We start from the raw sequence: 64855 nt of genomic DNA, 5'->3' as shown, positions 1-64855 counted from the left end.
TGCAGGACTACCAAGGAAGAGTGCAAATGAGCTCTACGCAGCTTGGACCTCGAGGCATAAGTGCACACGACACAGTGCAGGAGCAAGGCGTCTCAGCTCTGACATAGCAATTGCGCTCTCTGGTGTAAACACACACACTGAAAGATATCAATAAAGTCATCAATCTATACAAGTATAAAATAATTACTTACAAGCACATTAAAAAAGGTTTTGCAAAACTGGTGTTATTGAAACAAAACTACATCAGATATTGAGATCAATTTTCCATGCACTGCTCGAAATGATCGATCTGAGAGTTCGGTTGGCTTTGCACAAGCTTGCTCACTTGTGAACGGTACTTGGCTGTGTTTATTCTTCAGAATCAGAATAAGAGCAAATAATTATCAAAATTTCGTTTTGTGTGCTTCCATCTGTGCTTTTGAAAACAGCTCGTTGTACGAATACATCAAAGCAGCTTCACCACTGGCCAACTAAGTATTTCTCATGGTACTGATGTCCTAAAACAAAATTGACTCAAATATTCAGTTTAAAATTCAACACAATACTTTAACTAGTGAAATGAGTGTTTGGGTGGCACAAGCTGGCTTGCTCATGAAACGTACTTGGCTGTGTTTATTGCTCAAATGCTACAGAAGAGCAAATAGTTCTCTAGATTAATTTCATGTGCTCCCATCTGAACATTTGAAAACAGCTTGTACGCCTTCTTGTACCGCATCATTCCAACTGAACAGCTAATGGTCACAGTACTCATGTCTTGCAAACAAGAGAGGCTCAAGATGTTTTGAGCTTCCGCGCATTGCATGAAATGGTTCACAAGAGTGTTTAGTGGCACAAGCTTTCTTGTTCCTGATACGGGGCTGTGCTATCACAGAGAAGGTTCACAATATCAAGTAATTCTCAACGCTTTGTTTTGTGTGCTTTCATCTGAACATATTGAAATAGCTTGTTGTATGCTTGCTTGTACAGCATCATCCCCATTGAACAGCTATTTGTAATGGTACTCATGTCTTGCAAACAGAAGGGGCTAGATTTTTCATTTTGAGTTCTCACGTATTGCTTGAAATGGTTGATGAGAGTGTTTTTTTGTGGCTCAAGAATTCTTGTCTGTAATACTTGGCTGGGTTGATCACTGAGAAGGTGGACAAGATGAAATTATTTTCCACACACATTTTGTGTGCTTCTATGTGAACCCTTGAAAACAGCTTCTTGTACACATTCATGTACCACATCATCACAACTTTGCAGCTAATGGTCACGGTTCTCATGTCTTGCAAACAAGAGTGGCTCATGTTGTTGTTTTGAGCTTCCACGTATTGTGTTAAATGGTTTATTAGTGTGTTTGGTGGGACATGTTTTCTTGTTCCTTATACGTGGCTGTGCTATCACAGAGAAGGTGCACAATGGCAAATAATTCTCCACGCTCTTATTTGTGCACTTGCATCTGAACCTTTGAAAACAGCTTATTGTATGCTTGCATGTATAGCATCATTCCCATTGGACAGCTTTTTGTAACGGTACTCATGTCTTGCAAACAAAAGGGGCTCAAGTTTTCATTTTGACTTTCCACATATTACTTGAAATGGTTGATGAGAGTGTTAAGTGGTACAAGCTTTCCTCTTCCTGATACTTGGCTGGGCTATCACAGAGAAGATGCACAATAGCAAATAATTCTCAACGCTTTGTTTTGTGCACTTCCATCTGAACCTTTCAAAACGACTTCTTGCATGCTTGCCTGTATAGCATCATCCCCATTGGACAGCTATTTGTAACGGCACTCATGTCTTGCAAACAGAAGGGGCCCAAGGTTTCATTTTGAGTTTCCACGTATTGCTTGAGATGGTGAAGGAGAGTGTTTTGGTGGCAAAATAATTCTTGTCTGTGATTCTTGTCACTCAGACGGTGGACAAGAGAAAATAACTTTGCACGCTTTGTTCTGTATTCTTCCATGTTAACATTTGCATCAAAACATGAACAGAAAAAGGAAAGTATTCATCTTGCTTCAACAAAACAAGTACTGCAACACATATATAGTTTTTGCTTGGCAGAAAGGTTTCATCCATACGTGAAATAAGCTGTAACAAGCTGTTTTGGAAAGCTCAGATGGATACATACAAAATGAAAAATTGAGAAATATTTGCTCTTGCGCATCAAGGTGAACTATTGATCACAAAGAAGAAAGCTTTTGCCACTAAAACAGTCAGAAGAATTTCAAGCAATGTAAGAACTGAAATGAAAATTCGAGCAATTTATGTTTGCAAGACACAAGTACAGTGACAAGCTGTCAAGTAAGGCGATGCTTCCATGCATGCGTACAACAAACTCTTTTGAAAGGATCACATGCAAGCACACGAAACAAAGCGTAGAGAATTATTTCCTCTTCCTACCATCTCAGTGACAAACACAACCAATTATCACAGACAAGAAGTTTTGAGCCACAAAAACACTCTCATCAACCATTTGAAGCGATACGAAGAAGCTAAAAAGCCCCTCTTGTTTGCAAGACATGAGTATCGTAGAAAATAGCTGTCCAATGGGGATTATGCTGTACACGCATGTGTGCAACAAGCCGTTTTCAATGGTTCAGATGAAAGTGCACAGAACAAAGCATCGAGAATTATTTGCAATTGTGCACCTTCTCTGTAATAGCCCGGCCAAGTATCAGAAAGAAGAAAGCTTGTGCCACCAAACACACTGATAAACCATTTAAAACAATGCGTGGAAGCTTAAAACAACAACTTGGGTCACTCTTGTTTTCAAGACATGAGTACTGTGACCATTAGCTGTTCAGTTCGAATGATGTGGTACTTGAATGTGCATTGATTGAAATGTGTTATCTGAGTAATTGCGTGACACAAACTTGTGCATTTTTGTTTTACCGTTTTGATTTTTTTTTAAATGCCTAGAAAACATCTTTTAAAGACATCTGTCTCATTTCATTGAGGGACGTAATCTTGCAATGCCATGCAAGCATGGTTCAAAAGAACGTTGGTGTAGTGTAACTGCAGAGAGATTTCATTCTCTAAAGAATTGAAGAGAACTGTCTAGGGCCAGCCTTCCTTATTTACTTTAGGAAGATTTAGACTTATAAAATAAGACAAAGAAATACTTTCTATCAAGCTTGAATTTCTGTATTGTGATGGCAATCGAGTCTTCTAACTTTTGAATTCTTGTATGTCGCTTTGACATTAGTATTTTAAAATTAATGATCCCTCATGAGAAACACTGGATCCTACGCCAGCTAGGAGTTACATAGGGATGCATACTGGGTTGTTTCTTGTTTAACCTAATATTAACAAGATTGTCAGTATCTATTAATAACTTTGTTTTGCACACTTATGCACGGGCGTCAGTATGGGGAACAAATGGGGTAGTTGTCTCCCTCAAGCCTCACTAGCACTTGCACCCACCCAAGCTACGGCAGTGCTTTCACCCTACACCAGCCATTTGCACCCACCAAGAGAGAATCTTGATTGATATGTGGGGTTTACCGTCCCAAAGCCACCATATGATTATGAGAGACGTCGTAGTGAAGGACTCCAGAAATTTCGACCACCTGGGGTTCTTTAACGTGCACCCAAATCTGAGCACACGGGCCTACAACATTTCTGCCTCCTTCAGAAATGCAGCCGCCGCCGCCGGGATTCAAACCCGCGACCTGCGGGTCAACAGCAGAGTACCTTAGCCACTAGACCACCACGGCAGCGCCCAAGAGAAAATCTTGCTGATGACCATTCACTTATGGCACCGATAATACAGTTGTGTGCGAGAGCTAATCTCAAGGCGTGTGCTCCTGGGTGTGGCGGCTTCGCTGTCTGCGTTTGAGGCGTAACCGATAGATCGAAGTCGAGAGAGTAAACGCGGAGTCTGTAGATATCAAGAGCGACTGCAGCCTCGTTTTCTTCCTCAGTCACGCAGGCTGTCTCCCCACCCCTCGCTTTCCTTCTTTATGGTCGAAGTTTGTGCGCATTCAGTGCGGCAGGCTTCGATTGTCGTAAAGTGGCTGTAGGCGTTCCGCTTAGTTCGCGGCGCCTTCAACGCACATAGTGGTGTGCGTGAAGCTTGAGCACTAGCAGTTTAGTGGCAACATGTAGCGAATTAAGGTTAGGTTTCTCTAGCTGCGGAGTGCATGTGGCTGCAGTTAGCATTGCTTCAACAAAAAGCTGCGCGTAGAATTCGCGTTAAGTAATATCGTAATCTTCGTAGAATTTTCGGTTAGTAAAAATGGAGTGTGACTGTAGAAAGTGCACTAGAAATTATTGTGGCTAAACGAGAGGGATCACTTTTCGCCACGGGGTAAAGCATGTGCTAAGACAGGAATCACTGGCTTGCAGCTATAGAAACATGAAAATTGTGCCAGCCATGTAAAACTCTAGGTGTTCGATTAACATAAAAGTTGCTGAGGGATGTGCAGGCCAGTCTCGTGCGTTAAGCTGTCTCACGTTTTAATTGTTCTTCCTACTAGCGGCAGTTCAAAGAAGCTCCACGTTATTTAAAACAGAGCTTTACGCATCATTTACAACTTAGCCAAAGATAATTCTTCTCCACAGCTCAGCTGTTTTTACACTATTACGCTGAGTTCTGGCATATGCATATACAAGATAAGGAATATAATAATGCTTACAGATACAGTAAGATCAGCTGAATACTCATCTATGTAACACTTACCGCTCGTGCGAAAATTCTAAACAACACCACACTAATTACGGGGCCCAGAAGAGAATATCTCTACCATCACCATGTGTATTGAACAAAAAATAGTCAACATCTCGCAGATCTGCGCTTTATGTTTTCGTCGTTAATCTAGAATAACACGGATGAATTTAATCTTTGATGTGTTCTTTTCTGTTGGTCTTCTCGACGTTGGGTGTACTGGTCGCGTTCCTTTGGCGGTTATATATGGTTATGTACGCCAGTTAACGTATGCCATCACGACATGCTGCTGAACAATAATCAGCTGGGAAGCTTAGTGAAGTTCAAGAAAGCTTTTTTTTTCACATGCTCTCCGCTGTAGGTAGGTCCAGTTTGTTACTGCATTGATGAGAATCAACGGGATCATCGCAGAATGCTTAACTGCCATTTGCATTTCTGCGCGACTGGATGTTTACAAGCCATAAGTCAACCCCACCTGATAGCCGCCCTACGGAAGCCAGAATGGAATTTTCGGTAGCGTGAAAAAAAAAAACAATTGAGACCAATCAAACTTACTGCGTGCGTTTTTACGCGTGCAGAATATGTGAGTTTATGAATTTGAAATCGTGTGAATGAGTTTTCTTCTTTTCGCCAGTTTCGAGTTTTTTTTTCATGTGAACTTCGGTATAGTAAGCTAACTACAAGCAGCCAAGACAAGCCCATTTCGGAGTCATTAGTTGTCAATATGGCGCTTGCGGGTTGTGCGATGGGTTATGTTGCTTGTATTCTGCTACCGTGTTTATACGTCTTCTGTGTGCAGACTCTATGCCTCTTCGAACTGTGCGGCAAGTGTGAAACAGATGTGGTTCAGTAAAACTGTGAAGAGTCATTTGAAATGCGAGGTACACCAAAAGTCACGTTTTTCATTTGCGGAGATGGTTACCGCGCCGTTGTGGACAACCTCGTAAAAGGCTTCATTCCGCTGAGCGTTGCCGATATGCCAAAAGAGGCCTTTATCGGTAAAGTGAGCCGGGTAAGGACATCAAGAACAGCTGCTTTTGCAGGGATGTCCACCTTCTTTGAGGTGAGTGTCATTTTATTTTCCATGACATTTTCCCTGGCGTGCATTTAGACGAAAAAAGGAAGGCACAACAAAAACATGTTTGAGCATACGTGCGTTTTAATTTTTATGTGCCACATTTTATCCGTGTGTTGTGTATGTTGGCGTGTGGCACCTGATGCCGCGCGTTCATGTCCCATGAGATATTTCGTTCGCAATCATGACCGATCTGTATTAAAATGTCTCTATTATGTGTGGCTGCACAAAGACATAAGTTGTAGCTGCCACTGTTGATCGCGATCAAAAAACCGTATTTGGGTTGGCCCTGATGGAGCTGGAAATATCTGGTGTGAGACCTGTAGAGTTGTCAATATCTGAAAAAGTCAATGTCGCTATTCCCAATGACCAACCTGCATTACATTGCATTTACTTATTATTAGCGTGCAATAGTCACACATTCTACGTTTTCATTCCTGTGTGGTTATTTATAGTAGTCTGCTCTCCAAATTTATGTGATCTCTGATTAAACTATTTTTACTGACCTCGTGCAGATGGAGAAAAAAATGACTCGCCGTGCAACACAATCTTTCCTACTAAAGTGACTGTGAAAAGAACGTAAGAACTTAGAAGGTAAAAGTGCTTTCATAGCAAAAGTGATTTTAACAACATATACAAAATGCTACCTTCCAATGTCCTGGTTGCTTTGACAAGCCGCACGTCTATACAATAGTCGCCCATTCGAGTACATTTGCGCTAATTGGCTAGGCAAGGGTCACTCATTTTATGTCACATTTTTTTCATGTTCTGTTCGGTCGTAAAGTAGTAATTAGAGCAAAAATGATGACTGCTTCATTTGAAACGTTTAGGTACATATGTAAGCTACATCTGTACATATTTGCCATTTATATTCAGACATTTGCCAGTGTGTAGCACCAACTCACTCACTTATTTATTCACAATACTGCAGGCTAGCACAGCCCAAGCTGCAGTGGAATTACAAGAAAGGAGAATGGTACAGAATTAAATAATAACAATACTGGTACCACACTCAAATACGTCAGTTTTTGCCAGGATAATTCTTACGAAGAAAAAGAACAGCACTAATATTTAGCAACCACACTTTCGACTTAGTAATGTAAGAGTCTCAGTGATTTAGTATTCAGTACAAGAAATGTTGATCAAGGACTTCATCACAGCTGTCTGCCTTGCAACTTCTTTTACTCTCCGCCTAGAAGTTCAGTAAGCGAGTCTGCAGCAAGCAGCAGAGCGAAGAACAGGGCTGGGTGAAAGCACAGGTCTCCAAGCCAGCATTTTATGTTAGCAAAGATATGGCAATCAGAGATAGCTAAGTTGAGTATGTATGGTGTTGGCTGACTGAACTTCCTGCTGCTTCCTCTGTGGCCCCACTTTGTTTTGAAAAAAAAAAGACGGTGTCTTATGACATCTCTCTTTGCTTTTTTTTTTATTTGCGCTCTGTAGGCATTTGAGAATTAGACCTGCAATACTAGAGTGAGGGTCAAGCCATGTTCCATGAATAAGTGAGGCATAAACTCGCAAAAGCTCATGGGATACGCGCAGTCTGCACCAGCTACCATTTCAAAGGCTCTACGTGTGCTGCATCACTTTTTGAGTATTGGCGTTTATCCGTGTCGCTTGCTTTCTTCTTGATAACGCAATGCGTGTGCTGCGAATTTCTAGCGCACAATAGCATGGCTGCACCTACGACTTACAAAGAAAGAGAAGCATGTGCTGTGATTGCCAAATAGTATTTTCATTTGAAGAGGTAAACAACCGACTGAATGTGCTATCACACTTGTGTTTTAGGTGGCGCGGGCTTGGTTGTCACGTTTTTCAACTAATTTTACACTTGCATATTAACACACATCACAGAGTAATGTGCTTATTTTTACGCGTTTGCTTCAGTGAGGGCACTCAGCTGTTTTTTCATTGGCAATTGAACACTCTGTCGCTGGGTCAGATTGTTGGATATGTAGTATCTTGTATCAATGTTCACCGTGTGCAATCAGTATCATACGTTACTAAATCTGCGTGTTCAGTGGTGAGGGCCTGACAAAATGTTCAAATGTTCGTGAATGACATCGACTAGAATGCTGTGCTGAAAAAGTTCGAAAGCAAAATCTGTCTGCAGTAACTTTCATTTAGTAATGTCGAGCTTCTTAGGCGTTTCCGCATTGCATCACGTTGGTGAACAAGCTGGTATAGGCGACGCTCGCCTCACAGTCAGGCACCGTGTTTGTTAAGCCTAGTTACCTGTCCTGCTCGCATGTGCAGCAGGTCAGGTTTGAATAAATTTGCTACGAAAGAAATGCTTGGAGGAACAGTTGAAACCACGAGCAACCTATTGTATACCTGTTATATGAGTAGAGTAGGGACGCGCCCTTTCTTGTCTACAAAGCATTACTGAGACATAATTTTCTCCAACTGGTGCGAGGTCATTGCCTTCTTAACCACTACTAATTGTGCACCACTAATTGTATAACCACTACTAATTGGTGCCGTGGATTCCACAGTGTCACCCCTGGCATGATGTCGTGCGGCTGTTTTCTGCTCTGTCTTGCTATTTTCTGTATCAAGCTCAAAGCTGGCTGTACGTTGCATGGCGGCCGTGTATTTTAAAGCAAACGCCGTATGCTTGTCGTAGCTGTGTAGATAGTGATAGTGGTCGTGCTGATGAAAACTACACATCCAAACGACTATTGTACTTCAGTTTTGGCGCCTTACATTCTCTTTTGATGTGCCAATATGTTGATGGCACGTAGTCAACCTGCCATGGATGTTTGCTGGGAGCGCCTGTACGTAAATACCGAATGTGTCAAATGAAACCACCCATGCAGGATTTTCGATAAATATTACTCAACTTACGCTAGGCATCCAAAGGCTATACCACTCACAATATCTCTTCACAAAATCCACTTCAATTTTCTATCTTTGTTCCAAGGGAATCTGAACATTTGTTCCCGTTTGGCGCTGTTTTCGACAGCTGCACAGCGGACTATGATTGTGCAAGTGACTAGATTGCAACACAATTGAAAAAAAAAGCCCTTTCTGCGGCTCCAAAAACATGGCCAGTGAAACAGCTTGCCACAGATATCTTGAACTAGAAGCCGATGCAGATAGCGAATCTCATGAGTCTTTGTGGGTTTATGCCTCTCCTATTTTATCAAGGAAACACCACCTTTTATCTCCCCAAACACAGTAGACATGCACTCCTTCTTGAAGAAGGTTCACTTGAACTTCTTTGCGCTCATCAGAATGCTTCCACTGTTTGTAATGCAGCTGCATTTCTTCAGTTCTGGAGTACATCATGGTAGTGCTAGAGAAATGTCGAAATGGCACCCGTTTGTCGTTTTGTTTTCATAGCCAGTCAGCATTTTAGGAACTGACTCTGCACACAGTTCGCAGCACTGGAGTCTCTCTCTCTGTGTCCAACCATTGTATACCATCTGTGCTGTATTGAGCTGATTGCATTATTTTGGGAAATGCATCACTCAGCCTAAAAACTCTGACCCAATAATTTTCCCGAATTATCTGGTCCGTTCAGTCAACAAGACCATTGTTTTACACTTGCTTCATTCTCAGTCAGTCTTCATTGTAAATATTGTGCATCATGCTTCTAATTTCCTACACTATTGCAGTGCCTTGCTGTCATGTATTGAAAGTCGTGCTGTACACATTGCTCAATATTCGACGAATTTCAGCTGCACTTCACTGCTCAGCACCCCAAAGTTGAAATATAGTACACACTTCACCCTTATCCGAGGCATGCTTACATGGGTGCTTTGCGTCAAGAACTGAGAGCTGTGACCTCATAAGATAGACAGGCACACTAAAGAAATCGTACAACACATATGCGTTGCATCATGAAATTGCGACTCTGAAAAATATAGGCATCGTATTTCGACTCTGAAAAATATAGGCATCGTATTTTATGAGTTAAATTGTATCTCTGGAGTGTGAACATGTCAAAGCAAGCTTCTCAAGTTACGCTCGTGTTGACTGCATGTATATTACGTTCGTGAAGCAGTTTTTTTGGTAATGATTTGCATAAATTTATGTGGCTAAATCTCTGCATAAACATCAGCCTGCAAATATGGTGTGCAACAATTGCATAGTTATAAATTAAGGAGCACATGCAGCTGTTGCAATCAGCAACACAGCAGGCAGAATAATATTCGACAACTGAATATTCATGGCTACCTATGAAGTAATAGATGACTTAGTAAGGTAGTTACTGCAACTCTAGTTTTGAGGTACATGTTACTGAACGTACAGACTTCGTAGTATGTTGTGTTTACCGAAAAATTCTCAGCAAGTGCTCCTGGAGATTGAATGAAAATTCGACAAGGTTTCATGAATAGGCCCTTGCTTAGTCAGCAGTCAATGTTTGACGTGAAAGTGGAAGAAACACTGAGAATAAAAAATGCACATCTGTGCGTCTACTTATGAACTTTCATGAATGCCCATGCATACACGGCTTTATTTCGCCTTCACTCGGCAAATAGAAACACTGAAAATGGTGGTAGAGGAGAAGAGGCTACTTATTTAACACTTCTTGAAGAAAGTAGGGACGTGCTTGCTCTGTTAGAAGTGCTTACTCTGGATGTTATGGCATTTAGAGCATCACTACTGACTGGTAATATTTTTTGTTTCTATTGTAGTGGAAAATTCGCAAGGCACTGGCTAGTGGGACCATTTCTCTCGGAGTGCGGAGCGCGAGTGTGTGCACGAGCTGTAGACGCTGGACGGCTCGAGCAGTTCTGTTCCTACCGGCTGCCTGCCTACTACCTGGCGTCGCTAGGGAGTTTATTAGCAATAGAAACTGCAATAGAAACTGCAAAACTGCAGATTAATATTGCGATTCTCAGAGTTTGTCAATTGATTTAACATGTGCAGTAAACTATAATATAGACTTTATCATTGGCTCCTTAGCAAGGTGGTTCAAAATACTACCTACGTCTCTACTGAAACTCCATCTTCTCGAAATGGCGTTTTTTGTTATGTCCGTATGATAATTTTAAAATGGCAAAAGATGTCATGCCGATTGTTTGTGCACATACTCAAGCAACACATGGTGGTGTACTGAATTGAGCTTAATCCTTTGGAATAACTTTCATTTGATCCAAAGGAAAGTGTGCCAAAGTTGTCTAAAATTATGTACAAGAGCAAAAAATGCATTTTTTGTAAAATAAACCATACTTTGACTCGGTCAATAGAACACAAGACTCTGAAAAAATTAGTATAAACATCTGGTCGCTATCACTATTACATGCTACCGGGTAAAAATAAATTTTTACAAGGTAAAAAATACGTAGAAGTCTGGGACTTGGCTGGTCTTCTCTAAGTGACTCAGTGCTCTGAAATAAGGAAGAGTTTACATACACCCGCAGACCTGTCTTAATAAAAAATGGCAACGTAAATACATGGTGCAGAAAAGTTATTGTTAACCCTTATTAGGGTTAACAATAACTGTAATAATTGTAACTTCTTATTAGAAAGCAGTAACCGGGTAGATTAAAATGGCTGACTTAATAGCCCCCAAAATGTACTGCTAAAGCTTGAACAGTTTAACATCAGGTCCTTTCAGCAGGGGTGCAACAGCTGCGCCAATTGCGCCAATTTGATACAATTCCCGATTGTTGCACCAAGCTGTGCCAAATCCGTGAAATTGTTTAAATTGCACCCTGTTGCGCCAAAATGCCCAGCCAGCCTGAATTTTTTTTCAGGCGTACTAAATTCGGTGAGCAATGCAGGCCATGTCGGCCACCTGCAGCTTTACGCCATCAGTCAAAGCACGCAGACCCGAACTACAGTGTCTAGCATATACCTAAAATAATCTAGCCACCCAGACTATGCTGGTGAGACGTGATCGACCAGATAAAGTAACAGCACTGCATGCTCAATGGTCCGCTGACCGCAACAGATACGTATCAGAAGGACGGCGGAAGTTCAAAACAAAATTATGTTGATATAGCCACCAACCCTTCGCGGAAAATGTAAGTTTTCTTGCCAGAAAACGCGGCTATGGATTATTAAGGCTCGCACGAGCTCAACGTGCTGCAAATGCCGGCGTTGATTACCTTAGCAGTGGCACTAAACACGTTTTTGTCTGGAAGCTGCGTCGTCCTTGCCATGGTCTTGGCGATAGATATCTGGTACCGTCGCCGGGGCAACGGGCGCGTGCCGTTGTTACTTTATCTGGTCAAACTCGCCTTGCAAGGTAGCCGAGGCGGCACATAGCCCCACGCTGAAAAGGGTGGGTAAAAGGGGGGGGGGGGGGGAGTGGCGAGTGGTTAAAAAATTTGTTGACTTTGGTTCTAAAGCTGCTTGAGTCCCCTTTGCCGCACTAGACCGGTGCCCCCCGAAAAAGCATGTTGATATTTGCATGTTGATATACTGTTAAAGCATGTTGATATACCGGAAACTTCACATTTTGCTCAGTTACTCGTGCGTTTGTACACCGTTCAATTCTGAGTACCAGCATAATCACTGACGTATAAATAAGCTACTGGCAATCGTTTGAAGCAGTGTGTGACATTTATGCTCCTCTAAACAAACTTAATTGTGCGCCATTTTTTTCACCATCTCTACTTCTCGTTTTTACGAATGTTCCAGATTTCAAGCTCACAATATCGGCAGATTAATATTGAGATTCTCAGAGTTTGTCAATTGATTTAACATGTGCAGTAAACTGTAATATAGACTTTATCATTGGCTCCTTAGCAAGGTGGTTCAAAATACTACCTACGTCTCTACTGAAAATTTCCGTATGTGCGGCTCCACACATACGCCAATATTGGACTACGGAAAGCCATAAGATACGGAAAGTTCCACAGATAAGGAAAGCTCAGGATGCGGAAAGGTCCGCAGATAAGGAAAGCCGCATGATGCGGAAAGCTCCGCAGATAAGGAAAGGCGTATAATTATGCGGAAATGAAATGACCGTCCGAATCTAGTGCAATCTAATGTGTAAATTGAATAGACGTCCACATCTTGAGTACATGCAATACTGTGTAGAAATCACAATATTTCTTAAAGATGCATTATGAGGGATTGAATCATCGACATCTTTCCAATTGTCGTGACGCGGAAGCAAAATTATCTTTTCAATAAATTACGTTACAAAGCTACTAAATCAGCATGCTAGCAATCATAAATGGTGGTTATATTGCAACACTATAATGCAGTGTTCTATGCAAGACTTGAAGAACTTGCAAAAGAGAAGCATTAATTTACACATCAGCCCTGCTACAATGAATATCTTTTTTTATTTGTCTGTGTGCTCCAGCTGTGAATAGCAACATTGCAGTGTTGATGGTACGCAAATGAGGTGACTGCACCGTAATTTTACGAACTCGACCTAAGCCACAGGATGGTGGCACAAAACACAATGTAACAGCAATTTTGGAACAAAATCTTCAAACATAAATAATAATCATAGCACTGTGAAAGTGTGGCGCTGTATTTATCTCATGAACGCCTTGTGGAGATCGGCGACATGCTGCTTGAGGCTCCGGCACCACTGTAGATATCGGAGGTCACTGCCATAGAACTTATGTGTCCTTCATAGGCTTATTATTATTATTATTATTACGTTAAGTTTTATTGGCGCAAGGGCATCTAAGGCCAAAGAGTGCCAGTACAAGTGTTGTTTCATTTCGGTTATTAGTTTAAAAATTAAAACAAATGATGAGTAGCAAATATCTATGAACCATTTAAAACACGGTGCATTTAAAAGGAATAACACTTTGTTAAAACCTTCATTTCGTTGGCTGAAGTCTCTGATAATAAATTAGTCTGCAAGGCCTAAGACCCTCGCAGCTGAAGTCCTTGCCTGGGCAAGAACTGCGAAGGCTCAGACATATTTTTATGCACCAGGCGGTACCTCACACTTGAGGCGCAGCCTGGTGGCTAGGATGGAATGATATCATTGTTAAAATTTGACCTTCCCAAGATAATGAAGAAGTCTCTTAAGGTCAACCACTGCATCAAGTGATAAAAAAAGCGCTGGATGAAGTGGGATATGATACCGATAGAGCTCCCTGAAACGGGTCAGTCATGCTTGGTGAAGCACAGGACATTGTATGAGGACATGCACAACGGTTAGACTCTCTCCACAGTGTATACATGTAGGTGGATCAGTACCTGTCAAAAGGTGTTTATCTGTAGCACAAGTGTGGCCTATTCTGAGCCGTGTTAGAGTGACTTCGGCGATTTTGTTCAATTATTGCGGGATAACTTTTCTCAGCTGGGTTTTACAAGGTGGAGTTTGTTGTCGACTTCTCTGTCCCATTCAGCTTGTCAGCGGTTGCGCAGACCTCTACGTACAACAGGTTCTAGATCTACACCCGGAACAGTGGTTTTATCTATGGTTTGCCGACCAGCGGCTTGTCGTGCATTCTTGCCCACTATTTCATTGCCCACAATTCCAGAATGACCTGGAACTCAGCAAATAACAATAGAAAGTTTTAAGTTGTAGGCTGCATAGATTTCGTTAAGGAGCTTGTTGAAAGTAGGGTTCTTGCTGTACTTGCCACAAGACAGGGCCCTGACAACACCTAAAGAATCTGTGTACACTATAGACTTTTGTATCTTGTGTTGTTTAATGTGTTGTATAATAAGCAGGATACCGTAGGCTTCCGCTGTGAAAATGCTGGTATGCGTATGCATGGTTCTGGTGTCCGAGAACTTTTGTCCGTAGGCTGCACAAGATACAGATGTTTGAGACTTTGAGCCATCAGAGAAGAACGTGGTTGAACGATATTTGTGTTCAAGGGCCAAGAAATGTTGCTCAATGAGTGCACTTGGACAATTTTTCTTTATGATGTCTATGAAAGACCAGTCACAAGTGACTGGACATTGCTGCCAGAGAGGGATGTGTTCGACATGGTCACTTTCCTCCAAGTCATTGAAAACAATTTCAAGTTTTTCTACTGCAGGTTTTATTGCCAATAGAAACGGTGGGGCGATAAAAGGACGGTTTGGGTATAACTAGGTAGTAGACACATCGTTCATAAGTGTTTTGCATGGGTGCTGCTTCAGAGACATGATCTTAACTGCATAGTTGACTCTTAGATACGTGCGCTGATAGTCTAGTGGCCACTGATCTGACTCTGCATAAAAGCTGTGAATAGGGCTGGTACGGAAGGCACCAAGTGCCAGCCGGATACCTAGGTGGTATACAGGGTCCAACATTTTCAGTGCTGTCCTTGAAGGTGACTGATAAACTATGCATCCATAGTCTACGCCTGACAGAACCAAGCTTCGAAACAGAGATATGAGACAGTGCCTGTCTGTCCCCCATGACTGATGTGATAAAATCTTTAAAAGGTTCATGGTCTTGAGACATTTTAACTTCAGCTGTTTTATGTGCTTGATGAAGGTGAGTTCGGAATAAAAAATTACACCAAGGAATTTTTGTTATTTCGTGATAACTATGTTTTGTCCATTCATTAGTATGCAGGGGTCAGGATGCACACCTCGTTCGTCGTATCGAGAACAGCACACTAGTAGTCTTGTCAGTGTTAAACTTAAAACCATTCTCGTCAGCCTATTTTGCAAGTCGGTTAACACCTAACTGTATCTGGCGTTCGCATACAGTCAAGTTACACGATTTGAAACTAATTTGAATGTCGTCCACGTATTCAGAGTACGATATCGCAGGTGGAATAACAGAGCGAAGAGAGTTCATTTAAACTATAAATAATGTGCAGTTAATACTCCTCCCTGCGGCGCTCCATTTTCTTGAAGAAATGTGCGCGATCACACAGTACCTATTCTTACACGTAACTTCCTTTCAGACAGGTAATCTTTTAAGATGGTAATCAACCTGCCACATATTCTGAAAGACAGTAGATCTTGCAGGATTCCGTATCGCCAGGCAGTATCATATGCCTTCTCAAGATTAAAGAAAACAGATAGACAGTATTGATTGTGTACAAACGCGTCACGTATATACGACTCGAGGAGGACAAGATTGTCGGTTGTGGATCTACCTGTATGGAAACCAGACTGGCACGGGTCCAATATGGCATTGTATTCCAAGTAATAGACCAAGCGGCAGTTAATCAATTTTTCAAACACTTTGAGTAGGCAGCTTGTGAGGGCGATAGGCCTGTAACTATTTACCGAAGAGGGATCTTTGCCCTGTTTCAGGATTGGTAGTACTATTGCCTCTTTGCAAGCAGAGGGTATTTTGCCGGTATTGAAAATCTTGTTGTAAAGTGCTAAAAGGCAGTTCAGAGTTTCATCAGAGAGATTTCTGATCATTTCATAAGTAATTGTATCAGAACCAGGAGCAGAACTTTCACAGGAACGAAGGGCGAGCTTCAGTTCATATAGTGTTAGTGGTTTATTGTATCCGTCTGATACAGGCTTGTTCCGGCACAGAGGTACACTTTCAGCTATGCTTTTGTGGCGTAAGAACTTAGTTGTATAGTTTTCTGAGCTTGACATTTTCTCGAAGTGTTCGCCACGAGCATTTGCCTGTTCTTCTATTGTATCACCGCCGTCATTCACCAAAGGGAAGGGATTTGGGCCTTGTCCTTTAAGTTTATGCACCCTATTATAAACCTTGCTGACGTCTGTGTAGGAGTTTATTGAGGATATATAGCGTGTCCAGCTTTCCCGTTTGGCTATACGGCGAACACGCCTGCCATTCGCTTTGCAACTTTTAAAGGTTATCAAGTTTTCTGCTGTTGGGTAGCGAGAAAAGGTCCTCCAGGCTTTGTTTTACCGTTTTTTAGCCATTTCGCACTCCCGATTCCACCATGGCTTTGTGTTAACCTTATCATTCCTGGACTGCGGTATGCACTTTTTTGCACAGGTAAGAACATATTCAGAAATATAGTCGGCCATCTCTTCTACTTCCAAATGGTCTACCTCTTCGAGGTGTAGTGTACATAGCTCTCTGAATTTCACCCAGTTTGCAACATGAAAGTTCCACTTTTTAGGATAAGACAGCCGGTCATCCCTTTGTTTTGTTACTTAAAGAGTTGGAAAATGGTCACCTCCATATGGATTATTAATAACTTTCCACTCTAAGTAAGGTAGGAGTGACGGTGACCCAATGGCTAAATCTATGCATGAATATGTATTGTGTGTGGTACTGAAGTATGTTGGCTCTGCCTTATTGAGCAGACAGGCTCCAGATGCGAGAAGAAAGTTTTTTATTGCACGACCTCTCGCGTCACATTTGGTATCACACCATAGCAAACTGTGAGCATTAAAATCTCCAATTAACACATATGGTTCTGGAAGCTGATCAATAAGCTTTTTGAACTCAGTTTTAATGAATGGTTCGTCAGGAGCTAAGCAGATCGAGCAGATAGATATAAGACGGTTGAATAGAATAGCTCGAACAGCCACAACCTCAAGAGAGCTTTGTAGCACAATTTGCTGGCATGCTACGCTTCTTTGTGCAATGATGCCCCGCAGGTGCGCCTGCGCAAGTAGGCGTTTGGTGTGTAGCGACAACACGAACCCGAGCTAACGGGGGAGTTTTGACTCCCTCCCACGCCTAGCCATGCGTGGCTTTGCCGTGTCCGGGGAAAAGGGGATCCTGGGGGTTGAGCCGACGCTGGGTGATTGGACTTTTAAGGCCCCCCGGCAGAGGCAACACACCCCTTTGGCCCCGGCTTCACGTAGACGGCACCCCTGGGCTGACCCACCAAGGGGAAATCGGCAGTCGCCTTTTCCTATCTCTCTCTCCCTACATCTTCGTCTTTATCTCTTACTATTTATCTGTTCTGTCTTCTACTCTCTTCCGTTTACTTCCAAACTTCCTGGCGGCTTGGGTTAACCCTGTGCAAATAGCCTACCTTGGTCTAGGCAAATTGGGTTATAGTAGCGTTGTACGGCTGGCGTCTGCAGGTTTTAGCATCCCCAAACTTAAAGCGTCCCCTCGTTGGGCTCCGTGGTGGGTGGCCACCAACGCTTCTGAAGAAAATTAAACTGGCATGTATAGAGCATTTCCCTTATTAAGTGATCGTACCGCCTTAAAGCACGTACGCACCGAAGACTTAGGCTTTTTTAACCGATCAAGTGAAAACTTCCCCCATTTTCATGATATACATAGTGAGATAACCAGCAAACAAGCCAGAACTGTATCCCCCTTTGTAGCAGCCAGATGTCTCAAAGAAACTCTTGGAGCCGGGTACAAAGTTACCAAAATGGCCAGCAGAGACCTCCTCCTTGAATTTCGAGAAAAAGAACAGTTTGAAAAGCTACAGAAACTTTCAACTTTTGGTGACACTCCCATCACTGTAACGCCACACAGATCTTTGAACACAACCCGTAGTATCTGATGCTGATTTGGTCGACTTGACCGAAGAGGAACTTCTGGAGGGGTGGAAGAGTCAGAATGTGACCAATGTACAAAGAATCATCATTAGAAGAGACAAAAAGGTAACACCAACGAAACACCTAATACTCACGTTCGCTTCCAGTAATCTGCCAGAAAGTATTCAAACAGGGTACACGAAGACATCGATCAGACCATACATACCTAACCCACGTCATTGTTTTAAATGCCAGAAGTATGGACACGGCTCACAAAGCTGTCGTGGTCACCAAACTTGTGCACAATTCGGAGTGTCAGGCCACAATTCTGACAATTGCGAAGAGCCATCACACTGTGTGAACTGTGGCGGAAATCATGCCGCATACTCACGCTCTTGCTCATTTTGGAAAAAAAAAGAAATAATCACTCTTAAAGTCAAAGAAAATATCACATTAAGAGAAGCAAGACGAAGAGTGTCGCAATTTTACGGCACAACATATGCTGATGCGGCACGTCAGGGGGCAACGCCACACCAGCCCTCGCCACACCTTCGGCCAGCGCACAGCGAGCCGTCGGCTGTGGCGCCTGCCCCCAAGGCGGAAGTAGTTCAGTCTACTCCACCTCCAAGCAAATTGAGGTCGGAGACTCCAGGGTCCTCTGGTCTCAAGGCCTCACCTCATTAGGCGAGGTCTAAAATCCAAACCACCAGCTCGCATGTGCGGGCATCCAGTGCCTCTGAGGAGGCAATAGATACAACGGCACCCTTGGTACCGAAAGAGCGGTGCGCCTCCTTGGAGTGCGCCAAGAAAAACAAAAAAACCAATAACGGGGCCGGACGACCGTCCTGCCACCTGAATTAACGAGCTCACTCCAACACAGGATACTCTTTGTAAACAGAGCAGCCTCCCTCTTGTTTAAATATGCAGACAGAAATATTACAGTGGAACATCCGAGGCCTTCTTCGAAACCTCGATGACTTACTAGAACTCCTCCATGAATACAACCCAAGAGTGCTGTGTGTACAAGAGACACACCTAAAACGACAAACACAAACTTTTTACGTAACTATGTAATCTTCCGAAAGGATAGAGATGATGCCATGCCACCATCCGGTGGTGTAGCGGTTATAGTTAGTCAAGGTATAGCATGCACCCAATTACCCCTTGAAACTTCCCTCGAAGCGATGGCTGTACGAGCAGTTATTCTAAACAAACTTGTCACTGTCTGCTCTTTGTACATACCTCCGCACCACCGTCTTGAAAAACTTCAATTCCAGTCTTTAATAAACGAACTACCTGAACCTTATCTGGTCCTTGGGGACCTGAACGCACATAATGACCTGTGGGGTGACTCTCGCTGTGATGCACGAGGTCGTCTCATTGAACAATTCCTCATTTCATCAGGTGCTTGTCCGTTGAATAGGAAAGAGGCAACATACTATAACCTTGCCAACAAAACTTACTCTTTCATAGACCTTAGTATCGCATCTCCTTCACTTGTACCATTACTTCAGTGGAAAGTCATAAATAATCCATACGGAAGTGACCATTTTCCTTTAGTTTTGAGTACACCAATAATATATGAATGTCCTCCACATGTTCCCAAATGGCTGGTAAACAAAGCCGACTGGGAACAATTTCAAAAGCTTACTCCCTTAAATTGGACTGACATATGCGGATTAGGCATAGATGAAGCTGTGCGGTACTTCACGGCCTTTTTTACTGACGCAGCAGCCAAGTGCATTCCACAAACATCTGGACTGCCCGGCAAACGACACGTCCCGTGGTGGAACACTGAGTGTCAGAATGCGCGAAAGGAACAGAACACGGCATGGAGGTTGCTGCGGAACTCGCCGACAGCGGGAAACCTTGAGAGCTTTAGGAAAATAAAATCTCGAGGCAGGAGAACGCGTCGGCAGGCCAAAAGAGAAAGTTGGCAAAAGTTTTTATCAGGGATAAATTCATATACACAAGAGGCCAAAGTCTGGAACATGGTCGGTAGGATAGCAGGAAAACAAGTACACACACTTTCACTCGTAAACACTCAAGGTGATACCTTGGAAGATCAGGCAAACTTCCTCGGTGCACACTTTGAACGGGTATCCAGCTCGTCTCACTATACTGACACTTTCCAAAAATACAGAACAAGAATAGAAAAGCAGAAACTCGAACACAAATCCACTAGATACGAGGCATATAACCAAGCTTTCACTCTAGCTGAGCTCCGAACATCTCTAAACTCCTGCAGTACTTCTACCCCAGGTTCTGACCGTGTGGTGTATGAAATGTTAAAAAACCTACCAGCAGAAACACGGAAAACCTTACTTTGTTTGTACAATGCTAACTGGTTTTCTGGCACTATCCCTACCTCCTGGAAAGAGGCTATTATTATTCCCATTTTGAAAGAGGGCAAGGAATCTTCTTTAGCTTCAAGATATAGGCCTATTGCACTTACAAGCTGCTTGTGCAAAGTCTTCGAAAAAATGATAAACTGCCGACTTGTACATATCCTTGAAACAAACAATTTGCTCGACCCATTTCAGTGCGGGTTTCGAGAAAGTAGATCCACCACAGACCACCTTGTTCGTATCGAGGCACAGATCAGAGACGCCTTCGTCCATAAACAATATTTTCTCTCTGTGTTCCTCGATATCGAAAAGGGTTATGATACAACATGGCGTTTTGTAATTCTAAGAGACCTGTCCCACCTTGGTGTGCGCGGAAGAATGTTTCACATATTCGAAAGTTACCTGTCAAACCGGACATTCCGTGTCCGTGTGGGCAGTGTTCTCTCACAAACATTTGTCCAGGAAACAGGCGTGCCACAAGGTGGTGTACTTAGTTGCACACTTTTTATTATCAAAATGAATTCCTTGCACTTGTCCATCCCTCGCAATATGTTCTATTGTACATATGTCGACGACGTTCAGCTTGGCTCCAAGTCATGCAACTTGGCAATGTGTGAGCGGCAGCTTCAGCTGGGTTAAAACAAGGTCTCCAAATGGGCAGAAGAAAACGGATTTCGACTTAACCCACAAAAAAGCACGTGTATCTTGTTCTCTCGAAAGAGAGGCATGCACTCCGAACCTGACATTCGTTTGAATGGGCAACGTCTGTCTGTCAAAGCCGAGCATAAATTCTTAGGCTTAATCTTGGACAAGAAGTTGACCTTCGTACCACACATCAAATATTTAAAAACAAAATGTTTAAAAGCCATGAATGTTATAAAAATGTTGTCACGTACTACTTGGGGTAGCGATAGGCAACGCCTCATGAATCTGTATCGAAGCCTCATTCGCACCCGCTTAGACTATGGGGCTGTTGTTTATCAGTCTGCAACTCAAAGTGCTTTGAAGATACTGGATCCCGTGCACCATTTGGGCATCCACCTTTCTACGGATGCTTTTCACACCAGCCCCGTAGAAAGCCTTTATGTTGAGTCAAATGAGTGGTCACTTCATCTGCAGAGAACTTACATGTCCTTTGCTTATTTCCTTAAGGTGAAAGCAGATAAGAAGCACCCCTCATACTCTACTAATAATGATTTGTCGAGCTCAATCCTGGTTCAAAACAGGCCTTCGATGAGGCAGCCCTTCTCAGTTCCCCTAAAAAGTCTAGCTGAAAAAACTGGAGTCTCACTTGAACACAGTTTAATGGCTCCTGTAGCATATCCGCCACCGTGGTAATGGCAGACTATAGACTGCGATGTGTCCTTTCTAGAAGTTACAAAACATGCGCCTATTGCCCATATCCGAACATACTTCCTGGAACTTCAACACAAATACACACGTCCTGAGTTCTTTACAGATGCCTCCAAGTCCAACTCCTCTGTGTCCTACGCTGCTGTCGGCCCATCCTTTTCGGATGCTGGCCCTCTACATCCAGGCACAAGTATCTTCACAGCGGAAGCTTACGCGATACTTGTGGCAGCTAAACACATCAAAAACTTACAAATACAAAAAGCAGTAATTTATACAGACTCCCTCAGTGTGATAACGGCTCTGCACAGTCTTAAAAACAAAAAAACTCGGTCCTCGTCTCACTTTACTCCATTTTTTGCACACTCTACACACTCAACCAACATGTTGTAGTGTGCTGGGTGCCAGGGCACCGAGAGATTCAAGGCAACGTGAGGGCGGATCAGCTCGCTGCATCCGTCCACAAAAGCACTGCCCCTACACCCATATCAATCCCGGCCCTTGATCTTAAGCCGTCTCTCAAACGAAACCTCAGGGTATACTGGCAGAGCAAGTGGGATTCACACACACAAAACAAACTACACATTATTAAGCCACACCTTGGTCATTGGCTGCCAGTATCAAAATCGCGTCATACAGAGGTAATACTAACGAGACTCAGGATAGGACACACATACACGACACACACATATCTTTTGTCCGGTGGCGATCCACCATTGCGTTACAGATGTGGTGAAGCATTAACAGTCCTTCGCATGTTAATTCAGTGCAAACACTTAGAATCTCTAAGAAAACAGCATTTTCCGTTACCCTACCGACAACATATACTATTACACCCTGAAATGTTCGTTGGTAGGGAGCCGCTTTTTAGTTATAAATCATTGTTAGCGTTTTTAAAAGAAATTCATAATTTTCATATCATATACCCGGGCATTCCGTAGCACGACCTCTGCAGAGAGGTTTTCGCGGCGGTGGCTACACCACAATGCACTTGCCTCACGGCCCTTGGGCGCAAGGGTACGAACGTGTAAGGCACTTGTGCTAATGCCATACATGTCCACCATCGTTTTTATTATCACCAACTTTTGTCATCTATTCGCACCACACACACCTTTCACGTCATGGTCATGATTTTATTACTTGTATGTTTTTATCCGCCTTACTGCGAGGAATTTTATGGCCCTTATACAGCCGCTAATCACAATCATTGTCCATATTTCTTATCCCATGAACTGGCGCTCTTTGGCCATCAAATGGCCCTTGCGCCAAAAAACACCATAAATCCTCATTTTGCAATGATGGCCATACCTCCAGAAGAGAAATTGCCACCGTTTCGATCTTTACGAAAAACCACATCTTTTATTTATTTATTTATTTATTTATTTATTTATTTATTTATTTATTTATTTATTTATTTAATAATACTGCCAACCCTCACTTGAGGGTCATTACAGAGAGGGAAGCATAGGATATGGAAAGTAAATACAGACATTGATATTTTCAGCAACTTCGAACAATAACACAATAGCATATTCATTGCTCGGCAAAGTAAATATCAAGAGCACATTCAAATTTTTTAGCATCAGAATTTTCAACAATATGTCGCGGCAATTTGTTCCACGCTTCATAACATCAGGGAAAAAAGATTTGCGAAAGACGTCCGTGCGAGCACCGAAGATTTAAGAAGTTCACATGAGCCGACTTTGAATGAGCTTCTTGAACACAGAACACTTTTGGCTGATAGTCATTAAGCAAGTCTTTGATATCATGTAGGTTATAAATAGGCCTCTGGCATTCCACTGTAGTATTTGTGTGTCCGTTTTAAATGTGTTTTGTGTTGTGTACTCAAAGATGGAAAGTAAGCTCATGACAAAACAGAATGGTACCATAACCTTTCAGGTTATGGAAAACGAAACTTATTTTACAGGGCTTTTTGGGGGCCATGTAATTTGTCTGTTGTCTTTTTGGAGCGGTCGAGAGAAACTCGCCGCTCCTTCGGTGCTGCAGGTGCCATTTGACTGGCGGTTGTGTCCATAGCTTCATGAGAAGCGTTGGACCGTCGCTCTGCCGAGCGATCCCTGGGCGTTGTGGGCTTCGGCTCAAGATACGAAGCCTTTAAACCCTCTACACCAAACGTCGACGGGGTTCCCGCAGTCTGCCCGTTGCCCTGGCTCGTGCCGATGCATGCAGACGCCCGTAGTGGGGCCTTGTTGACTGAGGCCGGAGCAGCCTTGGCTGCTCCCGCAGTAGGGGCAAGCGGCGGTCGCTCCAGCACGCTGTGCGTAGCTTGAGCGCCCACCTGATGCTGTAGTGGTGCTTCCCCCTGTTGCACCACTTCAGCAAATGATTTTGTTGCATAGAAAGGGGAGACCTGATGCCTTGCTTTGCGGAAACTGATGTTGTGGGTGACTTTGATGGTAATAATTTCTTTTTTTTGCATGCTGTGCAGGATCTATAATACGCCGCGTGTTCTCCATTGTAGTTCACACAGTGGGGTTCGGCCTTGCAGTCATCATCTGCAGAGTGGCCTGTGATACCACATCGTGCACAGGTAAGCTGCCGACGGCAACTCTGAAAAGCATGTCCGAATCTTTGGCACTTGAAGTAGTGCCGCGGATTCGGAATGTAGGATCTCACAGGCAGTTTTAGGTAGCCCGTAACTAACTCTTGTGGTAGTGTGGAGCACCCGAAGGTCACAATTATGTGCTTGGTTGGAGTTTCTTTGTTTTCTCTTCTCACTACGATACGCTGTACGTGAATCACACTTTCGTCCTTCCAGCCAGCCAGAAGCTCATCAATTGTTAGGTCTTTTAGGTCATCGTCTGACACAACGCCTTTGACAGTGTTCATCGTTCGGTGCACAGAGATGGTGACGGGCTTGTGCCCAAATGCTACTAATTTTTCTAGTTTCTGAAACTGTGTCTTGTCTTTAACTTCTACCAGCAAGTCTCCGCTTGCCATCTTTGTAGCCTTATAGCCAGTTTCGATAGTCTCGGTTAGGCACCTAGACACGAAGAATGGGGAGATGTTGCGAGCTTTTTTGTCCGAGTTTTCGCAATGAATAACGTGGTACTTAGGGAAATGGTCTTGTTTTTCCGAAATCGGCATTACATTTGCTTCGGTGCGTCACCTTTTGAAGGGGCAATCAATGGAAAAGGGGTTTCGTGATCCCATAGAAAAGTGCAGTTCCTTCAATAATAGAGCTTACCACCCACCACAGAGCCCAACAAGGGGACATGGCAGAACATGTAAACATGTCCGCACAACGCCAGTAGTACGCCACTGGCATAACCTAATATATCTATCCGAGTTTGGATATTTACACCACGTTAACCCTTGCCGCCAGGAAAAATTGGAAGTAAAATGAAGTGAGGAGAAGACAGGAAAGATGTAAAAGAGAACAAAAGACGAATATGTAGGGATAGAGAGAGATAGGGAAAGGCGACTGCCGATTTCCCCTGGGTGGGTCAGCCCAGAGGTGCCGTCTACGTGAAGCCGGGGCCAAAGGGGTGTGTTGCCTCTGCCGGGGGGCCTTAAAGGTCCAATCACCCAGTGTTGGCTCAACCCCCAGGATCCCCTTTTTCCCGGACACGGCTCAGCCACGCACGGCTAGGCGTGGGAGGGAGCCAACCCCCCCCCCCCTCGTTAGCTCGTGTCCGTGGTGTCACTACACACCAAACGCCTACTTGCGCAGCCGCCCCTGCGAGGGTCCTTCGTAGGCACCTGAAAATGTAAATAATTGGCACAAATGCCAGAGACACATGTTAGCACCTTAGTTCACAAGCACAAGAAATATAACAGACAGAATGAAACTGAAAATGTAAGGCACACAATCCTTCATGTTATGTATGTGAATAATAGAAGAAAGAAGTGTATAAATTAGTTCTGCCACATGAAAGAAAACAGCATGCTTATCACAATAAAAATAATTAGGTTGTTGCCACGATTTTCAATGGCAGAGATAATCTATTGATATGTCTGAAAAAGGGTTTATTGGCGACTGTTGCGACGGTGGTCCTACGATGAAACATGATCGAGAAAGAGCAACGGTCAAGCAGATGCCGGCGATGATCAGCACGAGCCGAGCGAGCGAAGCCCAGGACCCAGTACCCAAGCGGAGGCGATTTTGCTTGCCAACGATGCGTTTTCTTCTTCACAATTTTCCCCTGCCGAAAAAGAGCCATCCGGGCGACCTAAGAGTCTGGAGGCAGAGGGCTATAATATGGCTTAAGGCGGGCGACGTGGACGATGTCACGTCCACGCCGGCGCTTGTCGTCAGATAGGGAAAGTGGCTCAATGAGAAAATTCATCGGTGAGGTTTGCTCCAAAACGCGGTAAGGACCCTCGTACTTCGGGACTAATTTTGAGGAAAGGCCGGGGGTTTGGTAAGGAACAGTCAGCCATACAAATTATCCCGGGGAATAGCGAAGGCTTCGTGAAGAGCCGGCGTTGTTTTATTTCTGGCGCTGCTGTTCTTGTAACGTAAAGGTGCGTGCGAGTTCAAGGCACTCTTCCGCTTTTCGGGCAGCTTCGGACACAGATGGGCATTGGGATGCGTCAGGACGGTATGGAAGGAGAGTGTCGATAGTGTGGGATGGTTCGCGTCCATAAAGGAGAAAGAAAGGTGAAAATCCAGTGGTGGACTGTGCCGCGGTGTTGTATGCGAACGTGATGAATGGAAGAATGCGATCCCAGTTCGTATGATCAGATGTCACATACATCGCGAGCATATCGCCGAGTGTGCGGTTAAATCTCTCCGTGAGCCCGTTAGTCTGCGGATGGTATGCCGTGGTCTTGCGATGAACAACATGACATTCAGAAAGCAGAGCCGTGGCGACTTCTGATAGGAAGGCTCGTCCTCGGTCACTTAGTAGTTCTCGAGGAGCACCATGTCGTAATATGAATCGATGGAGGACGAAGGACGCTACGTCCCGCGCAGTGGCACTTGGAAGGGCGGCGGTCTCAGCGTAGCGTGTTAAATAATTCACAGCGACTATGATCCACCGATTTTCATCTGATGTTGTCGGTAGAGGGCCATAGAGATCAATTCCGATTCGATCGAAAGGTTTGGGAGGGCACGGAAGCGGTTGAAGTGCACCAGACGAGAGAAAAAGTAGTGATTTGCGGCGTTGACAGTCAGGGCAGCCCATAACGAATTTTCGAACAAAATTATACATTCCGCGCCAGTAGAAGCGACGGCGAATGCGTTCGTTAGTTTTGAAAACTCCAGCATGGCCACATTGGGGTTCGTCGTGAAAGGTGGTGCATATTTGTGATCGCAAGCTGCGGGGGACAACCAAGAGCCACTTACGACCTTCAGGGGCGTAGTTGCGTCGGTGTATCAGCCGGTCACAAATGGCGAAATGAGCAGCTTGACGTCGGAGAGATCGTGATACCGCAGTGGTTGACGATCCAGAGAGACAGTCAAAAAGGGAAGCGATCCATTGGTCCTTGTGTTGTTCACTGGCAAACGAGTCCAGGTCGAGAGATGCGACGGAGTTGGTACCAGTGGTTCCGCAGGCCGAGTCGGGAGGTAAAGGCGAACGGGACAGGGCGTCAGCGTCAGAATGCTTGCGTCCGCTGCGATAGATCACGCGAATGTCGTACTCCTGAATTTGCAGTGCCCACCGAGCTAGGCGGACAGAAGGATCTTTCAATGTGGCGAGCCAACAAAGTGCATGGTGAACCGTTATCAGGTCGAATGGGCGACCGTACAAATAAGGGCGGAACTTGCGAAGCGCCCACACTAGCGCTAAGCACTCTTTTTCAGTGACGCTGTAATTGGCCTCAGCTTTAGTGAGCGTGCCATTCGCATAAGCCACGACGTATTCGGAGTAGCCCGGCTTGCGCTGGGCGAGGACAGCGCCAAGACCAACCCCGCTAGCGTCTGTGTGAACTTCCGTTGCAGCTGTTGGGTCGAAATGCCATAGAATGGGAGGAGATGATAGCAGACTGCGGAGCGTGGCGAACGCGACGTCGCAGTCAGGAGACCAGGATGAAAGGTCTGCGTCAGCGCGTAGGAGGTTGGTCAGTGGTGACATGATCGACGCAAAATTTCGAACGAATCGCCGAAAGTACGAGCATAGTCCAATGAAACTGCGTAATTCTTTCAGTGTAGTAGGTTTCGGGAACTCGTCGACTGCGCGCAGTTTTGCAGGGTCAGGTAGAACACCATGCTTGGACACGATGTGCCCTAAGATGGACAGCTCTCGCGCAGCGAAGCGGCACTTTTTAAGGTTCAGTTGGAGCCCAGCGTTGGTTAAACACGTCAGAACCAGTTGGAGCCGAAGCAGATGTGTAGGAAAATCGGCAGAGAAAACGACAATGTCGTCGAGGTAGCATAGACACACAGACCACTTCAGTCCACGCAGTGTGTTGTCCATGAGTCGTTCAAACGTGGCAGGGGCCTAACAAAGCCCAAATGGCATTACGTTAAATTCATACAGGCCATCTGGTGTAATGAATGCAGTTTTCTGGCGATCAGCTTCTGCCATAGGGACCTGCCAGTATCCAGATCGTAAGTCTAAGGAGGAGAAGAACTCGGCTCCTTGGAGGCTGTCAAGGGCGTCGTCAATGCGCGGTATTGGATAAACGTCTTTCCGCGTCACCTTGTTTAATCGCCGGTAGTCGACGCCAAATCGAATTGATCTATCCTTCTTTCGAACTAGAACGACAGGAGATGCCCAAGGACTGTGCGATGGTTGAATAACGCGACGACGTAGCATCTCTTCGACCTGGTCGTTGATGACGTGACGTTCTGCAGCAGAGACACGGTACGGTCTTTGACGCAATGGCTGGTGCGAACCGGTGTCAAAGTAGTGGTGCACTGCCGAAGTGCGATCCAACTGCGGCTGAGAAGCGTCGAATGAATTCTCGAAGTGCTGGAGGAGATTAAGAAGCTCGGTGCGTTCTTGAGCAGTTAAGGTGTCGGCGATGGAACTCGAGAAGGTGTCACTCGACGAGCATTCCAGTGGGGAAAAGTCATGAAGTTCGGTAGAGGCGCTACTGCACGATTCGTCTGGCATGTTAAGAAATAAAGAAGAATCAAGGTAATCCACTCGACCGAGACATTCGCCGGCAAGTAGCGTAAGCGGTGCAGAAAGGGGGTTGTGGAGGAAAATATTGCTTCGGCCAGTATTGACGTCAAGTGTAGCGAAAGGCAAAGAAACGACTCTGCGGCTCATGAAATTGCCGGAAGGTGTAAACATTACCGTAGCATCGTTATAGTCATCGCAGCAAACCGGGACAATGGCAAGAGAGGCTGACGGAATTTCAGTGTCCTCACGCACGACAAGTTTTGGCGACCGCTCAAGGGTTTCGTGCAAAGGTTCATCACACAGGTGCGAAAATTCAACTTCAGCGCGTGCGCAGTCGATGATGGCATGATGATTTGACAGAAAGTCTCACCCGAGGATAACGTCATGTGAGCACATCGAAAGGACGATGAACTCGACAACGTACATAGAGCCTTGGATGAATATGCGGGCCGTACAGGTGCCGAGAGGTCGAACTGGTTTTGCGCTAGCTGTACGAAGCGATAGTCCAGAGAGCGGCGTGGTCACTTTGCGTAGGGAGCGGCAGAGCTGGGCGGCTGTAACAGAAACGGCAGCACCTGTGTCGACGAGGGCAAAGGTAGAAACACCATCGACAGATATGGCGACGACGTTAGCTGGTGAAGTGCGAGGACTTGAGCATTTCGACGACGGCGCAGTTCTTGCCTCTGGAACTGCGGAGTTCAGTTTTTCCGGTTGGAGGAAGCGGGTCTAGGACGCATTGGGGACAGTGACCGCCTGCGAGGAGATGGGGAGCGGGGATAGTGAGTCTGAGGTGAGGGCTGGGGTGACCGAGACTCAGGAACGTTAGTGTATCCATACTGCGGTGAGGGATAGGGAGCAGGTATGTGCATGGGCTGTGAGTCATACGGTAACAGCCGAGTAGCGTCGTGCAGTGGTTGGAAGCGACGGCGACGATATAGTGCCACGTGTCCTGGAGTACCGCAGGCGTAGCATATCGGTCGATTTTCAGGTGTGCGCCAGGAATTGCTGACTCGTGGTGCGGCCCAAGGTGTCGAAAAAGGGGCGAAGTGGGGAGCAACTGAAGACATGGGAGGCAAATGCTGCTGGCGGGTTCTGCTCCGTACCACCTGGGCATACGTAAGAGGCGCGGCCATGGGCTGCATAGCCGGCGCATGGGCAACAGGCATGGCCACAGGCTGCTGGTGGGCAGCGACGGGAACAGCCTTAGCTACCTCTTCGGCAATAACGTCGCGGAGTGGTGAGGGCAGACGAGAGGACGGCGGCTGCTGCGTGAAGAAAATCAATGACAGTTACCGAGCTACTTCTTCACGCACGAAGTCTTTAATCTCTTGCAGGGTTGGTGAGTGGTCGGGAACGGAAGTGACACTGGAGAGCGAGTCGGCGTGCGAGGAAAGTGGCCGAGTCAGGGCGCGCTTCTTGCTCAACTCATCGAAACTTTGACACAAAGTGACAAGTTCCGCAACGGTGGCAGGATTACGGGCCAGGAGCAGCTGATATGCACCGTTATTTATCCCTTTGAGGATGTGTTGAATCTTCTCCGAGTCGGGCATGGTGGTGTTCACACGGTTGCAAAGACCAATAATGTCTTCGATGTAGCTAATGAAAGATTCCGTTGGCTTTTGTGCGCGAGTCCGCAAGCGTTGTTCGGCTCTGGACTTGCGGACAGCGGGTCGGGCAAAAACGTCAGCAAACAACGTTTTAAAGATGGACCACGTCATAATGTCGTTTTGTGGTTGTTATACCACATTTAGGTCACGTCAGTGAGGTAAAAGATGACGTTAGTCAATTAGTCCACGTCATCCACTTGTTTGCGCTCACTAGTTCGTAGTTAGCGAACCAGTCTTCCACGTTGGTCTCATCAGCTCCGCTAAAAACCTTGGGCTCTCGCAAACGAAGAACGCCGGGGTTGCTGGGGGATGGAGTGGAAGAGCCAGGTTGCGCATTGTTGGTAGCCATGATGGGAGGTAGCGTTTGGTTGCGCAGCTCCAGGTTTAGGCGACGGCGAATGGCAGCACCCAGGTTCAGGCGACGGGGAATGTCAGCACCCTCCAACAATTGAAAAAGGGTTTATTGGCTACTGTTGCGACGGTGGTCCTACGATGAAACACGATCGGAAAAGAGCAACGGTCAAGCAGATGCCGGCGATGATCAGCACGAGCCGAGCGAGCGAAGCCCAGGACCCAGTACCCAAGCGGAGGCGATGTTGCTTGCCAACGATGCGTTTTCTTCTTCACATGTCCTTATAAAATTATGATTTAAATGCTTCCTGCACACTAAAACTTTAGGAACTGCCAGTAAAAGCTCTCAATGTACATTTAGTAGTGCGTACATGTACATTTGCTGCCTTTAAACTATATATTTTGTGCACAAAATTGGCATCTTGAAAAATTTCGAGACGTAGAACTATGCAAATTATGAAGGTTAACCTCACCATGAACGCAAGCAGGATTAGGCAGGTGCCGTTAAAAATTTGTGCAATCCAGACTACTATAATAGAACTGCACAGAAATTGGGAAGCAAGAGTAACAAAAATCCGGCTGCTGACCCACAGGTCACGGTATGAAATCCCAGCTGCAGCGGCTGCATTTCCGATGGAGGCAGAAATGCTGTAGGCACGAGTGCTCAGATTGGCGTGCAAATTAAAGAACCCCAAGTGATCCAATTTTCCAGAGCCCTCCACTACGGGGTCTCTCATAATCATATAGTGGTTTTGGGACGTGAAACCCCGCATATCAATCAGGAATAACAGAAATAAACTGCCAACAGAAAAGTTGGGTGCATGTGCTATCTGTAAGTGCTTACACCTTACTACATAAAGCATGCTCATTCCATTTAAGATACCGGTATTGAAAATAACTGCCCTATTAGGAATGTAAAAGGTGAGGTAGAACTGAACGACTCTATAAAAAGTGACCACATTATGACATCACGTTTTCTTATAACAAAAGTGACTAAGACTCTGAAATATCATTATGCAAAAAAATCTTTAAAAGAACAATCAAGCTTGAAGTCATAATTTTTAATATGGCTACTAAGACTATAACAAAAAAAACTGAGCTCAACAAGGCAAATGTTAGTTTTTAAGGCCTATGTTCACTAGACAATGAACTATACCACAAAAAGCACAGCGTTCAGGCAAAGCACCACACAAAAAAAGAAAGCAGACCTTTTTGTTATTACCTACAATGCCTTTAAATTGGTATTTTTACCTCTACTTGCCGCTTTTTATCCAAGTAACTGGTGTGAAACAATTTAGCTGAAAATGCAATGTGTCTCCAAAACCTGCTGGCTGAATTTGAATATTTAAAAATGGTGAAGCTTGCACTAAATGAGGCTCCACAAGCCTTGGAACAGCAAGACTGCATGACTCTTAGGGCTACTTTGGTTACTTGTGTTTTGTTTCTCGGCCTAAGCATGAAGACAACGGCTTAATTGAATTGCTGCTAACAAAAAAATGCTTTCGAAATTACCCGAGCGTCAGAGGATGCTCAGACATTTGTTGTTTTTCCCACTGGGCCATTCTACACCAAACATCCATACCACACTGCCTGGCGACCATCACAGATATTTGGTTGAAAATGGTGGTAATTTACTCTTTTGAAAACAGTAGTTCGCTGAAATATTTTGAAGGGAAAAAAGTAGTGGTCGCGTGGGTACCTTCTGAATTTCGCAGAATGTCATGGGGGTTTTGTTTGTGAGAAAATGTTTAAAGTACCGCTTTTTTTGCCATATCGAATTTGATCTACATGTTAAGTAAAGGTGCTTCTTTGAAGTATTTGAAGCCGAGTAACTAATGTGAAATTTTTCCGCTACACAGGCTTTGAAGAACTCAGCCAAACTGTTTATCGTTTGTATTTCTTCTATAGCAATATTACACTTTGTATGAAAATTTGAGCCATAAATACTCATTCCACAGAAGGTATATTTCACGAAAAAAATATTATTAGGTCCAGATTACAAATATCACTATATAATTGTTTTTTCCACATTGAGATGCAATTTGCACTAAGTGTATAATTGAGAACTACTTTTATGTGTAAGTTGAAAGCAAATAAACAGTTCTTGTTATATGGCAAGTGTTATCATTACAATTTTTGTTTCAATGGAGAAAATGCATTTTGAAGTTTCCTATTGAGGGCCATGGGGAATTTTGGAATGGAAGCTGTCGTATATCAATTGCAAAAACAGCCATCATTAGGAAACTTCAAAAAGTGCCGCCATATCCACGAAGTGAATGATGATGAGTGGGCGAAGCTCCGGAGGTAAACCTGGTAAACCATGAATCCTCCGTACATTTTGCCCACTCGATTTTATTACATCGCTCCCCCTAGCGTACGTCGCCGCACTAAATCGAACGATTGCCTTCAACCAATGACACGCGCCATATGTGACATCATTCCTATTTTATAAGATCTCGCGTCTTTCATCAACTACAAGTACCGCTTTCTAGTTTATAACATCTTGCATCTTTTCATCATCAGCTACAAGTACCACCATCTAGTAAACACTACAAGAACTAAACGAGAGGTGGCTACATACAGGAGACGGTACCGCCATCTAGTGAACACTGCAAGAACTAAACTAGAGGTGGCTACATACAGGGGACGGTACTGCCATCTAGTGAACACTGCAAGACCTAAACTAGAGGTGGCTACATACAGGGGACGCACAGCCCACGCCCTAAGGAGCTTCGCCCCTAAAATTTTTTTCTTCTTTAACACAAAGCGTAATCACATAACGTGCCATATAAAGAGAACTGCTTTCTTGTTTCTGATGTGGCAAAAAAATTGAAATATTGTCACTGAGCTTTATGCACTACACACAATCATCACCTTTACTTAATACCTAGACCAAGTTTGGTGTAGAAGAATCAGTATTTTTGAAATATTTCTTTTACAAACAACACCCAGACAACATCCTGGGAAGTCCAGAAGGCACCAAGGTGGCCTATAATTTTGTTCTCTGCGATATATTTTAGCTTTTTGCTGTTTTCAATACAGTAAACGAGCACTATATTTTTTTGAAAACACAATTAGGATGGTTGGCGAAATGGCTGGGATGTTTGATGTGGAATTGCCTCACTGCCAGTATTTATTCTTCAAAAGCTCAAGCTATCACCGCTACGTTACTGCCTTACATACAACGCCTGCATAGGAAAAAAAAAGAAAGGCAGGTCTGACAAAGTTCACAAGGCAAGATATTTTCATGTTGGATAAATTTATTACCATAAACAGCAGCAAATATCATTCATTTTGAGTAGTCCAAGACACAAGCTATAAACCAGTATACTAAGAGCCAAGTGCGAACTTTTCATTTATTCATGTCTGGTGATAGAGAGAAAGCACTTATTACAAGACTGATCGGCCTGTAATAACTGAATAAAGTACAATGCACTGTTCAATCCAACACCACATAGGCATGTTTGCATAGCAAAGCCATGTGTCATTGATTCATGCACTAGATGGAACAATGCAAATGTAAAAAAATGAAAAAAAGAAAAGGAGAAAAAGAAGAAAAGGGCAATGCAAAGTAGGAGCAGTGTAGCACACTACTTTTACTTTGCATTCCCCTTTTCTTTCTTCTTTTCTCTTTTCTTTCTTTTATCTTTTTTTACTTTCCTTACTCCCAAACTCCAACAGAAAAACACTTTGTATCATCGCAATATAACTTGTAAGGAAGTGAGGGCTGCACTCTTCTGCATTATATGTTTTTTTTTCAGACAAACATTTCCAACAGGCACACACACCTACACCAAAAGACGACGTCATTATTAACACCATTTAAACTAAGACGCCAAGGATGACAAGGTGACTTCTAAAAAATAGGTCTTCCTATGGCAACATCGGCCAGCCTGTCTGAGGCACTTCCACTGTTTACCCTGATTACCCCACTAGATGCTTCCATCTGTCGACTCACATCTTCATTTTGGATAAAACTAAGACGAGCTTACATTGATGAATACGCACAAAAGTTTAGTGATGTATCATGCATCAGATTAAGCAACTGTTTTAAAAATTATTGATAGGTTGCTTCCAGGTTTTTTATACTACAATACGGTGCTTGAAGTAGCCTGAAACTGCGTAACATCTTATAGGCACATCAATCAGATTGACAACGTAATGCACAACATGCTTAAGAATATTGCGAGAAACATGATAACGGCAAAATGACTAGCCACCCAAATTTTTCGCTGTACATGTTTAAAATGTTCATGTTCACCCAAAAAAGGTACTTATGATTACAAGCCGAAAAAACCTACAAGTAAGGCCTTGGGGCCTTCTGTAAGTAGACGGGTAGCATTTTTTTTCTGTGGAGGGCTTTACACCCATGAATGAGGAACAAAACTCCTGTACAATGAAGAATGTTGGCAGCTATCAGTTATAGAGAAAACTAATGCAGCTAATCTTCCCTCAGACATCTGTACATTTACAGAGGTGACGAAGCTTCTGTCATTTGTGGCAGTAACTCCAACAGGACCAGTGCGAAAATTGGCACTACTTGGCTAGACAAATGTCCAAACATGCCTGCCCGACTCCCTCTAGCCATCCCGACTGAATTTGACATGATTTCTTGAATGCTGGCTGGACAAAACCAAAACCATTGAAGCACTCACAATACACAGCGTGATGTTCCTCTGGAGTGGTCAACTTCGTCATCCGCGTTGAAAGAGCGGCACAGTGTACTGATAAGGCACTCCTTGCAACGGTTTTCAATGCCACATAGTGACTTTGCTGTTCCTGTCGAAGAGAGCTTGGGGAGCTAAAAGGGTGCTTGCTCTTTTCTGGGGGCTGCTGCCGCTCCTCGTTTTCTGCTCAAGGTCAACCTGCACTAAGTTGTAGACTAGGCTTTAGGAGCTGTATATAATGATATACAAATTTTTGCAGAACACACCTTTCCTCGTGGCATACCAAATAATTTCTTATAAAACTTAAGGCCTCGCATATGTAAACATTTACAATCGATCCGAAGATGCAGTTGACTCTAAAGAAGCAAGTTTGTTATGTAGTGTATATAAAGAAAGGTCATTCAGCACAACCACAACTACAGTTGCACAAGGAAACAACATTAGCTAGACGCTGTGGGCCGCTTTCATGGCATAGCTTAAGCTGACACTGATCGTGCAATGATAGGAAAACTATTCAAAGATAGCCTGATCGATTTCAGGCAGTACTGACGGGCAGGGCACGAATCTATTGTTCTACTCATGAGCAGTGCAGAAAATTCAACATCAGTACCAACCCATTCAGCTAAAAATTTTGACTAGGGTTTCTTTATTAAAAAGACTGTCAAGTCGCCAGAATGTGTGACTGGAGGTGAAAATCAAAATCCGTGAATTGAACTGCATTCTTTTTGCAACTTCAGTGGCGTTTCCTTTCAAAATTGCACTTAAAAAGTCTGAAAATCAGTATGTCATGCAGCCTGTATGTTTACTGCAAATAGGTTAATGCTTTAACATGCAAAAAGATTGGTGGTCAAAGTTACAGCATATATCCATATTACCTGTGCCAACATTATTCTGTGCTGCCTGTGCAGAGGAGTCAACCTTCAAAAAGCAGCACTGCCATCGTGGCAAACAGTGAGAAATATGTGCATTTCACACGTATGTGAAATGCATGCTTTCGCTGCAAACTCAATGCACAAACATATTGTCACGTGATCACAGAACAACCAGAACGTCTGTTTACAGGAGCAACACTGGACGTCGAGCCGAACCGAACGTTAGAGCACGAGCACACACCAACCGTCCTCTTCTTCTTTCACACCATGGCACATACTCGCATTGGCATAACTAAACCTCGTTCCATGCCTGTGGCATTACCCCCCCCCCCCTTCGAAAAAAAAAGTGCCACCCCGATGACCAATGCCGAATAAAAGTTAAGGTAGTCACGTACACGCACAAAGACACGTGATGAAGCAGTGTCAGGTGGCTCGGGGGTAGTGTGGCTTCATCCGTGACACATCAACAATGTCGGCCTGCTGGGAACATCGAGATCGCTGAGCTGTGTCTTCAAGCAGAATTTCGTAGTTGACATCTATGAGGCGCCGTAGTACTCTATTTTTATTTATTTTTTATTTATTTATGACATACTGCATGCCCAGGTAAGGGCCCAAGCAGGAGGGGCATGAAAAGTACAAATTATAATAACCAGAGGGAAACAACATTGTAAGTATGAACAAGAGTGGAAACTTGGGCTAGTTGGTGCGTAGTCATATTTGCAAGATGTTTCAGCGCGCGAACAAAGGAAAAAGGACAGGGTAGACAGAAAGAGCGCTGACTTCCAACTAACTTTATTTCACAGAGTGGCAAGAATATATACTGCTAAAAAAAGGATGATAACAGAGCATGAAGGTAAAATGCACCCTAATCTACACATCAGTAACAAAACACGTGTGACAGGTCCTCTATTGCCTCAAAGCCGAGCTAGGTAATCACGTTCAGCCTGTGATAAAGCAATCGATGATGTGCTTACACATTTATCTCCTAGCAAGTGTATTTTTTCGGCTTCAATAATTTCTCGGGTAAGCTGATCCCTGTGCCTTGCCAATATGGAGCATTGATCAAAGAGAGGTGTGCACCCACAATCTCGGCAATGAATGCCAAGATGCCCTTGTACCACATTGTGCACATTGTTTCGGTGTTCTCGGAGGCGGTCATTTATGCACCTGCCGGTTTGCCCGACATAGATGCACCCACACGTCAGTGGAATCAAGTAAACGACTCCCACTGCGCATGGGACGTAGCGTGTCCTGTGCGCGACAGAGCACGAGGCAGAATTTGCACGAGGTGCATTGACCCGTTTGCAAAGCCTCTGCAATTTTTCCGGGGCAGAAAAAACCACAAAAACGTTGGCGTCTCGAGCAATCTTTTTTAGCCTGTGTGATACGTCGTGCACGTAAGGCAGTACGACAGGCCGGCTCTTTTTGCCACTGTTTCGCTTATCCGGTTTGTCGCCTCGCTTCAAGACAGTGACCAGCTTTTCCGCCACCGAAACGAGAACATGCGCGGGGTAACCAGCTTTGGTAAGCCGCTCTACTTGTAGAGCAAAGCTGTGGTGTACCATGTGGGGGCATGACTTCTTTAAGGCATTGACAAGGCAGAGGTTAGCGATGCCCCGCTTGACCAATTTAGAGTGAGCTGAGCTGAAAGGCAGAAGAGGCTTGCCGCTCCTTGGCTCATACATCCAGCAAACATGTCGGGAGTCTAACAAAAGCTTCAAATCTAGAAACTTCAGGTTGTTATTAGTGGGTGATTCATGGGTTATAACTAGTGGTTTCAGGCACTCCCGGAAAACAGTCAACACGTCAGAGGAAACGGTCTGAAAGTTTTGACTATCGCATTTCAACAACACTAAGTAATCATCAACAAAACGGCAAACTTTAAAAACTACAGAGTCGTCAAGCTTGTTTGACAAGACACGATTATGATGTGCTAGAAATATGTCACTAAGAATGGGTGCCAAACATGAACCAATACATATTCCACTTTTTTGCAAGTAGTTTTTGTCCTCCCATGATACAAAGGTGGCCTTCAAATAAAAACCGAGTAATTCTAATAAGCTGCTGTTGTGAATTCCAGTACGCGTTTGAAACGCTGATGATCCTAACCTGTCTATGGATTTCTCTACACATTTAAGTAGTTGGTCATGCGGCAAAGAGTAATACAAGTCCTTAATATCGACGTCCAGTGCTGCTCCTGTAAACAGACGTTCTGGTCGTTCTGTGATCACGTGACAATATGTTTGTGCATTGAGTTTGCAGCGAAAGCATGCATTTCACATACGTGTGAAATGCACATATTTCTCACTGTTTGCCACGATGGCAGTGCTGCTTTTTGAAGGTTGACTCCTCTGCACAGGCAGCACAGAATAATGTTGGCACAGGTAATATGGATATACCGGGTGTTCAAAATTAAGCTTTATGATTTTTTTAAAATTAGGCGCTCGAAGGCACGTGAGAACCACTTGTGCAAATAAGTTAAGCGGCCAGGGGGACAGAAAGTTAGATGATAATTATCGCTGTCAGCAGCCCAATTAACTAAAATTTAATAATTAACTTTTTACTGGCTGCGGTAAGTTGGCATGTTTATATTGAAAAAATGTAGGCAGTGGTGTTTGTACACAGTTTCAGTTGGAAGATTTTTTCTAGCACGCCTGTGTTCCGAGATATCCGGCTCCAAAGTTTAATTGTCTTTCGCACGATTACGCATGCAAGAGGGTGAGGGTCCGCGCAAAGCTCCTCCCTAAAGTGACGCATCTGTTGCGTGTGGTGTTTAGTGTGTGAAGAGGGTGGAAGCGTAGGCATAGGTGATAGCAATTACCCTTGCCCTCTTCGGCCGTCGAAATCAAAAATCGAAGAACGCTTGCAACCAGTGTCGTAACACGCAACTGCAGAGCCTCTAACGATAGTGGCAGATACCATGCCGAGATAATGGTGCGAGCGGAGAATCTGGATGCCAGTGCGCGTGCGTAATAATCACTAGAGAAGCATGCGTGGTCGTTGCCTGGGCTACGCGAATAGCGTGACTGCTGATGTCCGAGTACTGTAACTTTTATTGAAACAAGAGCAACAACTCCACCAATAATAACTGAAACAGTTTTATCCTTGCTAACGCATATTTCCTGCTGCTACATAAGCATATTTCGGTCATGCACAAATCTCATCAAAACTCTTCACCTCTCAAGACGTCAATGCCCCAAAAAGTGTTCAAAATGCCTGCCTTCGGCAGCAACGCAAAGCATGAACCGCTGTCGCGTCGACTCGATGACTCGGCGCAGTACTTCTGCAGGAATACTCGCACAGGCAGATGTTATCCTGTCCTTCATGTCATTAACATCGCTGGGCTCTGTTACGTAAACTCGATCTTTAACGTAGCCCCAAAGGAAAAAGTCGAGCGGAGAAAGGTCAGGTGATCTTGGTGGCCAAAACATCGCTCCTGCGCGCCCAATCCACTGTTGTGGAAAACGTCTGTCCAACCAGTTCTTCGCCCTGGTAGAAAAATGTGGTGGTGCTCCATCGTGCTGAAACCATACTTGGCGCAGGTCATTCAGGGAAAGACTGCAGACAAGATCATCAATGACAACACCTAATATTTCTTCTGTGTACATCTTTCCGTTCAAGTTGTCCTCAAAAAAGTGAGGTCCGATGATCCTGTCCCCGAGTATGCCGCACCACACATTCACACTCCAGCGAACTTGATGCTTGTGCTGCCTCAGCCAGTGTGGGTTTTCTTGTGCCCAATAATGGGCGTTGTGAAGATTAACACTTCCATTTCGGCAAAACCGAGCTTCATCAGTCCAAATTATTCTGTGCAAAAAGTCATTTTCTTGATCAGTTTTGATGAGGCCCCAATTGCAGAAGTCAACTCGCCTTTCAAAGTCCGCCTCATTTAGGTCCTGATGAAGGTAAACGTGATATGGATGGAACTTGTGCTTTCTTAAAACATTTGTGACTGTTCCGATGCTGCGACCGCACTGATCGGCAATCTGTCGGATGCTGAGCTCTGGCATCGAGGTTACGCACGCGACAACGTCGATTTCAAAGTCTTCATCGACGATTGCCTTCCTGGTCCGTCTCGGAAGGTGGACAGAGCCTGTTGTGCAGAAGCGTCGAAACAGGTTTGTGAAAGTGGGCCTTGTTGGAAGGGGACGGTGTGGGTGGCGAGACGCGTAAAGCTCCATTGCTAACGAAGCGTTGCCATTCATTTCAGCCATTGCAAGCACCACGTCTACTTTTACTTTGGTAGAATACCTCACGCCAGAAGCAGCCATATTAGCTCGAAAGGACTCCACGTGGATTTCCTTGGTAGACCTTCAATGCAGAGACGCTGTGCTCTAACCGGAGGCACCCTAGTGCAGGACGGTCCTGCTAACGCGTTCACAAGAAGATGTCTCAGTGTGATCTAAAGTCACGAAAAAACGTCGCGAAAAATGGTCTCCTGTTATCGCGTTCATCAGGATCATGCGTAAGGCTCATGGCGCACCGCGCTGTCACATTTTGATTTCGCCGGCCGAAGAGGGCAAGGGTAATTGCTATCACCTATGCCTACGCTTCCACCCTCTTCACACACTAAACACCACACGCAACAGATGCGTCACTTTAGGGAGGAGCTTTGCGCGGACCCTCACCCTCTTGCATGCGTAATCGTGCGAAAGACAATTAAACTTTGGAGCCGGATATCTCGGAACACAGGCGTGCTAGAAAAAATCTTCCAACTGAAACTGTGTACAAACACCACTGCCTACATTTTTTCAATATAAACATGCCAACTTACCGCAGCCAGTAAAAAGTTAATTATTAAATTTTAGTTAATTGGGCTGCTGACAGCGATAATTATCATCTAACTTTCTGTCCCCCTGGCCGCTTAACTTATTTGCACAAGTGGTTCTCACGTGCCTTCGAGCGCCTAATTTTAAAAAAATCATAAAGCTTAATTTTGAACACCCGGTATGCTGTAACTTTGACCACCAATCTTTTTGCATGTTAAAGCATTAACCTATTTGCAGTAAACATACAGGCTGCATGACATACTGATTTTCAGACTTTTTAAGTGCAATTTTGAAAGGAAACGCCACTGAAGTTGCAAAAAGAATGCAGTTCAATTCACGGATTTTGATTTTCACCTCCAGTCACACATTCTGGCGACTTGACAGTCTTTTTAATAAAGAAACCCTAGTCAAAATTTTTAGCTGAATGGGTTGGTACTGATGTTGAATTTTCTGCACTGCTCATGAGTAGAACAATAGATTCGTGCCCTGCCCGTCAGTACTGCCTGAAATCGATCAGGCTATCTTTGAATAGTTTTCCTATCATTGCACGATCAGTGTCAGCTTAAGCTATGCCATGAAAGCGGCCCACAGCGTCTAGCTAATGTTGTTTCCTTGTGCAACTGTAGTTGTGGTTGTGCTGAATGACCTTTCTTTATATACACTACATAACAAACTTGCTTCTTTAGAGTCAACTGCATCTTCGGATCGATTGTAAATGTTTACATATGCGAGGCCTTAAGTTTTATAAGAAATTATTTGGTATGCCACGAGGAAAGGTGTGTTCTGCAAAAATTTGTATATCATTATATACAGCTCCTAAAGCCTAGTCTACAACTTAGTGCAGGTTGACCTTGAGCAGAAAACGAGGAGCGGCAGCAGCCCCCAGAAAAGAGCAAGCACCCTTTTAGCTCCCCAAGCTCTCTTCGACAGGAACAGCAAAGTCACTATGTGGCATTGAAAACCGTTGCAAGGAGTGCCTTATCAGTACACTGTGCCGCTCTTTCAACGCGGATGACGAAGTTGACCACTCCAGAGGAACATCACGCTGTGTATTGTGAGTGCTTCAATGGTTTTGGTTTTGTCCAGCCAGCATTCAAGAAATCATGTCAAATTCAGTCGGGATGGCTAGAGGGAGTCGGGCAGGCATGTTTGGACATTTGTCTAGCCAAGTAGTGCCAATTTTCGCACTGGTCCTGTTGGAGTTACTGCCACAAATGACAGAAGCTTCGTCACCTCTGTAAATGTACAGATGTCTGAGGGAAGATTAGCTGCATTAGTTTTCTCTATAACTGATAGCTGCCAACATTCTTCATTGTACAGGAGTTTTGTTCCTCATTGATGGGTGTAAAGCCCTCCACAGAAAAAAAATGCTACCCGTCTACTTACAGAAGGCCCCAAGGCCTTACTTGTAGGTTTTTTCGGCTTGTAATCATAAGTACCTTTTTTGGGTGAACATGAACATTTTAAACATGTACAGCGAAAAATTTGGGTGGCTAGTCATTTTGCCGTTATCATGTTTCTCGCAATATTCTTAAGCATGTTGTGCATTACGTTGTCAATCTGATTGATGTGCCTATAAGATGTTACGCAGTTTCAGGCTACTTCAAGCACCGTATTGTAGTATAAAAAACCTGGAAGCAACCTATCAATAATTTTTAAAACAGTTGCTTAATCTGATGCATGATACATCACTAAACTTTTGTGCGTATTCATCAATGTAAGCTCGTCTTAGTTTTATCCAAAATGAAGATGCGAGTCGACAGATGGAAGCATCTAGTGGGGTAATCAGGGTAAACAGTGGAAGTGCCTCAGACAGGCTGGCCGATGTTGCCATAGGAAGACCTATTTTTTAGAAGTCACCTTGTCATCCTTGGCGTCTTAGTTTAAATGGTGTTAATAATGACGTCGTCTTTTGGTGTAGGTGTGTGTGCCTGTTGGAAATGTTTGTCTGAAAAAAAAACATATAATGCAGAAGAGTGCAGCCCTCACTTCCTTACAAGTTATATTGCGATGATACAAAGTGTTTTTCTGTTGGAGTTTGGGAGTAAGGAAAGTAAAAAAAGATAAAAGAAAGAAAAGAGAAAAGAAGAAAGAAAAGGGGAATGCAAAGTAAAAGTAGTGTGCTACACTGCTCCTACTTTGCATTGCCCTTTTCTTCTTTTTCTCCTTTTCTTTTTTTCATTTTTTTACATTTGCATTGTTCCATCTAGTGCATGAATCAATGACACATGGCTTTGCTATGCAAACATGCCTATGTGGTGTTGGATTGAACAGTGCATTGTACTTTATTCAGTTATTACAGGCCGATCAGTCTTGTAATAAGTGCTTTCTCTCTATCACCAGACATGAATAAATGAAAAGTTTGCACTTGGCTCTTAGTATACTGGTTTATAGCTTGTGTCTTGGACTACTCAAAATGAATGATATTTGCTGCTGTTTATGGTAATAAATTTATCCAACATGAAAATATCTTGCCTTGTGAACTTTGTCAGACCTGCCTTTCTTTTTTTTCCTATGCAGGCGTTGTATGTAAGGCAGTAACGTAGCGGTGATAGCTTGAGCTTTTGAAGAATAAATACTGGCAGTGAGGCAATTCCACATCAAACATCCCAGCCATTTCGCCAACCATCCTAATTGTGTTTTCAAAAAAATATAGTGCTCGTTTACTGTATTGAAAACAGCAAAAAGCTAAAATATATCGCAGAGAACAAAATTATAGGCCACCTTGGTGCCTTCTGGACTTCCCAGGATGTTGTCTGGGTGTTGTTTGTAAAAGAAATATTTCAAAAATACTGATTCTTCTACACCAAACTTGGTCTAGGTATTAAGTAAAGGTGATGATTGTGTGTAGTGCATAAAGCTCAGTGACAATATTTCAATTTTTTTGCCACATCAGAAACAAGAAAGCAGTTCTCTTTATATGGCAAGTTATGTGATTACGCTTTGTGTTAAAGAAGAAAAAAATTTTAGGGGCGAAGCTCCTTAGGGCGTGGGCTGTGCGTCCCCTGTATGTAGCCACCTCTAGTTTAGTTCTTGCAGTGTTCACTAGATGGCAGTACCGTCCCCTGTATGTAGCCACCTCTAGTTTAGTTCTTGCAGTGTTCACTAGATGGCGGTACCGTCTCCTGTATGTAGCCACCTCTCGTTTAGTTCTTGTAGTGTTTACTAGATGGTGGTACTTGTAGCTGATGATGAAAAGATGCAAGATGTTATAAACTAGAAAGCGGTACTTGTAGTTGATGAAAGACGCGAGATCTTATAAAATAGGAATGATGTCACATATGGCGCGTGTCATTGGTTGAAGGCAATCGTTCGATTTAGTGCGGCGACGTACGCTAGGGGGAGCGATGTAATAAAATCGAGTGGGCAAAATGTACGGAGGATTCATGGTTTACCAGGTTTACCTCCGGAGCTTCGCCCACTCATCATCATTCACTTCGTGGATATGGCGGCACTTTTTGAAGTTTCCTAATGATGGCTGTTTTTGCAATTGATATACGACAGCTTCCATTCCAAAATTCCCCATGGCCCTCAATAGGAAACTTCAAAATGCATTTTCTCCATTGAAACAAAAATTGTAATGATAACACTTGCCATATAACAAGAACTGTTTATTTGCTTTCAACTTACACATAAAAGTAGTTCTCAATTATACACTTAGTGCAAATTGCATCTCAATGTGGAAAAAACAATTATATAGTGATATTTGTAATCTGGACCTAATAATATTTTTTTCGTGAAATATACCTTCTGTGGAATGAGTATTTATGGCTCAAATTTTCATACAAAGTGTAGTATTGCTATAGAAGAAATACAAACGATAAACAGTTTGGCTGAGTTCTTCAAAGCCTGTGTAGCGGAAAAATTTCACATTAGTTACTCGGCTTCAAATACTTCAAAGAAGCACCTTTACTTAACATGTAGATCAAATTCGATATGGCAAAAAAAGCGGTACTTTAAACATTTTCTCACAAACAAAACCCCCATGACATTCTGCGAAATTCAGAAGGTACCCACGCGACCACTACTTTTTTCCCTTCAAAATATTTCAGCGAACTACTGTTTTCAAAAGAGTAAATTACCACCATTTTCAACCAAATATCTGTGATGGTCGCCAGGCAGTGTGGTATGGATGTTTGGTGTAGAATGGCCCAGTGGGAAAAACAACAAATGTCTGAGCATCCTCTGACGCTCGGGTAATTTCGAAAGCATTTTTTTGTTAGCAGCAATTCAATTAAGCCCTTGTCTTCATGCTTAGGCCGAGAAACAAAACACAAGTAACCAAAGTAGCCCTAAGAGTCATGCAGTCTTGCTGTTCCAAGGCTTGTGGAGCCTCATTTAGTGCAAGCTTCACCATTTTTAAATATTCAAATTCAGCCAGCAGGTTTTGGAGACACATTGCATTTTCAGCTAAATTGTTTCACACCAGTTACTTGGATAAAAAGCGGCAAGTAGAGGTAAAAATACCAATTTAAAGGCATTGTAGGTAATAACAAAAAGGTCTGCTTTCTTTTTTTGTGTGGTGCTTTGCCTGAACGCTGTGCTTTTTGTGGTATAGTTCATTGTCTAGTGAACATAGGCCTTAAAAACTAACATTTGCCTTGTTGAGCTCAGTTTTTTTTGTTATAGTCTTAGTAGCCATATTAAAAATTATGACTTCAAGCTTGATTGTTCTTTTAAAGATTTTTTTGCATAATGATATTTCAGAGTCTTAGTCACTTTTGTTATAAGAAAACGTGATGTCATAATGTGGTCACTTTTTATAGAGTCGTTCAGTTCTACCTCACCTTTTACATTCCTAATAGGGCAGTTATTTTCAATACCGGTATCTTAAATGGAATGAGCATGCTTTATGTAGTAAGGTGTAAGCACTTACAGATAGCACATGCACCCAACTTTTCTGTTGGCAGTTTATTTCTGTTATTCCTGATTGATATGCGGGGTTTCACGTCCCAAAACCACTATATGATTATGAGAGACCCCGTAGTGGAGGGCTCTGGAAAATTGGATCACTTGGGGTTCTTTAATTTGCACCCCAATCTGAGCACTCGTGCCTACAGCATTTCTGCCTCCATCGGAAATGCAGCCGCTGCAGCTGGGATTTCATACCGTGACCTGTGGGTCAGCAGCCGGATTTTTGTTACTCTTGCTTCCCAATTTCTGTGCAGTTCTATTATAGTAGTCTGGATTGCACAAATTTTTAACGGCACCTGCCTAATCCTGCTTGCGTTCATGGTGAGGTTAACCTTCATAATTTGCATAGTTCTACGTCTCGAAATTTTTCAAGATGCCAATTTTGTGCACAAAATATATAGTTTAAAGGCAGCAAATGTACATGTACGCACTACTAAATGTACATTGAGAGCTTTTACTGGCAGTTCCTAAAGTTTTAGTGTGCAGGAAGCATTTAAATCATAATTTTATAAGGACATGTGAAGAAGAAAACGCATCGTTGGCAAGCAACATCGCCTCCGCTTGGGTACTGGGTCCTGGGCTTCGCTCGCTCGGCTCGTGCTGATCATCGCCGGCATCTGCTTGACCGTTGCTCTTTTCCGATCGTGTTTCATCGTAGGACCACCGTCGCAACAGTAGCCAATAAACCCTTTTTCAATTGTTGGAGGGTGCTGACATTCCCCGTCGCCTGAACCTGGGTGCTGCCATTCGCCGTCGCCTAAACCTGGAGCTGCGCAACCAAACGCTACCTCCCATCATGGCTACCAACAATGCGCAACCTGGCTCTTCCACTCCATCCCCCAGCAACCCCGGCGTTCTTCGTTTGCGAGAGCCCAAGGTTTTTAGCGGAGCTGATGAGACCAACGTGGAAGACTGGTTCGCTAACTACGAACTGGTGAGCGCAAACAAGTGGATGACGTGGACTAATTGACTAACGTCATCTTTTACCTCACTGACGTGACCTAAATGTGGTATAACAACCACAAAACGACATTATGACGTGGTCCATCTTTAAAACGTTGTTTGCTGACGTTTTTGCCCGACCCGCTGTCCGCAAGTCCAGAGCCGAACAACGCTTGCGGACTCGCGCACAAAAGCCAACGGAATCTTTCATTAGCTACATCGAAGACATTATTGGTCTTTGCAACCGTGTGAACACCACCATGCCCGACTCGGAGAAGATTCAACACATCCTCAAAGGGATAAATAACGGTGCATATCAGCTGCTCCTGGCCCGTAATCCTGCCACCGTTGCGGAACTTGTCACTTTGTGTCAAAGTTTCGATGAGTTGAGCAAGAAGCGCGCCCTGACTCGGCCACTTTCCTCGCACGCCGACTCGCTCTCCAGTGTCACTTCCGTTCCCGACCACTCACCAACCCTGCAAGAGATTAAAGACTTCGTGCGTGAAGAAGTAGCTCGGTAACTGTCATTGATTTTCTTCACGCAGCAGCCGCCGTCCTCTCGTCTGCCCTCACCACTCCGCGACGTTATTGCCGAAGAGGTAGCTAAGGCTGTTCCCGTCGCTGCCCACCAGCAGCCTGTGGCCATGCCTGTTGCCCATGCGCCGGCTATGCAGCCCATGGCCGCGCCTCTTACGTATGCCCAGGTGGTACGGAGCAGAACCCGCCAGCAGCATTTGCCTCCCATGTCTTCAGTTGCTCCCCACTTCGCCCCTTTTTCGACACCTTGGGCCGCACCACGAGTCAGCAATTCCTGGCGCACACCTGAAAATCGACCGATATGCTACGCCTGCGGTACTCCAGGACACGTGGCACTATATCGTCGCCGTCGCTTCCAACCACTGCACGACGCTACTCGGCTGTTACCGTATGACTCACAGCCCATGCACATACCTGCTCCCTATCCCTCACCGCAGTATGGATACACTAACGTTCCTGAGTCTCGGTCACCCCAGCCCTCACCTCAGACTCACTATCCCCGCTCCCCATCTCCTCGCAGGCGGTCACTGTCCCCAATGCGTCCTAGACCCGCTTCCTCCAACCGGAAAAACTGAACTCCGCAGTTCCAGAGGCAAGAACTGCGCCGTCGTCGAAATGCTCAAGTCCTCGCACTTCACCAGCTAACGTCGTCGCCATATCTGTCGATGGTGTTTCTACCTTTGCCCTCGTCGACACAGGTGCTGCCGTTTCTGTTACAGCCGCCCAGCTCTGCCGCTCCCTACGCAAAGTGACCACGCCGCTCTCTGGACTATCGCTTCGTACAGCTAGCGCAAAACCAGTTCGACCTCTCGGCACCTGTACGGCCCGCATATTCATCCAAGGCTCTATGTACGTTGTCGAGTTCATCGTCCTTTCGATGTGCTCACATGACGTTATCCTCGGGTGAGACTTTCTGTCAAATCATCATGCCATCATCGACTGCGCACGCGCTGAAGTTGAATTTTCGCACCTGTGTGATGAACCTTTGCACGAAACCCTTGAGCGGTCGCCAAAACTTGTCGTGCGTGAGGACACTGAAATTCCGTCAGCCTCTCTTGCCATTGTCCCGGTTTGCTGCGATGACTATAACGATGCTACGGTAATGTTTACACCTTCCGGCAATTTCATGAGCCGCAGAGTCGTTTCTTTGCCTTTCGCTACACTTGACGTCAATACTGGCCGAAGCAATATTTTCCTCCACAACCCCCTTTCTGCACCGCTTACGCTACTTGCCGGCGAATGTCTCGGTCGAGTGGATTACCTTGATTCTTCTTTATTTCTTAACATGCCAGACGAATCGTGCAGTAGCGCCTCTACCGAACTTCATGACTTTTCCCCACTGGAATGCTCGTCGAGTGACACCTTCTCGAGTTCCATCGCCGACACCTTAACTGCTCAAGAACGCACCGAGCTTCTTAATCTCCTCCAGCACTTCGAGAATTCATTCGACGCTTCTCAGCCGCAGTTGGATCGCACTTCGGCAGTGCACCACTACTTTGACACCGGTTCGCACCAGCCATTGCGTCAAAGACCGTACCGTGTCTCTGCTGCAGAACGTCACGTCATCAACGACCAGGTCGAAGAGATGCTACGTCGTCGCGTTATTCAACCATCGCACAGTCCTTGGGCATCTCCTGTCGTTCTAGTTCGAAAGAAGGATAGATCAATTCGATTTGGCGTCGACTACCGGCGATTAAACAAGGTGACGCGGAAAGACGTTTATCCAATACCGCGCATTGACGACGCCCTTGACAGCCTCCAAGGAGCCGAGTTCTTCTCCTCCTTAGACTTACGATCTGGATACTGGCAGGTCCCTATGGCAGAAGCTGATCGCCAGAAAACTGCATTCATTACACCAGATGGCCTGTATGAATTTAACGTAATGCCATTTGGGCTTTGTTAGGCCCCTGCCACGTTTGAACGACTCATGGACAACACACTGCGTGGACTGAAGTGGTCTGTGTGTCTATGCTACCTCGACGACATTGTCGTTTTCTCTGCCGATTTTCCTACACATCTGCTTCGGCTCCAACTGGTTCTGACGTGTTTAACCAACGCTGGGCTCCAACTGAACCTTAAAAAGTGCCGCTTCGCTGCGCGAGAGCTGTCCATCTTAGGGCACATCGTGTCCAAGCATGGTGTTCTACCTGACCCTGCAAAACTGCGCGCAGTCGCCGAGTTCCCGAAACCTACTACACTGAAAGAATTACGCAGTTTCATTGGACTATGCTCGTACTTTCGGCGATTCGTTCGAAATTTTGCGTCGATCATGTCACCACTGACCAACCTCCTACGCGCTGACGCAGACCTTTCATCCTGGTCTCCTGACTGCGACGTCGCGTTCGCCACGCTCCGCAGTCTGCTATCATCTCCTCCCATTCTATGGCATTTCGACCCAACAGCTGCAACGGAAGTTCACACAGACGCTAGCGGGGTTGGTCTTGGCGCTGTCCTCGCCCAGCGCAAGCCGGGCTACTCCGAATACGTCGTGGCTTATGCGAATGGCACGCTCACTAAAGCTGAGGCCAATTACAGCGTCACTGAAAAAGAGTGCTTAGCGCTAGTGTGGGCGCTTCGCAAGTTCCGCCCTTATTTGTACGGTCGCCCATTCGACCTGATAACGGTTCACCATGCACTTTGTTGGCTCGCCACATTGAAAGATCCTTCTGTCCGCCTAGCTCGGTGGGCACTGCAAATTCAGGAGTACGACATTCGCGTGATCTATCGCAGCGGACGCAAGCATTCTGACGCTGACGCCCTGTCCCGTTCGCCTTTACCTCCCGACTCGGCCTGCGGAACCACTGGTACCAACTCCGTCGCATCTCTCGACCTGGACTCGTTTGCCAGTGAACAACACAAGGACCAATGGATCGCTTCCCTTTTTGACTGTCTCTCTGGATCGTCAACCACTGCGGTATCACGATCTCTCCGACGTCAAGCTGCTCATTTCGCCATTTGTGACCGGCTGATACACCGACGCAACTACGCCCCTGAAGGTCGTAAGTGGCTCTTGGTTGTCCCCCGCAGCTTGCGATCACAAATATGCACCACCTTTCACGACGAACCCCAATGTGGCCATGCTGGAGTTTTCAAAACTAACGAACGCATTCGCCGTCGCTTCTACTGGCGCGGAATGTATAATTTTGTTCGAAAATTCGTTATGGGCTGCCCTGACTGTCAACGCCGCAAATCACTACTTTTTCTCTCGTCTGGTGCACTTCAACCGCTTCCGTGCCCTCCCAAACCTTTCGATCGAATCGGAATTGATCTCTATGGCCCTCTACCGACAACATCAGATGAAAATCGGTGGATCATAGTCGCTGTGAATTATTTAACACGCTACGCTGAGACCGCCGCCCTTCCAAGTGCCACTGCGCGGGACGTAGCGTCCTTCGTCCTCCATCGATTCATATTACGACATGGTGCTCCTCGAGAACTACTAAGTGACCGAGGACGAGCCTTCCTATCAGAAGTCGCCACGGCTCTGCTTTCTGAATGTCATGTTGTTCATCGCAAGACCACGGCATACCATCCGCAGACTAACGGGCTCACGGAGAGATTTAACCGCACACTCGGCGATATGCTCGCGATGTATGTGACATCTGATCATACAAACTGGGATCGCATTCTTCCATTCATCACGTTCGCATACAACACCGCGGCACAGTCCACCACTGGATTTTCACCTTTCTTTCTCCTTTATGGACGCGAACCATCCCACACTATCGACACTCTCCTTCCATACCGTCCTGACGCATCCCAATGCCCATCTGTGTCCGAAGCTGCCCGAAAAGCGGAAGAGTGCCTTGAACTCGCACGCACCTTTACGTTACAAGAACAGCAGCGCCAGAAATAAAACAACGCCGGCTCTTCACGAAGCCTTCGCTATTCCCCGGGATAATTTGTATGGCTGACTGTTCCTTACCAAACCCCCGGCCTTTCCTCAAAATTAGTCCCGAAGTACGAGGGTCCTTACCGCGTTTTGGAGCAAACCTCACCGATGAATTTTCTCATTGAGCCACTTTCCCCATCTGACGACAAGCGCCGGCGTGGACGTGACATCGTCCACGTCGCCCGCCTTAAGCCATATTATAGCCCTCTGCCTCCAGACTCTTAGGTCGCCCGGATGGCTCTTTTTCGGCAGGGGAAAATTGTGAAGAAGAAAACGCATCGTTGGCAAGCAAAATCGCCTCCGCTTGGGTACTGGGTCCTGGGCTTCGCTCGCTCGGCTCGTGCTGATCATCGCCGGCATCTGCTTGACCGTTGCTCTTTCCCGATCATGTTTCATCGTAGGACCACCGTCGCAACAGTCGCCAATAAACCCTTTTTCAGACATATCAATAGATTATCTCTGCCATTGAAAATCGTGGCAACAACCTAATTATTTTTATTGTGATAAGCATGCTGTTTTCTTTCATGTGGCAGAACTAATTTATACACTTCTTTCTTCTATTATTCACATACATAACATGAAGGATTGTGTGCCTTACATTTTCAGTTTCATTCTGTCTGTTATATTTCTTGTGCTTGTGAACTAAGGTGCTAACATGTGTCTCTGGCATTTGTGCCAATTATTTACATTTTCAGGTGCCTACGAAGGACCCTCGCAGGGGCGCCTGCGCAAGTAGGCGTTTGGTGTGTAGTGACACCACGGACACGAGCTAACGAGGGGGGGGGGGGGGGGGTTGGCTCCCTCCCACGCCTAGCCGTGCGTGGCTGAGCCGTGTCCGGGAAAAAGGGGATCCTGGGGGTTGAGCCAACACTGGGTGATTGGACCTTTAAGGCCCCCCGGCAGAGGCAACACACCCCTTTGGCCCCGGCTTCACGTAGACGGCACCTCTGGGCTGACCCACCCAGGGGAAATCGGCAGTCGCCTTTCCCTATCTCTCTCTATCCCTACATATTCGTCTTTTGTTCTCTTTTACATCTTTCCTGTCTTCTCCTCACTTCATTTTACTTCCAATTTTTCCTGGCGGCAAGGGTTAACGTGGTGTAAATATCCAAACTCGGATAGATATATTAGGTTATGCCAGTGGCGTACTACTGGCGTTGTGCGGACATGTTTACATGTTCTGCCATGTCCCCTTGTTGGGCTCTGTGGTGGGTGGTAAGCTCTATTATTGAAGGAACTGCACTTTTCTATGGGATCACGAAACCCCTTTTCCATTGATTGCCCCTTCAAAAGGTGACGCACCGAAGCAAATGTAATGCCGATTTCGGAAAAACAAGACCATTTCCCTAAGTACCACGTTATTCATTGCGAAAACTCGGACAAAAAAGCTCGCAACATCTCCCCATTCTTCGTGTCTAGGTGCCTAACCGAGACTATCGGAACTGGCTATAAGGCTACAAAGATGGCAAGCGGAGACTTGCTGGTAGAAGTTAAAGACAAGACACAGTTTCAGAAACTAGAAAAATTAGTAGCATTTGGGCACAAGCCCGTCACCATCTCTGTGCACCGAACGATGAACACTGTCAAAGGCGTTGTGTCAGACGATGACCTAAAAGACCTAACAATTGATGAGCTTCTGGCTGGCTGGAAGGACGAAAGTGTGATTCACGTATAGCGTATCGTAGTGAGAAGAGAAAACAAAGAAACTCCAACCAAGCACATAATTGTGACCTTCGGGTGCTCCACACTACCACAAGAGTTAGTTACGGGCTACCTAAAACTGCCTGTGAGATCCTACATTCCGAATCCGCGGCACTACTTCAAGTGCCAAAGATTCGGACATGCTTTTCAGAGTTGCCGTCGGCAGCTTACCTGTGCACGATGTGGTATCACAGGCCACTCTGCAGATGATGACTGCAAGGCCGAACCCCACTGTGTGAACTACAATGGAGAACACGCGGCGTATTATAGATCCTGCACAGCATGCAAAAAAAAGAAATTATTACCATCAAAGTCACCCACAACATCAGTTTCCGCAAAGCAAGGCATCAGGTCTCCCCTTTCTATGCAACAAAATCATTTGCTGAAGTGGTGCAACAGGGGGAAGCACCACTACAGCATCAGGTGGGCGCTCAAGCTACGCACAGCGTGCTGGAGCGACCGCCGCTTGCCCCTACTGCGGGAGCAGCCAAGGCTGCTCCGGCCTCAGTCAACAAGGCCCCACTACGGGCGTCTGCATGCATCGGCACGAGCCAGGGCAACGGGCAGACTGCGGGAACCCCGTCGACGTTTGGTGTAGAGGGTTTAAAGGCTTCGTATCTTGAGCCGAAGCCCACAACGCCCAGGGATCGCTCGGCAGAGCGACGGTCCAACGCTTCTCATGAAGCTATGGACACAACCGCCAGTCAAATGGCACCTGCAGCACCGAAGGAGCGGCGAGTTTCTCTCGACCGCTCCAAAAAGACAACAGACAAATTACATGGCCCCCAAAAAGCCCTGTAAAATAAGTTTCGTTTTCCATAACCTGAAAGGTTATGGTACCATTCTGTTTTGTCATGAGCTTACTTTCCATCTTTGAGTACACAACACAAAACACATTTAAAACGGACACACAAATACTACAGTGGAATGCCAGAGGCCTATTTATAACCTACATGATATCAAAGACTTGCTTAATGACTATCAGCCAAAAGTGTTCTGTGTTCAAGAAGCTCATTCAAAGTCGGCTCATGTGAACTTCTTAAATCTTCGGTGCTCGCACGGACGTCTTTCGCAAATCTTTTTTCCCTGATGTTATGAAGCGTGGAACAAATTGCCGCGACATATTGTTGAAAATTCTGATGCTAAAAAATTTGAATGTGCTCTTGATATTTACTTTGCCGAGCAATGAATATGCTATTGTGTTATTGTTCGAAGTTGCTGAAAATATCAATGTCTGTATTTACTTTCCATATCCTATGCTTCCCTCTCTGTAATGACCCTCAAGTGAGGGTTGGCAGTATTATTAAATAAATAAATAAATAAATAAATAAATAAATAAATAAATAAATAAATAAATAAATAAAAGATGTGGTTTTTCGTAAAGATCGAAACGGTGGCAATTTCTCTTCTGGAGGTATGGCCATCATTGCAAAATGAGGATTTATGGTGTTTTTTGGCGCAAGGGCCATTTGATGGCCAAAGAGCGCCAGTTCATGGGATAAGAAATATGGACAATGATTGTGATTAGCGGCTGTATAAGGGCCATAAAATTCCTCGCAGTAAGGCGGGTAAAAACATACAAGTAATAAAATCATGACCATGACGTGAAAGGTGTGTGTGGTGCGAATAGATGACAAAAGTTGGTGATAATAAAAACGATGGTGGACATGTATGGCATTAGCACAAGTGCCTTACACGTTCGTACCCTTGCGCCCAAGGGCCGTGAGGCAAGTGCATTGTGGTGTAGCCACCGCCGCGAAAACCTCTCTGCAGAGGTCGTGCTACGGAATGCCCGGGTATATGATATGAAAATTATGAATTTCTTTTAAAAACGCTAACAATGATTTATAACTAAAAAGCGGCTCCCTACCAACGAACATTTCAGGGTGTAATAGTATATGTTGTCGGTAGGGTAACGGAAAATGCTGTTTTCTTAGAGATTCTAAGTGTTTGCACTGAATTAACATGCGAAGGACTGTTAATGCTTCACCACATCTGTAACGCAATGGTGGATCGCCACCGGACAAAAGATATGTGTGTGTCGTGTATGTGTGTCCTATCCTGAGTCTCGTTAGTATTACCTCTGTATGACGCGATTTTGATACTGGCAGCCAATGACCAAGGTGTGGCTTAATAATGTGTAGTTTGTTTTGTGTGTGTGAATCCCACTTGCTCTGCCAGTATACCCTGAGGTTTCGTTTGAGAGACGGCTTAAGATCAAGGGCCGGGATTGATATGGGTGTAGGGGCAGTGCTTTTGTGGACGGATGCAGCGAGCTGATCCGCCCTCACGTTGCCTTGAATCTCTCGGTGCCCTGGCACCCAGCACACTACAACATGTTGGTTGAGTGTGTAGAGTGTGCAAAAAATGGAGTAAAGTGAGACGAGGACCGAGTTTTTTTGTTTTTAAGACTGTGCAGAGCCGTTATCACACTGAGGGAGTCTGTATAAATTACTGCTTTTTGTATTTGTAAGTTTTTGATGTGTTTAGCTGCCACAAGTATCGCGTAAGCTTCCGCTGTGAAGATACTTGTGCCTGGATGTAGAGGGCCAGCATCCGAAAAGGATGGGCCGACAGCAGCGTAGGACACAGAGGAGTTGGACTTGGAGGCATCTGTAAAGAACTCAGGACGTGTGTATTTGTGTTGAAGTTCCAGGAAGTATGTTCGGATATGGGCAATAGGCGCATGTTTTGTAACTTCTAGAAAGGACACATCGCAGTCTATAGTCTGCCATTACCACGGTGGCGGATATGCTACAGGAGCCATTAAACTGTGTTCAAGTGAGACTCCAGTTTTTTCAGCTAGACTTTTTAGGGGAACTGAGAAGGGCTGCCTCATCGAAGGCCTGTTTTGAACCAGGATTGAGCTCGACAAATCATTATTAGTAGAGTATGAGGGGTGCTTCTTATCTGCTTTCACCTTAAGGAAATAAGCAAAGGACATGTAAGTTCTCTGCAGATGAAGTGACCACTCATTTGACTCAACATAAAGGCTTTCTACGGGGCTGGTGTGAAAAGCATCCGTAGAAAGGTGGATGCCCAAATGGTGCACGGGATCCAGTATCTTCAAAGCACTTTGAGTTGCAGACTGATAAACAACAGCCCCATAGTCTAAGCGGGTGCGAATGAGGCTTCGATACAGATTCATGAGGCGTTGCCTATCGCTACCCCAAGTAGTACGTGACAACATTTTTATAACATTCATGGCTTTTAAACATTTTGTTTTTAAATATTTGATGTGTGGTACGAAGGTCAACTTCTTGTCCAAGATTAAGCCTAAGAATTTATGCTCGGCTTTGACAGACAGACGTTGCCCATTCAAACGAATGTCAGGTTCGGAGTGCATGCCTCTCTTTCGAGAGAACAAGATACACGTGCTTTTTTGTGGGTTAAGTCGAAATCCGTTTTCTTCTGCCCATTTGGAGACCTTGTTTTAACCCAGCTGAAGCTGCCGCTCACACATTGCCAAGTTGCATGACTTGGAGCCAAGCTGAACGTCGTCGACATATGTACAATAGAACATATTGCGAGGGATGGACAAGTGCAAGGAATTCATTTTGATAATAAAAAGTGTGCAACTAAGTACACCACCTTGTGGCACGCCTGTTTCCTGGACAAATGTTTGTGAGAGAACACTGCCCACACGGACACGGAATGTCCGGTTTGACAGGTAACTTTCGAATATGTGAAACATTCTTCCGCGCACACCAAGGTGGGACAGGTCTCTTAGAATTACAAAACGCCATGTTGTATCATAACCCTTTTCGATATCGAGGAACACAGAGAGAAAATATTGTTTATGGACGAAGGCGTCTCTGATCTGTGCCTCGATACGAACAAGGTGGTCTGTGGTGGATCTACTTTCTCGAAACCCGCACTGAAATGGGTCGAGCAAATTGTTTGTTTCAAGGATATGTACAAGTCGGCAGTTTATCATTTTTTCGAAGACTTTGCACAAGCAGCTTGTAAGTGCAATAGGCCTATATCTTGAAGCTAAAGAAGATTCCTTGCCCTCTTTCAAAATGGGAATAATAATAGCCTCTTTCCAGGAGGTAGGGATAGTGCCAGAAAACCAGTTAGCATTGTACAAACAAAGTAAGGTTTTCCGTGTTTCTGCTGGTAGGTTTTTTAACATTTCATACACCACACGGTCAGAACCTGGGGTAGAAGTACTGCAGGAGTTTAGAGATGTTCGGAGCTCAGCTAGAGTGAAAGCTTGGTTATATGCCTCGTATCTAGTGGATTTGTGTTCGAGTTTCTGCTTTTCTATTCTTGTTCTGTATTTTTGGAAAGTGTCAGTATAGTGAGACGAGCTGGATACCCGTTCAAAGTGTGCACCGAGGAAGTTTGCCTGATCTTCCAAGGTATCACCTTGAGTGTTTACGAGTGAAAGTGTGTGTACTTGTTTTCCTGCTATCCTACCGACCATGTTCCAGACTTTGGCCTCTTGTGTATATGAATTTATCCCTGATAAAAACTTTTGCCAACTTTCTCTTTTGGCCTGCCGACGCGTTCTCCTGCCTCGAGATTTTATTTTCCTAAAGCTCTCAAGGTTTCCCGCTGTCGGCGAGTTCCGCAGCAACCTCCATGCCGTGTTCTGTTCCTTTCGCGCATTCTGACACTCAGTGTTCCACCACGGGACGTGTCGTTTGCCGGGCAGTCCAGATGTTTGTGGAATGCACTTGGCTGCTGCGTCAGTAAAAAAGGCCGTGAAGTACCGCACAGCTTCATCTATGCCTAATCCGCATATGTCAGTCCAATTTAAGGGAGTAAGCTTTTGAAATTGTTCCCAGTCGGCTTTGTTTACCAGCCATTTGGGAACATGTGGAGGACATTCATATATTATTGGTGTACTCAAAACTAAAGGAAAATGGTCACTTCCGTATGGATTATTTATGACTTTCCACTGAAGTAATGGTACAAGTGAAGGAGATGCGATACTAAGGTCTATGAAAGAGTAAGTTTTGTTGGCAAGGTTATAGTATGTTGCCTCTTTCCTATTCAACGGACAAGCACCTGATGAAATGAGGAATTGTTCAATGAGACGACCTCGTGCATCACAGCGAGAGTCACCCCACAGGTCATTATGTGCGTTCAGGTCCCCAAGGACCAGATAAGGTTCAGGTAGTTCGTTTATTAAAGACTGGAATTGAAGTTTTTCAAGACGGTGGTGCGGAGGTATGTACAAAGAGCAGACAGTGACAAGTTTGTTTAGAATAACTGCTCGTACAGCCATCGCTTCGAGGGAAGTTTCAAGGGGTAATTGGGTGCATGCTATACCTTGACTAACTATAACCGCTACACCACCGGATGGTGGCATGGCATCATCTCTATCCTTTCGGAAGATTACATAGTTACGTAAAAAGTTTGTGTTTGTCGTTTTAGGTGTGTCTCTTGTACACACAGCACTCTTGGGTTGTATTCATGGAGGAGTTCTAGTAAGTCATCGAGGTTTCGAAGAAGGCCTCGGATGTTCCACTGTAATATTTCTGTCTGCATATTTAAACAAGAGGGAGGCTGCTGTGTTTACAAAGAGTATCCTGTGTTGGAGTGAGCTCGTTAATTCAGGTGGCAGGACGGTCGTCCGGCCCCGTTATTGGTTTTTTTGTTTTTCTTGGCGCACTCCAAGGAGGCGCACCGCTCTTTCGGTACCAAGGGTGCCGTTGTATCTATTGCCTCCTCAGAGGCACTGGATGCCCGCACATGCGAGCTGGTGGTTTGGATTTTAGACCTCGCCTAATGAGGTGAGGCCTTGAGACCAGAGGACCCTGGAGTCTCCGACCTCAATTTGCTTGGAGGTGGAGTAGACTGAACTACTTCCGCCTTGGGGGCAGGCGCCACAGCCGACGGCTCGCTGTGCGCTGGCCGAAGGTGTGGCGAGGGCTGGTGCGGCGTTGCCCCCTGACGTGCCGCATCAGCATATGTTGTGCCGTAAAATTGCGACACTCTTCGTCTTGCTTCTCTTAATGTGATATTTTCTTTGACTTTAAGAGTGATTATTTCTTTTTTTTTCCAAAATGAGCAAGAGCGTGAGTATGCGGCATGATTTCCGCCACAGTTCACACAGTGTGATGGCTCTTCGCAATTGTCAGAATTGTGGCCTGACACTCCGAATTGTGCACAAGTTTGGTGACCACGACAGCTTTGTGAGCCGTGTCCATACTTCTGGCATTTAAAACAATGACGTGGGTTAGGTATGTATGGTCTGATCGATGTCTTCGTGTACCCTGTTTGAATACTTTCTGGCAGATTACTGGAAGCGAACGTGAGTATTAGGTGTTTCGTTGGTGTTACCTTTTTGTCTCTTCTAATGATGATTCTTTGTACATTGGTCACATTCTGACTCTTCCACCCCTCCAGAAGTTCCTCTTCGGTCAAGTCGACCAAATCAGCATCAGATACTACGGGTTGTGTTCAAAGATCTGTGTGGCGTTACAGTGATGGGAGTGTCACCAAAAGTTGAAAGTTTCTGTAGCTTTTCAAACTGTTCTTTTTCTCGAAATTCAAGGAGGAGGTCTCTGCTGGCCATTTTGGTAACTTTGTACCCGGCTCCAAGAGTTTCTTTGAGACATCTGGCTGCTACAAAGGGGGATACAGTTCTGGCTTGTTTGCTGGTTATCTCACTATGTATATCATGAAAATGGGGGAAGTTTTCACTTGATCGGTTAAAAAAGCCTAAGTCTTCGGTGCGTACGTGCTTTAAGGCGGTACGATCACTTAATAAGGGAAATGCTCTATACATGCCAGTTTAATTTTCTTCAGAAGCGTTGGTGGCCACCCACCACGGAGCCCAACGAGGGGACGCTTTAAGTTTGGGGATGCTAAAACCTGCAGACGCCAGCCGTACAACGCTACTATAACCCAATTTGCCTAGACCAAGGTAGGCTATTTGCACAGGGTTAACCCAAGCCGCCAGGAAGTTTGGAAGTAAACGGAAGAGAGTAGAAGACAGAACAGATAAATAGTAAGAGATAAAGACGAAGATGTAGGGAGAGAGAGATAGGAAAAGGCGACTGCCGATTTCCCCTTGGTGGGTCAGCCCAGGGGTGCCGTCTACGTGAAGCCGGGGCCAAAGGGGTGTGTTGCCTCTGCCGGGGGGCCTTAAAAGTCCAATCACCCAGCGTCGGCTCAACCCCCAGGATCCCCTTTTCCCCGGACACGGCAAAGCCACGCATGGCTAGGCGTGGGAGGGAGTCAAAACTCCCCCGTTAGCTCGGGTTCGTGTTGTCGCTACACACCAAACGCCTACTTGCGCAGGCGCACCGGCGGGGCATCATTGCACAAAGAAGCGTAGCATGCCAGCAAATTGTGCTACAAAGCTCTCTTGAGGTTGTGGCTGTTCGAGCTATTCTATTCAACCGTCTTATATCTATCTGCTCGATCTGCTTAGCTCCTGACGAACCATTCATTAAAACTGAGTTCAAAAAGCTTATTGATCAGCTTCCAGAACCATATGTGTTAATTGGAGATTTTAATGCTCACAGTTTGCTATGGTGTGATACCAAATGTGACGCGAGAGGTCGTGCAATAAAAAACTTTCTTCTCGCATCTGGAGCCTGTCTGCTCAATAAGGCAGAGCCAACATACTTCAGTACCACACACAATACATATTCATGCATAGATTTAGCCATTGGGTCACCGTCACTCCTACCTTACTTAGAGTGGAAAGTTATTAATAATCCATATGGAGGTGACCATTTTCCAACTCTTTAAGTAACAAAACAAAGGGATGACCGGCTGTCTTATCCTAAAAAGTGGAACTTTCATGTTGCAAACTGGGTGAAATTCAGAGAGCTATGTACACTACACCTCGAAGAGGTAGACCATTTGGAAGTAGAAGAGATGGCCGACTATATTTCTGAATATGTTCTTACCTGTGCAAAAAAGTGCATACCGCAGTCCAGGAATGATAAGGTTAACACAAAGCCATGGTGGAATCGGGAGTGCGAAATGGCTAAAAAACGGCAAAACAAAGCCTGGAGGACCTTTTCTCGCTACCCAACAGCAGAAAACTTGATAACCTTTAAAAGTTGCAAAGCGAATGGCAGGCGTGTTCGCCGTATAGCCAAACGGGAAAGCTGGACACGCTATATATCCTCAATAAACTCCTACACAGACGTCAGCAAGGTTTATAATAGGGTGCATAAACTTAAAGGACAAGGCCCAAATCCCTTCCCTTTGGTGAATGACGGCGGTGATACAATAGAAGAACAGGCAAATGCTCGTGGCGAACACTTCGAGAAAATGTCAAGCTCAGAAAACTATACAACTAAGTTCTTACGCCACAAAAGCATAGCTGAAAGTGTACCTCTGTGCCGGAACAAGCCTGTATCAGACGGATACAATAAACCACTAACACTATATGAACTGAAGCTCGCCCTTCGTTCCTGTGAAAGTTCTGCTCCTGGTTCTGATACAATTACTTATGAAATGATCAGAAATCTCTCTGATGAAACTCTGAACTGCCTTTTAGCACTTTACAACAAGATTTTCAATACCGGCAAAATACCCTCTGCTTGCAAAGAGGCAATAGTACTACCAATCCTTAAACAGGGCAAAGATCCCTCTTCGGTAAATAGTTACAGGCCTATCGCCCTCACAAGCTGCCTACTCAAAGTGTTTGAAAAATTGATTAACTGCCGCTTGGTCTATTACTTGGAATACAATGGCATATTGGACCCGTGCCAGTCTGGTTTCCATACAGGTAGATCCACAACCGACAATCTTGTCCTCCTCGAGTCGTATATACGTGACGCGTTTGTACACAATCAATACTGTCTATCTGTTTTCTTTAATCTTGAGAAGGCATATGATACTGCCTGGCGATACGGAATCCTGCAAGATCTACTGTCTTTCAGAATATGTGGCAGGTTGATTACCATCTTAAAAGATTACCTGTCTGAAAGGAAGTTACGTGTAAGAATAGGTACTGTGTGATCGCGCACATTTCTTCAAGAAAATGGAGCGCCGCAGGGAGGAGTATTAACTGCACATTATTTATAGTTTAAATGAACTCTCTTCGCTCTGTTATTCCACCTGCGATATCGTACTCTGAATACGTGGACGACATTCAAATTAGTTTCAAATCGTGTAACTTGACTGTATGCGAACGCCAGATACAGTTAGGTGTTAACCGACTTGCAGAATAGGCTGACGAGAATGGTTTTAAGTTTAACACTGACAAGACTACTAGTGTGCTGTTCTCGATACGACGAACGAGGTGTGCATCCTGACCCCTGCATACTAATGAATGGACAAAACATAGTTATCACGAAATAACAAAAATTCCTTGGTGTAATTTTTTATTCCGAACTCACCTTCATCAAGCACATAAAACAGCTGAAGTTAAAATGTCTCAAGACCATGAACCTTTTAAAGATTTTATCACATCAGTCATGGGGGACAGACAGGCACTGTCTCATATCTCTGTTTCGAAGCTTGGTTCTGTCAGGCGTAGACTATGGATGCATAGTTTATCAGTCACCTTCAAGGACAGCACTGAAAATGTTGGACCCTGTATACCACCTAGGTATCCGGCTGGCACTTGGTGCCTTCCGTACCAGCCCTATTCACAGCTTTTATGCAGAGTCAGATCAGTGGCCACTAGACTATCAGCGCACGTATCTAAGAGTCAAATATGCAGTTAAGATCATGTCTCTGAAGCAGCACCCATGCAAAACACTTATGAACGATGTGTCTACTACCTAGTTATACCCAAACCGTCCTTTTATCGCCCCACCGTTTCTATTGGCAATAAAACCTGCAGTAGAAAAACTTGAAATTGTTTTCAATGACTTGGAGGAAAGTGACCATGTCGAACACATCCCTCTCTGGCAGCAATGTCCAGTCACTTGTGACTGGTCTTTCATAGACATCATAAAGAAAAATTGTCCAAGTGCACTCATTGAGCAACATTTCTTGGCCCTTGAACACAAATATCGTTCAACCGCGTTCTTCTCTGATGGCTCAAAGTCTCAAACATCTGTATCTTGTGCAGCCTACGGACAAAAGTTCTCGGACACCAGAACCATGCATACGCATACCAGCATTTTCACAGCGGAAGCCTACGGTATCCTGCTTATTATACAACACATTAAACAACACAAGATACAAAAGTCTATAGTGTACACAGATTCTTTAGGTGTTGTCAGGGCCCTGTCTTGTGGCAAGTACAGCAAGAACCCTACTTTCAACAAGCTCCTTAACGAAATCTATGCAGCCTACAACTTAAAACTTTCTATTGTTATTTGCTGGGTTCCAGGTCATTCTGGAATTGTGGGCAATGAAATAGTGGGCAAGAATGCACGACAAGCCGCTGGTCGGCAAACCATAGATAAAACCACTGTTCCGGGTGTAGATCTAGAACCTGTTGTACGTAGAGGTCTACGCAACCGCTGACAAGCTGAATGGGACAGAGAAGTCGACAACAAACTCCACCTTGTAAAACCCAGCTGAGAAAAGTTATCCCGCAATAATTGAACAAAATCGCCGAAGTCACTCTAACACGGCTCAGAATAGGCCACACTTGTGCTACAGATAAACACCTTTTGACAGGTACTGATCCACCTACATGTATACACTGTGGAGAGAGTCTAACCGTTGTGCATGTCCTCATACAATGTCCTGTGCTTCACCAAGCATGACTGACCCGTTTCAGGGAGCTCTATCGGTATCATATCCCACTTCATCCAGCGCTTTTTTTATCACTTGATGCAGTGGTTGACCTTAAGAGACTTCTTCATTATCTTGGGAAGGTCAAATTTTAACAATGATATCATTCCATCCTAGCCACCAGGCTGCGCCTCAAGTGTGAGGTACCGCCTGGTGCATAAAAATATGTCTGAGCCTTCGCAGTTCTTGCCCAGGCAAGGACTTCAGCTGCGAGGGTCTTAGGCCTTGCAGACTAATTTATTATCAGAGACTTCAGCCAACGAAATGAAGGTTTTAACAAAGTGTTATTCCTTTTAAATGCACCGTGTTTTAAATGGTTCATAGATATTTGCTACTCATCATTTGTTTTAATTTTTAAACTAATAACCGAAATGAAACAACACTTGTACTGGCACTCTTTGGCCTTAGATGCCCTTGCGCCAATAAAACTTAACGTAATAATAATAATAATAATAAGCCTATGAAGGACACATAAGTTCTATGGCAGTGACCTCCGATATCTACAGTGGTGCCGGAGCCTCAAGCAGCATGTCGCCGATCTCCACAAGGCGTTCATGAGATAAATACAGCGCCACACTTTCACAGTGCTATGATTATTATTTATGTTTGAAGATTTTGTTCCAAAATTGCTGTTACATTGTGTTTTGTGCCACCATCCTGTGGCTTAGGTCGAGTTCGTAAAATTACGGTGCAGTCACCTCATTTGCGTACCATCAACACTGCAATGTTGCTATTCACAGCTGGAGCACACAGACAAATAAAAAAAGGTATTCATTGTAGCAGGGCTGATGTGTAAATTAATGCTTCTCTTTTGCAAGTTCTTCAAGTCTTGCATAGAACACTGCATTATAGTGTTGCAATATAACCACCATTTATGATTGCTAGCATGCTGATTTAGTAGCTTTGTAACGTATTTTATTGAAAAGATAATTTTGCTTCCGCGTCACGACAATTGGAAAGATGTCGATGATTCAATCCCTCATAATGCATCTTTAAGAAATATTGTGATTTCTACACAGTATTGCATGTACTCAAGATGTGGACGTCTATTCAATTTACACATTAGATTGCACTAGATTCGGACGGTCATTTCATTTCCGCATAATTATACGCCTTTCCTTATCTGCGGAGCTTTCCGCATCATGCGGCTTTCCTTATCTGCGGACCTTTCCGCATCCTGAGCTTTCCTTATCTGTGGAACTTTCCGTATC

General features: G+C 44.7%; 2 long non-coding RNA genes across 2 annotated transcripts in view; one reads left to right on the top strand and one right to left on the bottom strand.

Moving 5' to 3' along the window:
- Window positions 1–5374: 5374 nt before the first annotated feature.
- Window positions 5375–10930, top strand: LOC119186499 (uncharacterized). The gene is made up of 2 exons (XR_005111710.2): window positions 5375–5713; window positions 10369–10930. It is a non-coding gene; the product is annotated as an uncharacterized LOC119186499 (long non-coding RNA).
- Window positions 10931–62258: 51328 nt separating this feature from the next.
- The window catches only part of LOC142814767 (uncharacterized), a 9756-nt gene continuing 7159 nt past the window's right edge, over window positions 62259–64855 (bottom strand). The window contains exon 3 of the long non-coding RNA XR_012895086.1: window positions 62259–64855. This exon is cut by the window's right edge and continues 2151 nt beyond it. This is a non-coding gene — a long non-coding RNA (uncharacterized LOC142814767).

Source organism: Rhipicephalus microplus, chromosome 4 (genome assembly GCF_043290135.1).
Source record: "Rhipicephalus microplus isolate Deutch F79 chromosome 4, USDA_Rmic, whole genome shotgun sequence".
NCBI classification, from domain to species: Eukaryota; Metazoa; Arthropoda; class Arachnida; order Ixodida; family Ixodidae; genus Rhipicephalus; species Rhipicephalus microplus.
This window is presented reverse-complemented; position numbering and strand designations above follow the sequence as displayed.